The sequence below is a fragment of the Castanea sativa genome, chromosome 6 (genome assembly GCF_040712315.1).
Source record: "Castanea sativa cultivar Marrone di Chiusa Pesio chromosome 6, ASM4071231v1".
Classification (NCBI taxonomy): Eukaryota; Viridiplantae; Streptophyta; class Magnoliopsida; order Fagales; family Fagaceae; genus Castanea; species Castanea sativa.
In genome coordinates this window covers 39,416,710-39,473,616 of record NC_134018.1, presented here as the reverse complement: position 1 = coordinate 39,473,616, position 56,907 = coordinate 39,416,710, and the positions used below count along the sequence as shown (strand labels likewise).

At 35.6% G+C, this 56,907-nt stretch overlaps 5 protein-coding genes across 5 annotated transcripts; 1 reads left to right on the top strand and 4 right to left on the bottom strand.

Moving 5' to 3' along the window:
- Window positions 1-5,660: 5,660 nt before the first annotated feature.
- Window positions 5,661-10,028, bottom strand: LOC142638066 (uncharacterized). Its single transcript, XM_075812062.1, has 7 exons — window positions 9,560-10,028; window positions 8,688-8,929; window positions 8,512-8,608; window positions 6,726-6,909; window positions 6,532-6,613; window positions 6,273-6,342; window positions 5,661-6,166 (listed from the first exon to the last, which is right to left on the bottom strand). Exons 1-7 carry the CDS (start codon window positions 9,968-9,970, stop codon window positions 6,095-6,097), a joined length of 1,158 nt encoding a protein of 385 aa, XP_075668177.1. The 5' UTR covers window positions 9,971-10,028; the 3' UTR covers window positions 5,661-6,094.
- Window positions 10,029-19,298: 9,270 nt separating this feature from the next.
- LOC142639928 (uncharacterized) lies at window positions 19,299-19,839 on the top strand. Its single transcript, XM_075814052.1, has 2 exons — window positions 19,299-19,452; window positions 19,496-19,839. The coding sequence occupies exons 1-2, from the start codon at window positions 19,299-19,301 to the stop codon at window positions 19,837-19,839; spliced, it is 498 nt and encodes a 165-aa protein (XP_075670167.1).
- Window positions 19,840-21,404: 1,565 nt separating this feature from the next.
- LOC142638104 (transcription factor GTE4) lies at window positions 21,405-28,395 on the bottom strand. Its single transcript, XM_075812100.1, has 6 exons — window positions 28,242-28,395; window positions 25,981-28,137; window positions 25,834-25,879; window positions 25,625-25,738; window positions 25,424-25,497; window positions 21,405-21,799 (listed from the first exon to the last, which is right to left on the bottom strand). Exons 2-5 carry the CDS (start codon window positions 27,892-27,894, stop codon window positions 25,439-25,441), a joined length of 2,133 nt encoding a protein of 710 aa, XP_075668215.1. The 5' UTR covers window positions 27,895-28,137; window positions 28,242-28,395; the 3' UTR covers window positions 21,405-21,799; window positions 25,424-25,438.
- Window positions 28,396-39,447: 11,052 nt separating this feature from the next.
- Window positions 39,448-39,990, bottom strand: LOC142639926 (uncharacterized). The gene has a single exon (XM_075814051.1). It carries the CDS (start codon window positions 39,988-39,990, stop codon window positions 39,448-39,450), a length of 543 nt encoding a protein of 180 aa, XP_075670166.1.
- An 8,081-nt stretch (window positions 39,991-48,071) lies between these two features.
- Window positions 48,072-48,958, bottom strand: LOC142641006 (CLAVATA3/ESR (CLE)-related protein 5-like). Its single transcript, XM_075815359.1, has one exon. The coding sequence runs from the start codon at window positions 48,870-48,872 to the stop codon at window positions 48,630-48,632; it is 243 nt and encodes an 80-aa protein (XP_075671474.1). The 5' UTR covers window positions 48,873-48,958; the 3' UTR covers window positions 48,072-48,629.
- Window positions 48,959-56,907: the final 7,949 nt, after the last annotated feature.

Genomic DNA, 56,907 nt, shown 5'->3' with positions numbered 1-56,907 from the left:
CCCATATTTTACATCAACTTGTCCCCAAAGGTGGGTTTAATTCTTTCTTCCCAAAGTGTCAAACACATTTTCCCAACAAAAGCTTGATTAAAAGCAACCAATTTTCTCACTCCTAGTCCTAGCCCTAGCCCTCCATTTCTAATAAGAAACGAAATTGTGTTCTGCTTTGTAAGATGGAAATTAAACTCATCATTCAGGACTCCTCACTAGAAATTTCGTTGCTACCTTTCCGACTTCTTCTTCCATCCACCCATGAAGTATTGATTTTTTCTTTCTTTTTTCTCTTATTAATTGTTTATTAATTGTTAGGTGAAGGACTTACTTCACGAGGAAATGTAGTACACTTTTTTTTTCTTTCTTTATAGAGTATATTACATACTTTAGGCATATATTGGTTAGGCCATGTTAGTTGATAGTAAGGTCTTGTTGATAATTTGTATTCGAAACAACAATTTTAGATGAAGATTATCCAAATGCTCAATTTAATAAAGAGCATCTTTTGGGCCCTATATGTTGTTTACTTGACTAATTGGAATGATTCCACTCTTTCCTAAGTACAATTCAAGCCTAAGAGCATCCAAAATGGCTCATGCCATCCTATCCTATTTTACCATCTTAAAAAGTCACTTTATCAATTATACAATATCATTTTACAATACACTTAGTATCCCAACTTTTATTTTACCATACTACACATTAAAATAATATAAAAATATTTCTTACTTCTCTCTCTGATCTCTATTTCTCTTCCTCTGTCAACCACCCACCACCACCACCACCACCACCACCACTGTCCAGCTTCTCAGTCACACCACTCACCTCTGCTGAGCAAAATCCATAGCAAAATCCAACCAAAATCAAAATCCAAAATTCATAGCAAATCACCCGCCGATCTCCGATCCAAATCAAAATAAAAAATCAAACCCAAAATCAAAAATCAAACCCAAAATCCAAAATCCAAAATCAAACCCATCTGTTCTCACTAAACCCAAACCCATCTGTTCTCACTGGCAGCGATGGCGAGAGAGAGAGGTTCACTCGTCGTCATCTCTATTCATCCCAAACCCATTTGTTTTCACCAACTCTTCCTCATCATCATCATCATCATCATCTTCACCAAATCCCACTACCAAACAAACCCAGCAAACACTGAAACCCACCATCAAACCCATCAGAACAAATCCCCCAACTCATCGGAAAAAATCACAACCAACGGGCCTCAATCCAACCACCCAAACGCCAACCCAAACGCCGGAAACCCATGAACAAACCCACAGAAACCCATGAACAAACCCACGCCAGAAACCCATGAACAAACTCACGACCTCCACACCTCCACCACAGAAGCTGATCAAGCCTCCACGCCATTGCCTCCATGCCGTTGAAGAAGAGAGAGCAGAAAGAAAGAGAGAGATAATGAGAGAGGAGAGAGAAGACCAAACAGATTAAAAAACAATTTTTGTTTTTACCATTGAGCTACAGTGCGATTCTACATTTAGAATCGCACTGGAGCACAATTGTTGTTGTTTTTTTTTTTTTAATAGTTACATTTTACATCTTCTAATGGAGGGGGTCTTTTGGGCTTGAATGGTAAAATGGGCTTAGATATGGCATTTCCCGTATTCGTTGTTGATGTTCTAACACTCATAATTATTAACAAAATAATTTTGATACAGAGGAGATGTTCCAAATTTGTGTCACAACTCACAACCTTCTAAAATTTCGTGTCACAAAAAAAAAAAGTATCACACGAGTAGGTGAGAAATCATTGAATTGTTATTAGGATCTTGGAACCTGATATAAAAATATCATTCCATAAAATTCATTAACATTTTACTTGGAATATCCATAATCCATCACAATTATGAATAACAAAGGTGTTAGAGGACATGTCCCTTGTCCCATATTCAAAGAGTTCAAAAAAAGAAGAAGAAAAAGGCAATACTTAAATTATATTAATCAATATGCTAAATTAGTTTTATTTCTTTAAATATCTTATGAAATTATATTATGATAGCACAACCATATTAGAATATATTTTCCAATTTTTTAGTTAAATTCATAATATACTAATATGTACTTTAAAGTGTTAGGACAAAGTTTAGTTACAAAATTAATTGTAACTTAAGGCTACAAACTCACTTAATAAAATAAATATTACAACATATTTTGAAAATCTAACCGTTGAATTGCATGTTTTTTATGCTCTTAATACACATGTTAAATTTTGTGTCAATCGGATATTATTTACTATATGATCTATAAGCTTATATTTTATGCATAATTTTAAATTACAAAAACTTGCAATTTAAAAAATTTATTGATGACATAGCTATTGATATTTAATTTTCTTGAAATTTTACAAGCATGGACAGTGGCGGAGCCACACACAAGGGTGGGGGGGCCAAGGCCCCCCCAAAATTTTAAAAAATTAATTTATAGTATGTATATAATTTACATTTTAAAAAATATAGCATGTAAAAATTGAAGTTGGCCCCCCCAATTTTGAGTCATTTCAATTGTACTCTTAAAAAAAAGAGAAATTATATTAAAATCATATAATTTAAGAGGTTTAACAAATTAAACTATGTAGAAAATGATAAATTTTTGTACCTGTCTAATAGAAGAAATACATGACTTTTATATACTCATTAAAATTTAGAAGATAATAAATTCTCTTAGTAAATTAATTTATATATATGTGTGTGTATAGAGGTTTGTCTTAACTATGTCTTAACTAATAAATTAACATCACAACTTGCCCCCCCAAACCAAAATTTATGGCTCCGCCCCTGAGCATGGAGGATATAAGAAAAAGATGTAATCTAATGGTGGATTTGTCAAAATTCACCTCTAATAAAAATATGTTGAGTAAGTTTGTAGCCTAAGGCTACTATCAATTTTGTAGCTAAACTTTGTCCTTTTTTTTACTAAAGTATTCAATTTTTGTTTTAAAAAATCTAGGACAAATTTTTTTAATCTTAAACTAAATAAGATACACGAAATTTCTATACCATATATTACGTCCATATATGATATGGTCTTCGGCTACTAGATTTTTGTCAGAAGCACATATTATGAATTTTGAAAAAATAAAAGGCTCACGTAAATACTTTTATTACCAAAATATCACTAAAAAGCTCTACTTTCAGTATGAAAACAACTTAGCAATCAACAGCCATACAGATCACGATACGTGAGTAGTGAGGGGCATTATCGATGAAGTAAGCATCCTTTGTCTTTTTAGGTAGATAATTCTTGAAGACTCTTAGCTTGTGGTCATCGCCATAGTACACTTTTTTAAACAATATAGATTTTAATCACGTCAAGTAATTTACCACAAATATCTATCATATGATATGTATAATAAAAATGGAAATTTTTAATTTTTAGTTTACGTCTCCTTTTTAGATAAAACAACACAACACAGCACTAACCAAATTCTAATTAAATTAGATTTGGGGTCCGTTTGGATACCGTTTATTTTACTGAAAACTGAAATACTATAGCAAAATAATTTTTAAATGTGTGAATAGTACCGTAAGACTAATTTTTAATGAAAAAGTTGCTGAAAAAAGAGGTTTGTGGGTCTCGTGAACAGTGCACGAGACCCATTGGTGTGACATAAAGCCACAAAAACTGAGAAACCCGCTTCAAAAAAAAAAAAAAGGTGAAACGCTGGACGTGGAGTCGCATACGCCAATCCAAATGCATACTTGATATTCTCTAAACAAATTAATCAATTAAATTCTTTCTATAAGGACGCTGAAGATAAGGGTCTAAGCTCACCTAAAACAGTGGTACATTGTCCTTCAAATCAAGCCCAGACAATAGAATTTTTAAGAGAGTGGGTCTCTAACTCAAGTGCAATGCAAAAGTAAATCCAAGTCTAAGACGGTAGAATCCAAAGTAACAGATAAAAGCACTTAGAACAATAATTAAGGATAATACCCTCCTTGGGCAGGTCTGAGGATCAATCTCTTATAAATAAGTTTAGTTCTTGTTCCTTACAAGATAATCCTCAGCTCTTCTCACTTGTTTTTTTTTTTCTTGAAGATTGTTCATCCACTTTTTCTGGGGGTTCCCTTCCTTTTATAGTCCATTCCCTAGCATCCCAGCTCTCTACCTATACGCTTCAAGTGATCATTTAGGATACTTGTCCTATCAGGACCCTTCTGGAGGTTGTAGAGAGAGTTGTTAGCTGTGATATTGTTGTTCAAAGGTCATTTCCTCAATAATGCAACTGATTAGGTTGGTTTAGAATATTAAATGTGGAGGTGGGAGGTGTCTTCTTTAGGAAGCTTTCCCTTGCCACCCTTGCAGGTCTCTTTTCCTCCCATTGTTGCCCTTTCCCTTGTCCTTGGGCTTCACAAAGGGTAGCCATCCTTTGGCTTTCTTGCTCTCCTTGGGTAGGTGCAGTTCCTTGAGTTTGCCAATCTTTTTTCGCTTAGATTGGACAAATTCGTCCTTGAATTAGGCTCCTCAATCCTCAACTCCCCCACACTTTCTTGCAAAATCTTTAATTTGATTTGTTTATCAATACTTATGAATAAAGTCTCAAATATGGTGGTTGTTGTTATAGTACCTATTAATTAAACATATATCATATATATATATATATATATATATATATATATATATATATATATATATACAGCATACGGTAGGAGGCCCATATTCCTCTAAGCCCAATCCAACTCAGCCCATGAACAGTGTCCTGCCTTGGGCCTACCATTTCTCATGGTTAACCTTAAGAGGCCCAAAGGCGTCAGCCCATCGTGTGGGAATTCAATGCACAACAAGACAGTCTTCATAATCAATAGTGGGTGCACCGCTGTTGCTTGGTTATACCTCGGCATGCCAGGAATGCCTTAGGAAACTCCGCTGCCTAGCAACTTTCGGCGGCCAACACTAGTTTCAACATCCCAACTCCTACTCCCAACGCAAAGCATATTCTTGTCAGGAATAATTAACTTGGGCCCCACCCACACAAGTGGTACCAGAAGGCAATCATTATTCAACCCATTATCATTAAGCTATAAATATACAAAGATAAGAGGAAAAAAGGGTTAGACATTTGAGAGGAAGGATTGAGAGAATAGCCAAGCATACAAGGAAAGGCTTTCAGTGAGAGAGGTTGGCTACTGTACCAAGTACTTAAGTGAACCCGCCCAGGAGCTACCTATTGTAGGATAGTCAAAAACCCACCAAAACAAGTAAATTGTGAGCCCAATTACTAGGTTAACCCTTCAATGAAAAATTGAGTACGCACGATATATATAGCTTTTGTCACAAATTTTTATTTATTGAACAAGTTAACGACTAGTTTGATATACTTCGAACAGCATGTCAAATTCCTAAATGTGAAGTTTGTGTAGGCCTTAGGCCATCCATGAGAATTAACGAAACCGTTGTGCATTTCTAATTTGGTATGACCTAAATGATGAAACTAAAGGCTCAAATGGGTATAGTAGCATCTTGCAAATATCATGAGTTTGAGAAATTTTCAAAGTGGATATTAGAAAAGTTCAAAAACCAAATATGTAGATTTAAGGAGTGGACATTATTTGCATCATTTTGTCAAAGTCTAAAAGATATGTTGCACTGAGGGTGGTCCTGTATTATTTGCACGATAGAAAGGAACGTAGCACATGATACTATATGCCAACTTTAAAGTAATGGCTCTCAATTCTCTTCAGATTCCACTACCCAAAAGACCTCTCCATCTTGTTTATCAAATGGTTCCAATACTCCTGGGTATATACGTATTTGGGGTACTTACATTTATATACATTATAATTGCAAGAACATAATTTACAGTAATATAATGATGAAGCAAAAGTAACCAAAGACACCAACAAGTCACCTCTTGCAGTAATATAATGATGAAGAAAAGTAAGGAAAGCCACCAAGTCACCTCTTGCAATATATAGCCTTCAAAAATGCCATAACCACGAGATGCCCAAAGAACCAGTGCAGCATGACAAAGACCGAGTTATACCAGTGTGGCTGCTAGAGTCATAAGGAGAAACCTAGTATGAACTTTCCCAGCATCACCAATATTTGTGTTGGAGCTCAATATGTTAAACAATAGTCATCTAGGAGGCCTATTCAAACTTGAGTTCTCACTCTCCATAGAAATTATGGAAGCAAGCCTATCATAAACCTGTACCAATTGTTTGATATGTTATATTTCCTTTTGCCAAAAGTAAGGAGTAAAAAAAGTTCCTAAAATTAGTTTTACATGAGGTTTGAAGGCCAAGATCACATACCAAAGAAAGCTTCTCATTTTTATCCTGTTTATCCCTCTTATCTTGCATTTTTGAAGATGATGTATCATACCTAGACAACAGATGAAGCAAACAGCTAGTAAAAAAGATAGAACATATTTACATAAAATAAGATTTAATATCCCTCTTTTGGTTTCCAAGAAAATAAGCAACAAAAATTTGGCATCAAATAATCAAAACCCCAAATCCATCAGGGTTCTTGTGAACCAACCAAACCACCAAAATTATACAATTTTCTCACCAGTCACGCGGAAGGCCAGCTTCGTCCCGAGCTGAATAATTGAAGGGCCCTTTCAACTCCACATTGTACTCATTTAATAAATCTGCATGGTCCAAAAAGGTCCACATGAAACTTTCACATGTCTTTCCATTATGTGGGATTTAGTTTTTGCAGTTATATGCACAAGTGAGAAACACTGGATTAGCTGCCTAAACCTTTAAAAGTGGAACAAGGGGCACGACCCAAGTTTTGGCAGACTGAAACAAACCAGAATACACCAACAGCTACATGTGCAACTTCTTCATCAGCAATTCTAGCCACAACATTAGATGTCCTGAGATCTCCAAAGCCAACCAATTTTTGCACTAGCCGTGGTCCAGCATCAAGTCCTCTAGCCTCCTACAACATTAGAAAGAAACTTACCTCATCAAGTGTGCAAATTAAAATTATATATATATGTTGAGGACTAAATTACAAACAACTGGACCCCTCAAGGACTACAGCAAATAATACGAAAATATCTTAGGGCTGCAAGAATCGAAAGGATGAAGTGCTGATGAACTGTTGTTTCTTTGCCACTTCCATATGTGACCTTATTTCAGGGTACCTAAGTTCTATCAATTTATAAATGGAAAGGTAACAGTGAGAGCAATCTCCCTATTGGGATACAATCATATGGACAAATCCTAGTCCTAATCCCAACAGATGTGCAGTGCATTAGACCTCATGTTCTTGCTTAGATGGAAGACTTCTCAGAAATGGCTTTTCCTACAAGCTCACCATAAGGGGTTAACTACCTCCTTAAAACTCCCGAAACAGGTGTCTGCATGCATCACCTTTTTCTTATTGGTAAAGTTTTTGCTTCCAAAAAGTGGAGGAGAGGGGATTCGAGCCCAGGTTCTCCTCCTTGGGAGAATTGGGCAATACCACTGAACCTAGGTTCTCATGCATCATCTTAAGCATTTTCTGACCAAGTCTTGGTCTGAACTCTGAAGCTCAAAAAATTTTCAGAAGCAACCTCGCCAAGCAGGATTACTTTTCCCTACTGTCTATCCCAATGAACTACAGGTAAGACCTTCAGAGACCAGAGGTTTGGGGTGTTTTAGGTCCCAATGAAGAAGAAATTAAACAATAGAAAATAATAAAGAGGTGAACATCAGCTACCTCTTTCATAGACACTGTTAGAGCCGATGTAATAAGCTGGCATGGTGGACTTCCAGCAACGGAGTTACTAGTCTACCTAATGTCATTCTCCAGTCAAAGTTCACAATGATCATTTAAAAAAAAAAATTTCTGATTACATGTAATGTTCCACACACCCATCTTACAGTTGCTTATCAGAATAAACAGGGTAGGAATATGGAGCTACCACCATTACCAAAACTATCAAGATTCACAAATTATGATTAAAGAGAATAGGACCACCTTGGTGCCTATTGGTTAGATGTAAACAGTACCTCAACCATCATGAAGATAAATCCTTGGAAAAGAGTTCTCATTGGGAAATCTACTTTCAATGAAGTTCAGCAGGTATGACCAAAAGAACAAAGAAAAAGGAGTGGAAATTTGGGTAAAGCCGGTAAGAAGAGGACTGCAATAGGATGGCCAGCAATCTTAACAATGGTGATCAAAGCCAAAAGTACAGCTTTGACCAAGAATTAATAAGATTCAACATAGAGATGCAGTATAAACTCATATGAATCTAATGTATGGGAACACAAATTAAATGCAATACAAATAGATCATGGTGAGAACTAGGAAAATAAAACACGATACTACCATGAAAGCATGATTCCAAACGTTTAACTTCCCTTTACATAAACAATATTTACAACCTTGAGTTCTTATTTAGGACTAGATCCGGAAATATGGAGAAGAGGATGGTAGGAGAAAGGCATTACAGCTTCAAAATAAAATAGCTGTAAAAGCATATTTTAATCCAGTCTGACATCACCGGAAGTAGAGAATATATAGTATAGACACCCAAGAGCTAAAGACCACCTGGACAAGTGGGATCACTGCTAAACGTGCAGCAACATTGTCAGATGATTTCTCACACTCCCTCCAGAGCAGATTATGAGCAGGCATATCTCCATATCTTGTCAGAAGGGGGAAAAAAAAGGATGTCAATCTAATGAAAAGAATATATTACAACCCAAAGAAACAGTTATGCTCACTTGAAACCAAGCTCAGAGAGTCTTTGCAAACACCAACCAAAATGGCGACTCTCATCATCAGCAACATGTGCAAAGTCAGCAAAGAATCCCTCCCCAAGAATCTCACTAAAGGGTGAAAACCGAACAACAGTATCCCATGCCAAATCAATTGCATTCAGCTCCACATGAGCAAGATTATGGAGCATATAAGCATTAAGAGGCAAACCTGAATTTTTTGGGGCCGGAATTTCCTTCGGGGAAACCTGAGTTCCACATAAAACAAACCAGACATGAATATACTCAAGCACTTAAGTTGCTAACTGCTCGACTTTAATGTAAAAGGAAAACCCCACATCTTAGAAAGACGAGGGAAAAAGAGATGCTCAAAACTTTAAATAGGACAAATCCCATCAAGTATAACTGAACTAACAATGATAATCATAAACGAGAGTAATAGCCACTTTGCAAAATCATAGGAAACTTCAACTGCGCAAAATTCAAGGGAATGAAGGCCATCAAAGATAATTAACAAGCAAACGATAAGTACAACGCAAACCCCACCAAAATAAGCAGTACCCATATCGCAAAATCATTAAGAATAAAATATTTAATTGAAAATACAATATTCCAAAAAAGATTTCCAAAAAAAATGAAGAAACAAAGTATGACAAAACGCAAACCCCTGAAACAGTTCAACTATGTTTACATCAACAATTCACCAAGAAAATTCAACCAAACGTGCATATAAGCATCGGCTTTAGCACAACAACAAACTAAAATTGCATAATTTACTAATGTTCATTATGTTCTGAGTTGACCCATTGAGGTACAAAGCCCAAAAAGCTAAAAGCTTTGAACAAAAAAATGAATCTTTAAGAGCCAGAAAAACGAACCAATTCGGGCTTGAGAGGGCGAGCAGGTCGAGAAGGCGGGTCAGACACCAACCCAAGCGGGAGATTCTCACGGCGCCATCTTGAGTATGCCAAATGGGAAAGCTTGGACTTGGTGAGAGGGTCACTGGTGGAGAGGACTAGAGCACCAAGCTCCGCTAGGGAAGAAGCAGAGCCTATGGAACTGTCACAGGTGTCGACCGCTGAAGATGGTGACTGTAGTACAAGAGATTGTGGGCCTTTGGGTCCCCAAATACGGTTCTCGTTGAGAGGGCTCTCTCTCCAGGCTTGAAGACCTGACCATGGTGAGTATTGCAAAGAGGAACAGGGCTTGAAGTTAAGGGGAGGGAGAGGGGAGCTGAAGGACCATTGTAGTGTTGGGGAGAGCATGGATTTGAATTTGAGACGCTGCATTTCATGTGGCTGTTGAATGGCGTGTAATGAGAGGTGTGAGCGTGAGTGTGAGTGTGTCACTTCTTTCTTCCCGTTAAACTCCCATGTTTTTTTATTTCTTAAAAAAAAAAACTCTAAAATTTTTTACCATACATTTTCCCCCTTTTTAGTTTTTACCCCTTATTAGTTGTAACACTCTCAACAAGAATGATGTAAAAGGTCTTATTTAGGGGTGTTCACCGATTAGGTCAAGTTAGGTTTGAATTCAACCCAATCACGTCAAGTGAGGGAGGATGAAACTTGTCATCAATTGAGCAAAAATGGCTACTTAACCTAGTAGGTGTGCACAAGTGGCAATTGGATTCAATTGAAACCAATTAAAGATGGTTACAATGAGCACTAACAACGGGGAGAGGAAGATATCTCAAGATCTCCAGCAGATCTAGTTTGAGATCTCGAGGTTTCGACTAAGTTTAAGTGAAACTTTAGTTGGCAATAGTCAGTAAAAAAACGTAAATTATATAAAATCTAATAATAATAAAAATTTAAATATATTGGCATCACATAAAAAAAACATGTAAATATATGAAATTTTACAATTTTCTTCTATTAACAAATTTGAAAAAAGTAAAAAATGACTAATGAGAGATAAAGAAAGAACTGAGAATGATGAGATAAGAGTAATAAAGTGAGAAAGAACCTGAAATGATGATAGAGAAGATAAAACAGAGAGAGACAAAGAGAAAGCAATGAATGATACATGTTACAACTTCGAGTCGAGCCTCTGAAAAGAGTAGAATCGCTACAATTGCAAAGTTGTGGAGAGTTGGTGTCTCCAAAGAGAACCCACGACTACAGTATATCTCTTATTATCTCTTTTTAGGAAAAATGGAATTAGGGGTCTTTTAAAAAAAGATTTATGAAATGAGCTGAATGAGTTACGAATCTAAATAATTAGGGGTTTTTATTTTTTGATTTAATGACTTTTTTGTTGAAAATTTTGTTCATTTGTTATTATATTGGCTAATTTTATTTGTTTTTATTTTATTTTGTGTAAGAGGTTAAATATTATGTTTGGGAGGCAAAGATTATTTTTGTTGAACCCAAATTCTTGGGATTATTAAGACAAGGTGTTCAATATTTTTTTTAGGGTAGACAAAACAAATTAGTTTTAAAATAATTATGTATATAATTTTTTTAAGTATATTTTTTTTCAACACCTAGACTTGCATTTAAAGCCACATCTAGTAAAGTTTCTGATGGTTGAATAAATGATTCGAGCTTCAATCCTTACCTACACCGAAAATTGATTGGTATCTTAGTATGACAATAAAGAGCACAGTAATTAGAAGCGAACATCATAGGTTGAAATTCTCTAAAAAAAACTCAAAAAAAAGAAAAACTACATCTAATATTTGGATAACCCTAGTCTTATTTATACCAACTATAAAATACTGACAAACCGGATTGTTTTCAAATAAAAGCATAATATCTAATAAAAACAATAGCAACTTATTAAAAACAAATATTATCTCTCATAAAAAAAAAAATTATATATATATATATATATATATATATATATATATATATATATATATATATATATATATATATAAAGGAACCAGTCTCTCATAATAAAAAAGGAACCAATTACCTCATCAACCAGGAAAGACCCCAGATTAGCCACCCTAGACATCCATATAGCCTCCAGTAGTTCCAGCCAATTCTCTTCAGAATCTGACAAGGAGATAGAACAATTAGAAAACCAGTTTCAAGGGTGACACATGAATAAACTTCACCATCCTAGAATAACCCCAACTAGTCTTACCAAAAATTGGTATCCCAGACCAACAGCCTCAGACCTCCAGTTTGAGGAAAAGAATGTTAGCAACCAGTTCTCAGTATCTTCTGATAGACTCTATGAATGGAATATAGATGGATTATCAGAACAAGAAATCATAAATAAGATCCAACACATAACTATGGTAGCCAATAACTACCTTAATGAGAACCGCCCCCATACCGAAGTTGTTAAACTTCTAGTCTTAGGTTTCACAGGAAAGCCTTTGTCATGGTGGAACCATTACCTAATAGAAGAATTAAAGGAACAAATCCAAAGTGCAGTCCAAAAAAATGAGGAAGGACATCCAATCTTTGATGAAGCCATAGGTCAAGGTGTCCCAGATGGATTAAACACTCTAATTTATACCATTACAAAGCACTTCTTAGGAACCCCTAGCAACATCACAACCAAGATACATGACCAGTTAAGCAACCTCAGGGGGCCTACCCTTCGTGACTGTAGATGGTACGAAGATGTCTTTACCACCAGAGTCATGCACAGGAGCGATTGTAACTCTCCATTCTAGAAGGAGAAGTTTATCAGTGGCTTACCCAATCTTTTTGCCCATAAGATTAGGGAAACCCTCGGTAACTACTCAAGTGTTATAGATTATGATGAACTAACCTATGGAGACATATCTAGTGTCATCTACAGGGAATGCCTGAAGATGTGCATAGATTTGAAAATCCAAAATTAGGCCAATAAAGACAAAAGAAAAGCTAAGTACGAAGTAGGAAACTTCTATACTCAGTATGGCCTACCTTCCATAGCCCCATCCAAGAGAAAACCAAGGGAAAAAGAATACCCTAGAAAAAGAATAGCCTCCAAGTATTATAGAAGTCATAAGAAGTCCAACAACTTCAGTAGAAATGATTTCTATAAAAAGAGCAAGAAATTTAGAGATTACCATAAGATCAATGGTAAAAGAAAAGATTCAACAAAAAAAAAAAAAATTTGATAAGAAGCATAGCGAATGTTGTAAGTGTGGCAAGAAAAGTCATTTTAGGAAAGAGTGTAGATCCAAAGCTAAAGCTTTAATCAACACCTTCCAAGGTGACCAAACCAGCAAAGATGAAATTTTTGAGCCCCTAGAACTCAACCACATAGACAATGAGTCCTCCAATAATTTTAGTGACCATGAGCTGTTCCAGATAAACCAGTCATCATCATCTAGAGAGTCATCCAGCATCTCTAGTAGTCCAGATATCAAGATAGGATGTAATGATAGTTGTTGCAAAAACAAATCTGTCAATGTTCTTAGCCAACAAGAAGAGCTTCTCCTCAACCTAATAGACAAGGTAGAAGACCCAGTCGTTAAGGCCCAATACCTTAGCAAGTTTTAGAAGACTTTAGTTAGAGAAACAAAGGAAACCAAACCTAAGCACTTTGAATCTCCAGTTAACCTAGACAAAATCTCCAATAGGTTTGCTAAAGCTAAGAAAGAAATCACAGTTAATGACCTTCAACATGAAATCAAGGAAACCAAAACTGAGATTAGAACCCTTAGAGAAGAAGTTAGGAAGCTTGACCAAGCTCTAACCATCCTTAGGATTGATCATGATTTCCTTAATCAGAAAATCAAGCATCAACATGATACCTCTCATCAAGGTAATGATGAGGCGGGCCCCTCATACCAAAACCCTTAAGATGATGAAATAGAAAACGATGGACCAACACCACAAGGGTTGAGAGTAAGTTACAATTATGCTGAAGGGCTGATTGGAGCCATATGATTACATGGAAAACTAAAAATTGAAAATGCCATTTGATTACAAGATTGGACAATGTTCCTAATACATAGCTACTAAGGGATTATGTAAAAGAGAAATATGTTGAATCAAGCTTGTCTTCGAATGGAACTTGAGCTTCTTTATATAGATTGGGAGGAGCTTAGGATCCTCTGAGGGGAACCTAGAATCCTCTGGAGATTTCTGAAATTCTAGGGGGGGGGGGGTAATTTGCTTTTTCTGAAGGTGAAAACCTTTTCCACCGAAAGTAGACGGGAATCTGAAAAGAGCAGCGTAGCTGCAACACTGTTCATATTTTGTCTTTTTGTGTCAACTGGTACTATCTTTGTCATTTTGCGTCGGCTGGTATCGTTCATGAATAGCAACTTGTTTGCTGGTACTGTTCTGAATAGTGACTGGTGCTATCAAAAGAATCTGGAACTGTTTGGAACTATTCTGAATAGTGACTGGTGCTACTAGAATAGTCTAGGGGCTGTCCAAATTATGGCCTTCATAGGGGTCCTGAGAATCCTGAAGGAGGTCAAAAGGATGGCGACTGGTGGATGCTTTGGAAGAGGTAGGATAAATCTTTTCTTCTTTCTCTATTTGTGAACCCTGGAGTAGCAACTATTCAGCAAAATCCTTTAATTCTATGCTAGATTTTCTGACGACTGAGACGGATTCTAGGCTAGACTGGGACCTTGTCTTTTGGGTTATGGCTCTGTGGACTAGTGGGGGAAATCCTTATTTATTTGATCGATAAGTGGATCAATTTTTAAGCTATCCCACCATTTTATTGAGAATTCCCTGTTTAGCAAGTTGTTGTTGATTGTATAGGACCACATGCTGATCCAATGGATTTTATACCAGGTGGTCATATGCGGAATTGTTGGAAACTGGAAATTGTAGTTGTTGACTTGGAATCTTGAGCTGAAATACCTGAGAGCATCCTAGAGGGGTTCTCGAAAAATTTGAAGGATTGATCCAAACATTTCCCACCATTTAAGAAACCATGTGGGTATTTGGTTGTTGAAACTTTTGTCGAACATCATGAACCATGAATGATCAAAGTTCTTATTCTGATAGAATAAAATCTTTTCAAAGGCGTCTATATAGTCATAATAACTATATTGAATTTTTGTGCTTTCTGTCTGAATTGTTTTGAGCAAGGAGGGGTGCTGGCCCCATTCTTTGCAACTGATGAACCTGGTGATGATAAGCTTGTGGTAGAGGATGACTGAGGGGTCCCCGTTGGACTGAATGTTTTCTATTCGAGTAGACTTTTCCTGAATGAGGATGCTGTTATAGAACTTGATAGATTTTTTTTTTTGTGATTTTCAGAAGGAAATGCCAATATGGTGGCAAAATGTCCATTGCAAGGGCCAATGGATCTTTGATATGAGCTAGGTGGGGTTCAATATAAAAGATATGTTGGATGTAAGGTTTTTTAATATAAGGAGACTTAGCTTTTCTGCTGGGGTGCTGTGATGATCTTTGGGACTATGTGGGGCCAAAGGGATCATCAATTGTGTATGGAGTTATTGCTCTAGGTGCTAGGGATATTAAGGTAGAACTAAAACTTGGTTGGAGCTAAAAGTGGTCTTTCGTAATTTGGTTTCGGGATTGTGGAAACCACAAAATGATTGACCATGGAAACTAGAGAATCTGGGACTATCTGGCCAGAGTTCTTTATTTGACTAGTAATGTTGGGGGGTGATTGTTTAGGTAGCTTTAGGGGATGAGGTTGTTGTGCTGGCCTTTTTCCGGACATTTTGGTTGGGGTTCTGCAAGAATTCACGGGTAAGGAAATTAGGGATACTATTTTGGGTTTCTTCTATGAATTCTATGTCAAAATCAAAAATCGAGAGAATGGCTTGCCATCGGGCAAAAATCTGTTTTGATGCCATGTTTTGAACATCATTTTCTAAAACATGTTTTGCAGATTTGCAATCAATTCTGATTAAAAATTTTTGATTTATAAATCACTTTGAAACTTTGAAATGCATAATACTATAGATAAAATTTCCTTTTTAATAGTACTATAATTAAGCTGAGTAACAGTCCAAATTCCTAAGTGGAACCAGACTATCTGTTCTGGGGAATTAGAACTGACTCGTTGAAGAAGAATACCTCCATAACCAACATTAAAGGCTTCTGTCTAGACTATCTTGAAGGAATTTGCTAAGAGGATCCATAAACAAGGGAGGGTCTTGATGTATTTATTAATCACTTGGATGACTGAAGTATGAGTTGGAGTCCAAGGTGGTGGATTGGTTTGAAGCCTATCAAAAAGGGGCTTGCATTTCTGCTTGAGATTTTGATAGAAATCATAAATGTAATTTAGAGATCTTTGAAATCTCTAAAGCTAAGTTTTGTCTAAGATTTGATCCAGAAACTTGTCTACAAACTGAATGGCTCTATCTATGGGTTTGTTTAAGCCATAATGAATGTCAAAACCTAAGAACCGAATATGTGTTTGGAAAAGTTTGATTTTTGAAGTGGAAAAAACAAGGTCATTGAGCTTAACTGTATGAAGGAATGCTTGCAGGTGTTTCCAATGTTGTTCAATGGATTCTAAAAAAATGAGTACATCATCAATGAAAACAATGGAGTGACTAGAAAATGGATTGAAAATCTCATTCATGATGTTTTAGAATTCATTAGGTGCATTTTTTAGAACGAAAGACATTACATTCCATTCATAATGACCAAAGTGTGTGGTGAAGGCTGTTTTATACCTATTAAATTCTCTGATTTGTATATGTCAAAACCCACTTTTCATGTCAAACTTACTGAAGATGACTGTCTTACTAAGCCTGTTAACTAAGTCTCTTTTATTGGGGATAGGATACCTGACCCATTCTAGGACTTTGTTAAGGGGTTTGTAGTTGATGATTAGTCTAGGGGCACCTCTCTCTATCTCAGCATTTTTCTGGACATAAAAGGCTAGACAATCTATGATGAGTCAGTCAACCCTACAACAAACATGGTCTTAGAGGAACCAGCCCAGAAATACATAGATACAATCAGTATGATTGATTTTCAAAAATGGCATTCTAAAGTCAAGATTGTCATTAGCAAAGATTTTGAATTCGAGGTTATAGCCCTTATATATTCAGGCGCAGATCTTAACTGCATCCAAGAAGGAATCATTCCCTCCAAGTATTTCCAACAAACCAGGGAACGATTATCCTTAGCAAATGGTAGCAAGATGTAGATTAAATACAAAATTCCAAAAGCTCATGTGTGCCAAGACAACACATGCTTCAAAACAGCCTTTGTCCTAGTCAAGAATATGACAGACAGAGTTATCCAAGGAAGCCCTTTCATGTTTCTATTATATCCATTCATCATGGATAGTGAAGGAATCACTACCCACCCTTTTGGTCAGCTACTTAAGTTTAAGTTTCTTAGGAGCCCGGAACCCCTTGAGATTAGCAATCTCAAGGATGTCTCCATCTCTAGGACCCTTAACTTGATCAGTAAGAAAACCCAACTCCTTAAGTATCTTAAGGATGATTTAAGACGCAAGAAAATTGAAGAGCAATTAACTTGTGAGACCACCCAAACAGAGATCAGAAAATTTGAGGAAAAACTCAAGTAGGAAGTCTGTTCTGACCTACCCACAGCTTTTTGGCATAGAAAGAGACACGAAGTGACTCTTCCATATGTAAAAGATTTCAAAGAAAAGGATATTCCAACCAAAGCTCGCGCCATCCAAATGAACCAGGAACTCATGGAATTTTGCAGAGCTGAGATAGAGGACCTCCTTAGCAAAGGAATCATTAGAAAGTCTAAGTCACCTTGGTCATGTCCAGCCTTTTATGTCTAGAAAAATGCTGAGATAGAGAGAGGTGTCCCTAGACTAGTCATCAAAAGTTTCAAAGTTTCAAAGTGATTTATTAAATCAAAAGTTTTTAATTAGAATTGATTGCAAATCTGCAAAACATGTTTTAGAAAAAGATGTTCAAAACATTGCATCAAAACAGATTTTTGCCCAATGGCAAGCCAATCTCTTGATTTTATATTTTGACATAGAATTTATAGAAGGAACCCAAAACAGTATCCCTAATTTCCTTACCCGTGAATTCTTGCAGAGCCCCAACCAAAATGTCCGGAAAAAAGCCAACACAGCAACCTCAGCCCCCAAAGCTACCTAAACAGTCACCCCCCAACAATACTAGTCAAACAAAGAACTCTGGCCAGATAGTCCTAGTTTCTCTAGTTTCCATGGTCAATCATTTTGTGGTTTCCACAATCCTGAAACCAAATTACGAAAGACCACCTCTAGCTCAACCAAGTTTTAGTTCTGCCTTAATATCCCTAGCACCTTGAGTAATAACCCCATACACAGTTGATGATCCCTTTGGCCCCACACAATCCCAAAGATCATCCGAGCACCCCAGCAGAAAAGCTAATCCTCCTTATATTAAAAAACCTTACATCCAACATATCTTTTATATTGAACCCCACCTGGCTCATATAAAAGATCCATTGGCCATTCCAATGGAAGTTTTGCCACCATATTGGCATTTCCTTCCGAAAATCCCAAAAAAAATCCATCAAGTTCTATAAGAGCATCCTCATTCAAGAAAAGTATGCTCGAATAGGAAACATTCAGTCCAAAGGGGACCCCTCAGTCATCCTCTACCACAAGCTTATCATCACCAGGTTCATCAGTTGCAAAGAATGGGGTCAACACCCCTCCTTGCTCAAAACAATTCAGACAAAAAGCACATAAATTCAATATAGTTATTATGACTATATGGATGTCTTTGAAAAGATTTTATTCTATCAGAATAAGAACTTTGATCATTCATGGTTCATAATGTTCAAAAAAAGTTTCAACAACCAAATACCCACATGGTTCCTTAAATGGTGGGAAATGTTTGGATTAGTCCCTCATATTTTCCCAGAACCCCTCCAAGATGCTCTCAGGTATTTCAACTCAAGATTCCAAGTTAACAATCACAATTCCCAGTTTCCAACAATTCTACATATGACCATCAGGTATAAAATCCATTAGATCAGCATGTGGCCCTATGCAATTAACAACAACTTGCTAAATAGGAAATTCTCAGTAAAATAGTGGGATAGCCTTAAAATTGATTCAATTATCGATCAGATATATATATAATCCAATCTTTTTTATTATCAAAAAAGCAAATAAAAAACTTCTTTTTGTCGTATGAATACATTACCTTGTAAAGAAGTAGTCAAATGCCTACTAAGACTTTAAAAAAAAAAAAACAAAAATAAAAACATAAAAAAACATAATAATTGCCACATTTTACTTCACCTCTCTGGCGGGTCAATGTATTCACACCTTTTTTTTTTTTTTTTTTGAGGAAAAAAAATTTCATTCACACATATTTTAATAGCTTTTGTTTTTGTTTTCTTCTTTTTTTTAATAAATAATAAATAATATTGGTTTTCAATGGTTTATTATTGTGTGTATTAGGCACCATGTTTTTATTTGAAAAATCTAATGTGTCAATATTTGTTTGGAGGGTGTAAATAAGACATTTTGCACTACATCCTTATTTAAATTAATTTATATTAAGAAATGAAATTTTTAATTTTGTTCATAAACAACTAATTATATTAAAGTTTAATTACCATTTTAGTCTCTAACATTTGCCCTATATGTCAAAATATGTCAATTTAGTCCCTAGTGACTCTCTTATCAAATTCCTTTAGAAAGCATAATGGGTGAGGATGACTCACCAATCCAGAGGATATTGAATGAAACTAATAATTAAGCAAAGATGTGTATAACATGGCTCTGAATTACCATTATTGTGCTAGTCGTGCTAAGCCTATGAGAACCAAGAGCCCAATTAATGTAAGATGGAACAAGCTAGAGATGAACTGGTACAAGCTAAACATAGATGAGTCTGCCATGGGAAACTCAAGTAAGGCAGGTGGTGGAGGTATTATCCAGGTTCATAATGGGGTGTGGATTTCTGGATTTAGCACTAAAAATTTGCAGCTCTTTAAACTTACTAGCAGTTGAGATAGAACTTGATGTCAAAGTCGTGATGGACTGGGTGTCGGGAAATACCACTAAAATTATTGCTCACTTTGCTCTTATATCAGATTGTAGACAACTAATGGGGCAAATTCCTAATCAGAAAGTCAAGCACTACTACAGAGAGGCAAACCAGTGCACAAACAAACTAGCAAAAATGGTAACAACTCAGCAGCAAGACTTTTTGTTATTTTCCAATCCCCTATTAGACATTATGTTATTAATGTTATATGATTCAGCTGGTGTATGTTATGAGAGGCTCTGCCTCAACTCCTCTAATTTAAGTTAATGAAATGATTTCTGTTCTCTGCCAAAAAAAGAAACTAATAAATGAAGCTAGTGACCATGTTTATGATAAGCTTGTACGGAAGAGAGTATTTGTCATTCCAAAATATTCCAACTAAATATAGAAGAGGCCATTTGTCATTCCAAAAATAGCGCCACCCATTGGTTTTCAAATGTGCACTTCATACTCTTTTTAGACTGCTAGCACATCCCTTTTCTTAACCTGGTAGGTAGCACATGCCCCTTTTCATGAACCGTGAGATCTGGCCTGGATTGTCACACTGTGTTGTTCTTAGCTGGGATAGGATAAAAGGTGAGCAATTAAAATATTTGGATAAAGTTTAATTATAAAATTGGTAACCTTGTTTAATATCTATTTATTAAAGGCGAATTTTGACAAATTTATTGTTAGATTACATTTTCTTACATCCTCCATATATGCAAAATTTTTAAAAAATTAAAAATTAATAGCTATATCATTAATAAATTGTTTAAATTGCAAGTTTTTGTAGTTTGACATTATATATAAAATAAAAACTTATAGATTATATAATAAATAAAATTTGATTGACACAAAATTTGACATGTGTGTTAAAAACATAAAGAACATATAATTCAATATTTAAATTTTCAAAATATGCAATATAGTTTATTTTATTGAATAACTAAACTTTGTCCTTAATATTTAACACAAATTACTACTCGGTTTACTCCAAGTATCGAGGAACCTGCGCTGCACGCTTGTAACTACATCTGCACTTCTTCCTAAAATCTTGACCAAGCTCAAGAATCTCAAGTTTTAGAGTAATGCTCAAGGCATTAAAAAAAATGTACAATTTTATGCCACAATTTGCCACGTGACGAGTTGTAATTGGTGCAGGTGTGTTCCCACATGACCCACCATTACACTTACACCAATCACACAGAAAAATGCACAACTTTGTGCCACAACTCACCACGTGACGAGTTGTAATTGGTGCAAGTGTGTTCCCACATGGCCCACCATTACACTTACACCAATCACAACATATCACGTCAACACACTTGTACCAATCACAACTTGTCACATGCTAAGTTATAACACAAAGTTGTGCACTTTCTGTGTCTTGAGCATCACTCTAAGTTTTTATTAGTTTCGCAGATATACATGGTTAAGTCATACAAGCGAACCAAAACCCCCCCTCCCTGGTGATTCATTGAAATTCCATTTGATTCAAAATAAACAAACGCCCCAAAAAAGTTTTGTGAATTGATCCTTCTGTAAAGCGTGCTTTGAAATTCCTTAAACACTGTTACATATCACATAACAAATGTTTCTAACAAATGCCATTTACGCTCTCACCAGAAGGGGATCGCAATAGAAAATAGAACACACGTAACCCCTGCGGGAAAAGTTCAGCTACTAAAATCTATATATTATACCCAAAAGCAACCCTTCTAAAACCTCTCTTCTAGCCAAACCAGATCTATAAAAAAATCTGGTAGTGCGAGAACTCTAGTAAAATGCAAGCATGCAACTAATCTTAAAAGACAATGATGAATGAAGCTACACAACAAAGCCACCAAACAAATTGGAATCTCATGGACCAATTATGACTTCAAAAACTTGAATTACAGAATATTCTTTGTATAACACCAAAGAATCCTGAATCTGCCAGCACTAAACTGAAAACAAGTAACCGAAATCTAAATGAGATGCAGTAGTTAGCAATGTACACATGCTACGCAAAACAAACCAACTATTTCTAATTATCATCACATCCTACCAATATTATACAAATTTGTGACTTGACAAAGGTGTCACAAGCAGATAATGAGGCACATGTTCTAGCAACAGCAAGAAACAAACCCCCACCCCACAATGGCAAGATGGCTGGTGGCCCTGATAACGCTTCCAATGAATGCAGATTCAAAGTTTCAAATGACCATATGACAGATCACCATCTAGTCTAAATTTCTGAGATCTGCAAAACAAAAACAGCATAATTAGCAATTTATGGAGCTGTATCCAAGTTAGAATCTTCAGATTGACAATCACATCATTATCTACTAATAATTCTAAGGTACAAACCATAAATGCAGTAAGGGGCAAACAATGACCTTTTCCAATGATAATTAAATTCAATGCAGCTGTGTTTGAAATTCATTGGGGAATCTAATGCACTGCACTTAGATGCTATACCTAAATTTAACCCATTATCTACAGATTGCATGCTACACGTAAACACCAAAATAAAGGGAAGTTGTTTGGTTCCATAATTATCTAAAGACCGTAAGCAAAATGTTGTCGGAGAACCAAATAAACATATCCTATAACAATTGAAAACTGAGGAAACTCCTATCACTGTGTTCAAAGCATTTAAGCAACCACTAGGTTCAAGGGGCATATTTCATAACAAGACATTCAAAAATGCAACATTTCACAAAAAATCTGCAAAGGACTCAAGAATCTGTATTTTAAAAGATTTAAGATCTTCGAATTTATTAGCTCATAGAACAGATGTATTACATAATAATGGCAACATATAAGAAGTGACAACTGTTTATGACAACCACCTTCATCAACAAAATCTATGAGAAGAATGAAAGCCATGGTTTCTCTTTAAACTGTTATACTTTCTTGCACCAATAGCAATTGTTACAACTTCTTACAAACAAAATCTATAACCTGAACCTTCCACATTTTACCAAGCATCAATATAATATCATTGCCTTATGTAGTATATAGAGACAAGACACTTCCATAAACAATAACAAAATTACCCATAAACACTTGTTCTTGTTAAATGAGAATTCCACAAAATTAATCTTCACTTTAAACATGCCCGTGCATTAACATGATGAATGATTAGATAAACTTCCCCTTTTGCTATATGCTAGAAACCAATTTCAACATCAGCACTTCAAATCTATCAATCGGATGGGATGATTATCCAGCATCTTCCACCCCATAAACAACATAAATACCCATCCATTAATAGTCACAGAGCAATAACCCAACCCCACAACCAAAATAATAGGCTTTCACGGTATATAGTAATTCATTTGCCAGTGCCCCTTGGTCCTTGCACCAATCAACATTTTTTTTGCATAACTTCAGTTGCATACTTAACATTTTAAATTTGCACAACTTACAATGGATATGGCATGCAAAAATGCATCATTTGAGTTGGTTCAGATTTTCAATCACGCAGATAAACCAAAATGGTAATCAATTTTGCCCCCCTTTAATTTTTTCTCTTCTCTTTGGGACCAACAATAAATTGAACCGAACCATATGCACAAAAGACTCAATCATTACAGACCTGGTCAAGATTTAGATTTTGCACTACCTTAAATAGTGAAGGTGTCTACATGGCATGTGCATCAAGTTGAACAACTAACAGCTTGACATCTTAAACAACTCAAGCAGATAGGAGCTCAGATCCTCTAACAAGCAAAACTATGATGTTTTCCAGAAATTCCAAAGATTTGCAGAGAGAAAGAATGTTGAAGTGATTGATCCAGTGATATTATAAAAAGGAGAATATTAGAAGGTATAGGGAATTTGAGAGGGGAGGGAAGTCTAAAAAATCAGATTAATGAAGTCAATCAACCAAATGATAAAATTAGAATTCACCTTACCCAACCTTAAACGTTCTGTAAGGAATGCCAACAACATTGGGTATGTGGAAGCCAACATGAATTTGCATAGATAGCACGATTATCAGCTAAATATCTTTTATACAGAGACAAAAAGCTCACAGGGATGGCCAGGTGAAAGATTATAAACTTGATATGTGACACACTTACCTCCATGTATGATCCCTAAAGGAACTTCTACAACTTGCCATTTATAATAAATGATCTCCCTTGTGATTTCTTCTGTAAGACTTAAATCCATTGTGAAAGATTATAAACTTGATATGTGACACAATAACCTCCATGTATGATCCCTAAAGGAACTTCCACAACTTGCCATTTATAATAAATGATCTCTCTTGTGGTTTCTTCTGTAAGACTTGCATCCATTGTGGTCACAAAAAAGTGATAAGTGATCCAAAAAAGAAAGCATGAAACTACAATAAGCTTGAACCCTCATTATAAATTTCTTATTTTGACTTGAACAAACCAAATTCCACCATGACCTGCAACTTCCATGTATGTGGCTTGTTCTATAAGTTTCTGCACCACCCCCAGCCAATTCCCCTGTGCCACCACTGTCTCCACTTCCTACAGTCATTTGTCACGCCTACAAACTCTTCATCACTATATTAAACCTTGCCATATCAAACACCAAGGAATGGGCTTTCATTGAGAAAGATAACATTTTATGTGCAACTTGTGATTTTGTGGAGAATTTGTGGTAAGGTGGATGAAATGCTGAGAAGAAGTAGTTATTTAATTGGTTTACATGTTTTTCCAATTTCCAATCCATGATATTCAAACTTTTCCTACACCTGACATAACAAATCTGCACTCAACTTGAGGGAACAAAAAAGATCCCTAGAACCCATCAATTGCCCATATATGTTTCAAGTCCGAATTACACATCTTCCCCACTGCCATCATCACCACAATAAAGAAAAAACTAATCAAACAAGACCCAAGCATCATGACTCAAACCGCAGTTAAAATCCATTAGAGAAGTAAAAAGGCATAAGCCAGTATACAAACACCCATGCATAAATAAATTAAAATTCCAACTCAAATGCAGTGAGATGGAGAGCAGTGGAGCTGCAGCCAAGCAAGAGAGTGATTCTAACTTTCCAACCTTGTGGGTTCCCCACACCACCACAATGCCCACCAACTCTCTTACCACCTGTCTACTATCATCAAGCTCACCCAAATTTGAGAGAATGATCCCCACAGCTCTCTCTCTCTCTCTCTCTCTTTTCTCTCCAACTCTCTCTCTCTAGTAGTCCTTGAGAGAAAGCAGGGCTACTCTTGCCATTTCATATCTCAACAAAGGTTTGGTACGTGTTTTAAGGTCAAAACATGGGAAGTTTAAATGTGATTTCCCATATACAAAATAACTAGATCAAAAGACATAATTCTTTTAGTAATCATCTAGATTCTTGTATGCATCTAGATATAGTTATAAAAAATTATTTCCATAACTCAGAAGGGAACACAAATACTAATAAATAATACTAACAGAGGAGAGAAGTCAAAAGAGTGTATTATCACCAGCCATGGAGGTTTTTGATCCCTTGAACTTTCTTTTTCCCTTCTTATCCGTTGTAAAAGAAGTGCAAGTTAAGAACATCCAGATACAAATTATTTGGTAAATAGATACCAAACAGTTACTAAAATCCATAGCCATAACAGAGGTTGTTCCTTTCATTTTTCAGCAATTACTAACCTACTCATGATTCTCATATAATACAACAACAAAATTATGATAAAATAATTGAATATGCAACTCAACAGCAGAAAATCTGACATGCAACAAAAGTGCAAATAAGCAGCATAATGCCATATAATATCAGAATGAAGAAGCACACTACAAATATATAAACTAATTCACCAGACGTTTCAGGACACAGGTATTGTGAAGGACAAAAACTACAAACACTTTGAGACAAAAATGGCAGACATAATCCTACCTACACAGAACATGGTTAAGTCCTTGGTGACCCTGCATCTGATCCAGATGCTGATGAACTTTCGCTATCAGAGTCTGCCACAAGAAGTATATATTAGAAAAAGGAAAAGTTCAACTTAAAACAAGAAATCATACAGATAAAACCTAGAAATATAACAACAATATCTGATGATCTATAACAAAGTTAAGACTATCAAAGTACCACTTGAAGACGATCCAGAATCACTGCTAGAGCTGCTTGAACTACTTGACCTACTCCCATTGTCCACCTGTTTTTCTGGTTGAACAGGTGACAAATTGGAAGCAATCATTTCACCTGCTCACATAAGGAAAGATGTTTCAAATTATCAATTCATTAGGTAGTCAGTATTTAAAATGCAATCAATTCTCATATTTAGAAAAAACTTTTACCTATTTTGCTTTCTTTTGGCACCTCTTCCACAACTGGAGCCGGAATCTGTAAGGAAAAGAAGAAGAAAATGATACACTCAGTAAAAATCACCCCCCCAAAAAAAGAAAATTGAAATAAAGGACTAGAATATGTGATTAAGGCATTACCTTTTCCTGGACATTCTGCACAGCTTCTGCTTGGGCTTGAATTGCAAGCTCAGCTTTTCTCTTGTGCTTGCTCAAACTCTTCTTGTAATTGGTTACAAACCTATCAAGCTCCCAGAGAGTCTCAGCATCCACGCTATCAATGTCAACTTCAATTTCATCATCTTCTTGGCAAAGTGCAGAATTCCTCTTCTTAATAATCTGCACAATGGCATCTAGTTTCTCTGAAGGTAAATTCTGAAGGTTTGTGCTGAGTTTTTGCTTCTCATCATAAGTCATATCCCTCTTATGGGGATCTTTTGCCTTAGGCTTCTTTGGAGCGGGGGTCCTAGCGGAAGGAGTAATACTCATTGGTTTTGACTTAGGATCCAAGGAGTTTGTTATTGACTCGGACCTATCCAAAATCCTTCTCATATCAAGAGGGGGTGGTGGAAAATGAGAAGCCTTTCTTGATGTAGGTGTAGAATGTACGACCCCATAATCCATTGCATACCTCATCTCGCGGTTAAAATCTGACTCTATTATAGCCCACCTATCCTCAAATGTCTTCAATAGCTGCTCCGCCATTAGATGAACATCTTGTCCTTTTGGGTTATAGGTCATAGCATTGTGAAACGTAAGTCTCACATCCTCTGCAAATTCCTTTGGAGACTTGTACCAATTCTTGTTCAGCCTTGATTTCACAGTACCCAAGTCCATCGGATGCCTGATAATGGTAAAATAATCATGCAAGCCAAGACCGTCTACATCGACAGGAGCATTAAACACCCAACCATGCTTGTGCTTCATCAATTTCTCAAGCAAAGAGCTACAACTCTTGTAAAACTTGGTACCCATCCAAAACCCATGTCCCGATTCTCCTCCACCTTGCTTCTTCCCATTTGATTTCGACTTCTTGTTACTCTCTGCTGGTGGAAACTTATCCTTCGCAAGCAAGAACTCTGAATTCCGATAAAACTGGTTCGCCTTCGGTGTCCTCTTCTCTTTCTCCACATTTTCACTCACCCCTTGACTATTCTCCAACACTGATAAATTCAACTGGTGCAATGGCCTATGCACCTCACGAGGAACACCAATACCAATACCAACACCAACACCAACAGAAGCCACCTCCGAGTGAACCCGCTTGGCTGCACTGCCACCATTATCAACCCCATCATTCACCAACATATGAGAACGACTATACCCGCCAATCTGCCCCTGCTTCGCTTCAATCCTCTTCACCAAGCCCCTGACCATATCCAGCTCACCCTCCAGCTTCCTTCTAAGGTCCCTCATCTCCTGCTTTGACCTTGACCCCAAATTAATCTTCACCTTGTTCTCCCCCATCTTCACTGCCCCATTCCCCACAGGTTCATCCCGAGTGACAGGGACTGCCACTGCTGGCTGCTCCTGTTGCCGGTTGAGGCTCGAGGAGTCATCTGACCCCAAATCAAGCCTCAAAATGTGCTGTTGTTTCTGAGCCGAATTCCCATCCTCTGATGCTAAGACTGCCTTTGGTGATGGTTCCCGAGCCAACTCGTCAATCTCGTTGCTCTTATTGTTGGTGTTCTCATTTTCCCTATTGCTCTCATTGTCCTTGTCGACGTTCTCACTGTCCATGTCAACGGTCTTACTGTCCTTGTTGATGTTCTCATTATCTTCGTTGTCATTCTCGACGTTCTCATTACTCTTGACGTTGTTGTCGTTATTATTATCCTTATTGTTGCTGGGTGTAGTAGCGGTGGTTGTTGCGGTGTTGGCGTCGGCGGCTGCAGTGGTGGTGGTGGTGGTGTTGTTTAGGGTGGTGAGAGTAGAGAGGGTGGGGTTGTTTTTCCTGGGGCCTTTGAAGGCTTTTCTAGTGTACACCTTACTCTCCGTATACCTCTGCCTCTCTCTAGGTCCATCTCCATCTCCAACTATAGGCCCCGAAGCCATACATCCAAAACCCTAATTTTCTCCCACACAAAATCAAAAAAAATATCCCCAAATTTCCAACCCTAGGGTTTATCTCTCCACCAAACAACCACCAAGAAAAGAAAAGAAAAAAAAAACCCTAATTTCACACTCCTCTCTCTTCCACGCGGCGGAAATGAAAAAATATATATATTCTGAAATTCAATTTACTGCTACGCTATTTCGAAAAAAGAACCCACGAATCGTAACGTTTACAGACAAAACCTACAAAACACATACAAACACAAATTCACATACAAAAATACGTACTCAGAGACAGAGAGACAAAAAGAGAGAGAGAGAGAGAGAGAGAGAGAGTTAGGGCTTACAAGAAGAAGTAGGGTTTCGAAGAGCCTTTTCGGTACCTTCGGGGGAATTTGTTCGATCAGATCTTGTTTGTTCGACTTTCTCTCTCTAGGAAAAAAAAAAACAGTTTCTCTCTCTAAATTTATTTTTTTTTAATTTTGTATTTTGATCTTGCTCCGTGTGTGTACTCTTATCTGACAGGTGTACGTACGGGTGGCAAATGGGTAGGTTTGGGTGGGTTTGGGGTGGACTTAATTTCGTTGCTATATAAAACTCATTTACCCATTAAAACTCATTTAACTAATAGTTTTTAACACAAATTTAATCCAACCCAATTATTATGGGTAAGTCCTAACCCACCCAATTACTCAATTATCAAAATTACCAAAATGTCATTAAAGTAAAAATGACCAAAATAATCTAAAATATTCAAAAAAGACCAAAATACCCCCAAATTTGAAAATTACCAAAATACCCCTAAAACCTAAAAAGTGACCAAAATACCCCAAAATCTAAAAATTACCAAAATACTCCCAAAACCCAAAAAAATTACCAAAATACCTCTGAAACAAAAAAAAATAACCAAAATACCCGAAATCTAAAAATGACCAAAATACCCCCAAAACCCAAAAAATGACCAAAATACCCCTAAAACCAAAAAATGACCAATATACCCCTGAAACTCAAAAATGACCAAAATACCCCTAAAACCAAAAAAATGACCAAAATACCCCAAAACCTAAAAATTACCCAAATACCTCCCGAAATCTAAAAATTATTAAAATACCCTTGAAACCCAAAAAATGACCAAAATACCCCCAAAACCAAAAAATGACCAAAATACCCCTGAAACCTAAAAATGAACAAAATACCACTCGAAACCTTAAAAATACCAAAATACCCCCAAAACCAAAAAAAAAAAAAAAAAGACCAAAATACTCCCGAATGACCACAATGAGATGTTACCTCCTTATTTGACTACACAAATAGAGGTGAGCTTTTGATTACAACAAAAATTTATCCTGTCCAAATCATTTCACTTGTCCCTGAGAGTTTAAATGTGAACTATCTTAGTCGAGATTATTAACCAAAGGCTTACACAGCTAATCTCGTGGAGAGCTTAGTTTTACTCAATGAGTAAACCGTAAGGTGGTAATCTTTTGAAATTCATATTGACGGGTAAGGTTTTGTCTCATTTTTTTTTTTGGATAAGTATAAGGTTTTGTCTCATTTGAAGTTGTTGGAAAGTTTTTGTATATATGAAATTTGTGGATCAAATGAAGTTATTATTGATGTGTTTGCTTTCCTTTTCTATTTGTGAGCTTCACCCTCTATAGTATTACAATGGACCACATATTCATTTTATCTTTTGATGTCAACTCTAAAATATTCAGAGAAACAATGTTGCTGCAAAATTAGTTAGATGAATTCATTCTAAATTCTGAATGCCTTGGGAGGTTAAAGATAAGTTGTCATTCCTTTGTGGGTGTATAAAATGTTGTTCCCCAATATATGGGAATGGCTTTGAAATTTTTACTCATTTGAATGTGCTTTTAAAATATGCTTGCTCATGACATCTTATCAATGTTCACGTACCTAAACCTTCTTGAACTTGTGGAGTTCAAAATGAAGAAAGTGATCTCCAACAAACCTACTAATCTCCTTGTGAGCGGGTGACCATAGACCTGCTTATGTGATCCAAGCATTAAGGAGTGCACTCTGAGGGTATTGAGTAGAGTTCTTGATAAGAGAATTTCTTGTGTCGGGCTTCTATGTTAAAATATGCGATTTTGGTTGATGATGGAACTTTTGGATTTAAGAGGATAACTCTATCAAAGACTTTTTTAAATCTACAACTACAACTACTACTACTACAGCTATAAAAAAAAAAAATTGTTATTTGTAATTGTAGTAATAATGTAAGTTGGAAAATGCAAAGAAACTGAAGAGTAGCAAAGGATTTTAAAATGCTTTCCAGATTATGATTTACATGTTTATAAGGATGAGTCATCGCTAACCCGATCAAAATAAAAAAGGCTGCACGCAATGATTAATGCAGGTTATACATTTTTAAATGTATCCCCAAGAAAGTCTTCTTCAAACCCAAAAAAAATTGCAGCCTTAGGATCCCAGATGTTAACCTCTTTTTATTGTATGTGGCAGATACGAGCTGCACAGAAAGGGAGAAAAATAGAAGTGAAAAACATAATGTCATCCAATATACTTTACTATCAAGTCACAAAACTTCTTATATAAAATGGATATATCCCATGAACTAGCAATTTATGAAAAGGTATATTGAAGTAATAAATGTGCCAAAAGGCATAATAATTAAAAAAAAGAACAATTAGCTCCCACTACCAAAACCTATAGACAAACCACCTGTTAGTTAAATTTGCAAAGAGCAATATATATATATATATATATATATATATATCTTATCAAACTCTTTAACACAATAAGATCTTTGAAAGCATATACCAAAGCTGATGCAAACAAATGATTTTAGAATACACAATGAGAAATGTTTTTGGTTGCAATAAAATTAATTTAAACTCATATCCAAGATTGCCATTAATAGAGAATATATGTCACACAGCCAAACAAAAATAATAATAATAATAATCCCAGAAGTATATTAGCTACTGCATATATGAAGCTTAGTGTTGACTGCATCTTTCCATTCATCCCCCCTCTAAAAAAAAAAGAAAAAGAGGAAAGTTGTATGTTGATGATATATATCTAAATTTTATGTTCCACTGCTTTACTTTTATCATATTAATTGCTGAGGAAGGAATAGAGAGGAAACTTATTTAAAATCAATATTTGATTGAAGATGCTACATAGCCAAAACTTAGATCCAGCTCAGAGAGCAACTTATTAGTGGACTTCTATATTTAAATATAGTAGTTACATAGACTAGTAATGCTTCAATTACAATTAAGGGAATACAAATTGTTCTACAAAGCCATAAGTAACACTTGAACGCATATATAATTGTTATGATGTCTTTAATTTTACAATGCTATTAAATGGGATGTGAAGGCTGAACAGGAATGAACTCACTTGAGAAGGCTACATCCATATTGTACAATAGGAGACAAACCATCAAAGGGAAAAAGGAAAGCAAAAGAAAGAAAGAGATTGAATGCAATCGATTTAATGTGATCCATGCTCCATTACAAAACCAGAGAAATCCTCATATGTAACATTCATTAAAAACTTGGAAAGGAAAGAACATTTAATAAGAAAGTAGCACATGTATGCACCTTTGATTTCTCACACACAGCAGCGTTTGAAGACTCACAACATTCAAATATATACAAATAGTCTTTAAAGTTTACAAGAATGAGTACCTTGAAGTCAGTCAAATCTGGGACTGCATAATTAGGCAGCTTTTCATTCACCACAACATATCCACCCGCATCAATATTCCAAATGAATTACAAATGAAGCAAACGAAGTACTTAACATAGCATAAGCGTTCCTTCTACTTTGCAGTATTTCAGCACACAAAGAGATCTCCAAAGGCCATAGAAAAAAATGAATTTTTGCAGCATAATACTTATGTTGGGATAAAAGGCTAAATGTTCAACAACAGTCAAATTCAACTAAACATCAACTGAAATTCAATCACCCTGTTTTAAATTCCTTGAAGAAAAAAAAAAGTGCAGAAAATAAAAGAAATTTCCACTTTTGCTTCTCACACTTGAATGTCATTTCCACATTTTCTAATAATGAAAAGATTCAAATATACAATTATACCAAACACCATTAGAAAAAAGAACATATAAACAACTCAAAATGCCTACATAAAACCTAGGTGGCAAACACGTTTACTTAGTGATTCAAAGAAAACCTATCACCCCCATTAAGCTTTAAACCCTTTTTTCTTTCATTTACTTTGCAGAACATGTCAGTATTACTCTCTTCTTAACCCAATACCCTTCGAAATGCAAATACTAATTACTTTCACAAATTTAAATTACCAAAAAATAGTTCAGGCAATCAAAATTAGAAAAGATAAAATCGAACAAAATTAGAAGATGTAAACTGTTTGGTAACAGAGAAAACGAAGGAAAGCAAAAGAAGACTTTTGAGTAATTAAAGAGAGGAACCAAATCCGAGATTCAAAGCTTACCAATGAGTGCTGGAGTGACCGGAAAGAGATAGCGTGAATATTCCGGCGAACAACTCAGAAGTTTGTTGAAGCTTTGAAGAGTTTTGATGTGATTGGAAGCCGAGAAAATGAGGGAAAATGAAAACCCTCGTGAAACCTGAGGGCTGGGATTTTTTTTTTTTTTGGGAAGGGCTGGGTTGAATTTGTGGTATATTGATTTTGGGTCAAATGGGTTTCAATGGCTTTTTAGTTAAAACCCGATAATTATTGGATCTAATTAAGTTGATGTCTATTTTATCCAATTAATAATTGGGTGGGTTTGGATTTAATTAAGGTGAGTGAGTTTAGGTGAGCAAATGAGTTTGAGTTTATTTTGCCACACCTAGGTGTACAGTAGCGGAGGTATTTGTGTGGCGAAATTTGGGAGTTTCGGGGGAGAGTCATTTGGGTGTGCCACAGAGTCGTGCCTGGAGATGTATTATAGCCGAAATGGGGAGAGCCGTGGACTCACGCGAATCTTTGGCGCGTGTCTTTTACGGGAGAATGGGAGTGGGCGTGTGAATAGGACGGCAGTGTGGGTTAATGGGGTTGGGTTGTGGCGTGGAGTTTGGTTTGTCAAAAATTTGAAGGGTTGCCCAGGCGAGGGAAGGGCACGTGGGGTGTACTTGCTAATGGTGGGGTAGAGAGGGTTGATTATTTGTGGGCAGCGAGATGATGCACACGCCGGGATTTCAGTTGGTTGTTGAGATGAAAGTTTGTAGGTGGGCCTTCGTTGTGTTGAAGAAGACATGTTTGGGTTTAAAAGGCTTTACGCCTTTACCCAAATCAAAAGCCCATATTTATGACAATTACGATTGGTTTAATTGCTTGAAAGCTTGTTGATCTTTCTTTTTCTTCTTTTTTTTTTTTTTTTTTCTTTTTTTAAGGAAAAATTAGACTTTGGTGTGGTCGAACCCATGCCACATAATTGTAAGCTCCTCTATATTTATTATATAATAAAAGTTGGGTTTAAAAGTTATAATTATGCCAAGTGAATATATTTTTGGATCATGTCAACGGATACCTTTAGAGTAATGGTTAATAAACTATAATATGAAAATTTTGACACCACTTTTATTGAAAAATATAAAACATGTCAACAATATTTATTATTTTATTATTTTTCTAAAAAAATTAATTCTAAAAATAGTGTCTAAACTAATACCCTTAGGTTATTGGTTTACGTTTTTCCTTTTTTATTTTTATTGCCAAGTGGTTGCACCAAAATATAGCATATTCTTAAAGATATAAATAGTAGCTTAACTATTCTTAAGCTTCTATTTCTATTACTCAAAAAAAAAAAAAAAAAAAAAGCTTCTATTGCTATTTCAACATCTCTTGAAAATTTCAAGAACAAACGACATGCAATTAACAAAGGCAAGTAGTCCTCGTCTTTTCCCTCCAGTGGGGTTATTATCCAACCCCCTTCTCATCCATGAAAATTCTTAGTCTAAATTGTGGTGAGCTTGGGATTCTAGAGACAATTCATGAACTCTGCTGTTCGTTGAGCAAAAAAGATGCCTTAGTTTCGTTTCTCTATGAAGCTCAACTTGATTTTTATGGTTTTGCAAATTTGAAGAAGAAATTGGGTTTGACATAAGGCATTGAAGTCCCACATATCTTAACTCTTTCTAGAATTGAGTTTGGCCTTTGATCCCTCTTAAACCATATCATGTAATCACTTGTTATGAGAATGTTCTTAGCACAAGCTATTTGACTTAAGGCTTCATTTTGGAACTCATTCAGGTTGACTATACATATTTGGTTTATGGAAGTTATAGATTCTGCCCCCTCAAAAATTGTACTCCTAAGAAGATATAATGTGTTGTGTAAAGGATGATATGAAATTGTTCTGACGCTTATGATCACAAGCTACTATTTACATAATACAGTTTGTTGAATGTAATTATTGCTAAATTAGTGGATCTTTTGAACTCAAATAGGATCTGTTTAATTGGAAGTGGCTTGGATTCAAGAGGATATCAAGCTGATATAAGAATATTTTGTTAGCATATCCTTCGTTAGCGTTTCTTTATGATGTATTCATGTTGCTCTAGCTTTTGCTAGTGCTACAAAAAAGAACAAGGAGAATGCTCATCTTTTCTTTTTCTTTGTATGGTGTGTTATTAAATTAATAAAGTCTAATATCGTTTCCTTTCAAATTTTTTATAGAAAATATAGCCATGAGAGTTTAATTGTTTTTCTTTCTTTAATTTTTTTAAATAATTTTTTATAACTTATATTATCCTATTGTAATACACGGAGTCTACTTCTTTCTTCTCTTTCTTTTTTAATCATTTTTTACTATTGTGATTATTACGTTTTATTGATGTCATTTTTTTTTTTTTTGTTGTATTTCCATCATAATACACTTTGTTTTTATATTACATTAACACGATATTTATTGTCAATAATCCTCCTTTTATAATTCTTAGTTTTTTTTTAGAGGGAGAGTTTCAACCTATAGCGCTGCTTTTAATGATTGCTCTCTATTATCAGATAAAAAAACTAATTAGTTTTTGGTGTAAGCGGAAATAGAACTCCAAATATTTTATTCGACGATAAGAGTGTTTACCAATTGAGTTAACTGAAACTCATCTTATAATTTCCAAGTTGATAAAAAATCTAACTTCATTAGAGCACTCACGTAAGTTAATACAAAATAGTATAAGAGGTCCATTTTACACATTTAACGACGACAAATCTACATATGTTTTGCTAAATTTGTGTAAAATAGCATTAGAACTATAGTATCTATGTAAATATACACAAATATTGTAGTTGTGAAAATTGATAATATCTCTCTCTCTCTCTCTCTCTCTCTCTCTCTCTAATGGTTTGGGAGAATAAATGATATTTTAATGAAATATAGTGTAAAATAGACAACATGATATGAGGGCTTTGAAAAGTGGTTATATAAAATAGAAAAAAAGAAGAAGAAGTTGATTCTTATGCAAAAATAGAGAGAAATTATTATACAAGCTAATATGAATGCTCATATAATTTGAAATTTTATATCTAATGAAAATCAACTTTTTCCTCTATTATATATTTTTTAATTATTAGTTATAAAAGAGAAATATTATGTCCATACAATTTTTACAAATTTTTTTACAACAAATTCTAAGTGGTTGGTTGTTATTAATTGTTATAGGTGGGCAAAAAAACAATTTAAATTATGAGTTCAAATTAGAACCAATAACAACTTCTCATTATAAAAACACACATTTATTATTATTAACTTTTATTATTTTTTTCCCTTTCATTTCACTATTTTATTTATTTTTTTTTTATTAAGAAACCCGAAAGTTGGGCTGGGCTTTTATTGAAACTATATAAAAATCAAGAAACATCATCTAAAACCAAAATGGCAATGTCCTCAGGACAGTCTTCCAACCAAACTTGCAAATCTAGACCTGACTTTGCATGTTTCGCCAGAGCATCTGCTACTCTATTGCATGACTGATTAACATAACAAAATTCAAATGAAGAGAAGAGGACAACTTGAGCAAGGATGTCACCAATGATATGACCATACGAGGAATGTTCTATTGTGCCAGTGGTAATTGCATTGATAACCACCGCTGCATCACCTTCGAAAGTCACTTCATGGAGGCCAATCTCAGCGGCGAACTGCACAACACGTCTACAAGCTAAAGCTTCAACTGTTGCCATTGACCAGGGAAGTGGAACACGCATCGATAAGGCACCAATGACCGCACCATTGACGTTGCAGATGATCACTCCCGGGCCAGCTATGCCGTTGTGCTTGAACAGAGTGGCATCAAAGTTGGCTTTATATCTTGTCTATGTCGGACTAGTCCATTTTGCTTGGACTGGAACTGGAATCTGAACTGTGACTAGTTCTTCATCATGAGCTTCAAGGAAGTCACGTAGGAGTATGCCAGCCTCAGGAAAAATTTGATTCAGTGGCCGAGTTGGACGTCCTAAGCGTATTGAGTTTCTTTGATTCCAGAGCATCCAAGCTGTGATGGAGAATATTTCCACTCTGTAGTCCTCTCTAACCTGCAAAAAACTAGAGAAAAGGTTAGTAAAATCCCCCGGAGGGGGGGAAACCAAGAGTTGTGCCCAACTAAGCTCCTTCCACATATTGGCTACCTCTGTACAACCCCACACTACATGCAAGATATCTTTAGGGTGGGCATTACAAATATTGCAGCAAACAGAGGAGACACTTTGGCGGTGAAACAGGTTGTCCAACGTCGGAAGAGAGTTGTTGTAAGCATGCCAAATAAAATGCTTCACCTTATTGGGGGTACGTAGCATCCATACACCTCTCTAAAGATGTCTCTAGGGGTGTGGATTTGAGCTACTAGGACTGCTGGCTAAAGTTTCATTATCCAACAGTTGATAAGCACTTTGGGTGGAAAAGATACCTGAAGGAGTTTTTAACCAAATGAGGCTATAATGGGGCAATCTGGAGCTAAAGGGGATGCTCAAAATCTTCTTTGCTTCATGGGGCAGAAACATTTGATGGACTTCCTCATTTTTCCAACTCCCATTTGCCTCATCAATGAGCAAGCTGACCTTTGCATCAGGGGGTATAGAAGGCAGGGGCGAGGTCACCGATTTATAGACTTGATCCAGGAGCCATTTGTCTTCCTTTATACACACTGTCTTGCCATCACCAATTTGCCACACCACACCCTTCCGCACCACATTTTGGGCACTTAATATACTCTTCCATGCATAAGACCCATTTGCCGAGCTTGAAGCTTCAAGAATGGAGCAATCCATAAAAATCGGGCTTTAAAGACCCTATGGCACAATGAGTCCGGATTTTTCATCATCCGCCATACTTGCTTGGCTAGTAAAGCCTCATTGAACTTCTCAATCTCCTTGAAACCCAATCCTCCAAAATCCTTACCTTGGCATAGGCGCTCCCACTTTACCCAATGCACTTTTTTACCATCACCACTATATCCCCACCAAAATTTTTAGATCATAATCTCAATCTCCTTTATTAAACCCTTGGGAAGCTTAAAATAGCTCATAGAATAAGTTGGAATAGCTTGGATCACCGACTTGCTTGGGAGTTCATAAGGGAAGGGAATGAAATGGAATGGAATGATCATAAGAAAATGAAAATGAATGGAATCGAATGGAATGTATTTAAGTAAGGGAAATGAATGGAAAAGAATGGAATGGAATGGAATTAAGTAACCTTGATTGGATGTTTTAAAATAAAGGAATGGAAAGTAATGAAAATGAATAGAATGTAAGTAATCTTGTTTAGAAGTAACATGAAGGAAATGGAATGAAATCATTTTATGACAATATTACTATTAGACCCCTATTTTAAAATAAATGGTTGAATATATAGGGGTATTTTGAGAGTTTTAGTAAAAAATTCATTAAATTTAATTCTATTCCCTCCCATTCGTCCCAATTTAGGGGAAAATGAAAATTTGAGGTTTTAAGGGAATAAAGAGGAATGTGTGTTTTCTCCTATCCATTCCATTCCCTCCCACTTAAACTCCCAAACAAAGGAATGAACTTTCCATTCCCTCCATTAAAACTCCCAAACAAAGAAAGGGAAGAATATTCTAAAATTATTCTTTTCATTCCATTCCATTCCATTCCCTCCTCCCAAGCAGAGCCTTAATAAGCACCTCCCTGCTAGCTTGTGATAATAGTTTCTCCTTCCATCCCTGAATCTTTTTCCATATTCGTTCCTTGATATAAGCAAACCCTTGTTTCTTAGCTTTTCCCACAAATGTTGGTAACCCTAAATATTTTTCATACTGTCTAATAGCTGGTACTCCCAAAAGTTGTTGAATTCTGGCTTGAAGATCATGTTAAGTATTTGAGCTAAAGAAAATATTGGTCTTATCTTTATTTATTTTTTGACCCAAACCCCTTTCATAGACAGATAAGATATCAAGGATTACCTGGCATTTTGATTCCTTTGCTCGACAAAAGAGTACATTGTCATCTGCAAAGAACAAGTGAGAGACACGAGGCCCGTTCCTACATATTGTAACCCCCCTGAGGGACCCATCAGCCTCGGCTTTGTGGAGCAAGCCTTGTAGCCCCATTGCACACACCAGGAATAAATATGGAAATAGTGGATCACCTTACTGTAACCCCCTACTTGGCTTTATAGAACTGCCCAGAACCCCATTAAGCAAAACAGAATACGAAACTGACTTGATGCAAGACATAATGATAGCAACAAATCTTCTAGAGAACCCTAAATGCAACATCGCCCTCTCCAAGGAATCTCACTCCACTCTATCATAAGCTTTGCTCATGTCAAACTTTAAAGTCATATATCCCAACTTCCCTTGGGTTCGATGCTTTAAATAGTGGAGGGTCTCAAAAACCACCAACACATTATCAATAATAAGACTCCCTGAAAGAAAAGCGCTTTATGAATTAGACACTACATAGGGCAAAATCAATTTCAGACGGTTAACCAAAACCTTTGCAACGAGTTTGTAGACCACATTACAAAGGCTAAATGGTCTAAAATCTAAGACTTTCTTTGGGTCTTTAATTTTAGAAATAAGAGCAATGAAAGTGGAATTCAATGAATCTGGAACAAAACCTGAGTTTAAAGCATTTAGGACTACCTCAGTTACATCTTTACCAGCAATATGCCAAAAATATTTATAAAAAATAGGAGACATACCATCCAGACCAGGGGCTGTAAGCAGGGCCATTTGGTGAAGGGCTTTTTGTACTTCTTCGGCAATGAAAGGTCTATCCAAGCTATTATTCATCTCGGCTGTGACAGTAGGTGTTAATCCACTCAAAATTTCATCAAAACCATCCGGATTCGAAGCGGTAAACATGGACTCAAAATAAGTGCTTGCCAATCTGCCCATATGGTTCTCATCTTCTATCCAATGGCCATGTTCATCTTCTAAACCCAAAATGTAATTGCGTTTATTACGTTGGTTTGCCCTACAGTAGAAATACCTAGTGTTTTGGTCACCCTCCTTAAGCCACTCAATATGGGACCGTTGTTTCCACATTGTTTCCTCCTTCACCTTAAGCAATTGAATTTCATCACGACGGACCGAATCTGTGCTGTATAAACCAGCCTATTCAGCAAAACTCAACTTCTTCAATTTCTTGGCCAAAGTAGTCCTTACATGCCCAAAAGTGACCCGGTTCCAAGTCTGAAGGTTGACTTGGCAGCTAGTAATCTTCCTTAACAGATTTCTTGCCGGATTAGTGTCATCCAAACTAGCCCATGAATCTTTAATCACTTCCTCACAAGTCTTGTCTTTTACCCACATTGCCTCAAATCGAAGCGGCCTCCCTTTCCTGTAAAATCTTTTTTGTTCGGCATCGGAGATTAGAAGGATCAGTCTATTATCTGAATGAAAACACTCCAAATGGTGGATATGTGAAGTTGGGAACCTTAAAAACCAATCCACTGTTGCTACCCCACAGTCAAGTCGAATCCCAACATTGTCATCCCCCGGTCTTCTATTACACCAAGTGAATGGGAAATCATTAAATCCAAGGTCTTTAAACCCACAAAAATCCAAGGCATCCCGAAAACCTTGCATTTGCCTTTCAGGTCTAACCAACCACCCTTGCTTCTCTTCAAGTCCGAGAATCTCATTAAAATCCCCCATGCAAACCCAAGGTAAATATTGTCTTTGGCTTAAATCTCTAAGTAGATTCTAGGAATTTTCCCGGCTGGCAGTTTCAAGGTCTCCACAAAAACCCGTGAACCGCCAAGCGTCATCCATTCCTTGATCCACCACCCCATCAATGTGGTTATCAGAAGAAGTAAGAACATCCAACACAAAGTCATCTTTCCACAAAAGAGCTAGACCTCCGCCCCTATTATGACGAGGAACAACAAAGAAATTTGTGTACTGCATTTTACGGCTAATTCTCTCAACAACCTCCTTATCAACCTTAGTCTCCATTAGGAAGACCATTTGGGATCATTTTTCCCAACCAAGTCAGCAAGTTCGGCTTCTGTCTGTGGGTTCCCAAGTCCACGACAATTCCAGCTAAGGCAACTCATTGTGACTGGTGGTGCTGGATACCAGCCACCACCTGAGACTTTTCCTTGTTCCCACCACCCATTGCACTGACTCGTTTCTTTTTCTTAACTGCCTGTTCAGATGGCTCCAACTTTGGACGCCTATTTTCTTAGATCTCCATGTCGTTGCCATTATCAGATTCCCCCACCTCATGCAACAGTCTTGCCCATTTTTTCCTAGTGCTAGTTATAGGCTGTGTGGCTGCCTGATTTGTTATATCAGTTAAAGGACCCTAAGTTGCATTAAAAGAAAACATACCATGCTGCCCCTGTGTGATGACAGTGCCTACTTCATTCTTTCTAAAATTTTGCATGGGCATGAAAGTAGGTAATGGTTTCCTCACCTCATCTAGTCCATTATCCAAGTTCACAATACTCGCATCAATGCCATTACTAAAAACATTCAAAGGGACTGTATGACTAGAGAAAACCACACTTGTAGGTTCGGCCTCGATGGATGTCACCTCGTTCACTTCTCTGTCCATCCCATCATCCCTCTCGACATTGGAAGCACTCCTTTCTCAGGTGGTCAAGACCTTGTGGATTGATTGATTTTTATCTATTGCCGGCCCCTTCTTCCAAACCTTTGCACCCTACCAAGTCCCAGCAACCACCACAACCATTTTTCAAGTTTGTCTCACCGGGTCACGAATCCACTCCCCGTACTGTTGGTCATCCTTTTTCAAACTCCCCTTCCCCCGAATCCACACTTCATAGTCTCTTTCACTATGTGTAAGCCATCCACACCAATAGCAAAAATTAGGAAGCCATTCAAATTTGAGCAATTCCCAGCCAATATGCTCACCATCTGACCACAACTTGCAGCATTGTGGGAGAGCCTTAGTGATATCCATTGTAACCCAGATTCGCAAGAACTCGCCTTCCTCCCCATCATCTTCCGGATCAACTACCTGAACTAAAGTCCCAATGTTATTACCCACTGCTTCCCCCGTTGCCTGAGTAAGACACTTGTCCGGGACATTGTGGAGTTGCACCCAAAAAGTCACTGAGTCAAAGTTTAACGATAAGGCAGACTCCGCATCCACTGCATGTCGCATAATGACAATGCTTTTATCGTAGGACCACGGTTCAAACTCCAGCACTCTTTCTAAGTCTATTGCATCATCAAATTCAAACAACAGAATATTGCCCCCAATATCCCTGATTTTCATCTCCCTAACCAGCTTCCACAGAGGTTTAAAGGTCCGACCCACTGCTTTTGCATTGACCACTCTTTTCGTGAAAAATTGTTCTGCCAAACGAACAATAGTAACCTCTTTTTTACGAGGTACATCAGTGCTATGCTTCTCTTCTTCTGTCAGTGAGAAAAAAGACCAAAGATCTTCAATATTCGCCATATCACTGAGAGAGAGGATCCCACCACACTGTAATAGTGAAAATAAAAAACAAAACATGCCATCCTATCAGACTCAAGGACTGAAGGGAACAGAGAAACCTCCACATGGGGAGGGACGGAATTTTACACACGACGCCGAGCGACTTTGCTTGAGGAACCCTAGAAGAGAAACCCTAGCAGAGCAACCTTAACGACGTGAGAGAAACACTATTTTAGTATTAGTATACGAGAATGAGAATATTTTTTCTAGAATTCCCAAATTTTTTCAAGCTCAATTCTTAACAAATAATTAAAAAAAAAAAAATATTTTTCTACGATTTCGGATAAGAACAAAATTCTTAACTGAGATGTATGTCTTGTGTTAAAGAAACGAGCAGTACGTCTTTAACATGGGAAAAAAATTAAAGATAGGAAACAGGTAGTTGATAAGCTGTTTTAGTGGTACCAAGAAACAAGTTGGATCGAGGTGCACAACGGATTATTGGTAAACTTTGTAGAAATGTTTATTTGGCTTTTGTGCTCAAATGACTTATATTGCAATCTTACATCTTTGGGTAATAATGCTCAACAATTAATTTATTCTATGCAACACACCAGAGATAACTATCCTAGAAGGATTCAAGATTCTACAACTCAGTGAAAAGTTTAATTTCGATCGTTCTTATCCAGAGTTATGTATATCTACGATCTTATACAAAGTTATGTGCTTTTTTTTTTTTTCCCAGTTAACGGCTGCAGTGCTCTCATCATGGTTGCCATTAACAATAACTACTTTAACAAGGATGAGTATCCAGCCATCGCTGACCTCCAAGCAAGTTTTTTTTTTAAAATAACGCTGGCACTTACTATATTTGAGAATTGAATATGCATAAATTATGTATTAATTGTTCAATTAATTATTATTTCTCAATAAAATTATACATTCTACAAAATAAGGCTTTCACTAATACAAGAATTTTTTGTTGTTGAAGATTTGAATCCAGTTAAGGACCAATATTTAATTTATTAAATAACTAATAACAACAACAATAATATTAAAATGCTTTAGCAAGCTCCAAGCTCATTTTTCACACTTTTTTTCCCTCAATTTTCCCGCTCTAAAACTCTTCAAAAATACCTACCATAAGGCATTTTGAATCCCATGCATACTCATTACCATATACTAGTAAAATCCGATTCCTTGTCAATCCTTATAAATTTTGTTTGGTGCATGCACTCAACTTGCCATGTCCTTGGCATGATCTCAGCGACGCATTCTTGCTCACACATTTGGCAAATGCCTTTTTATTTTATGGGTTCTTTGATGAGAAGGAAAGTGTACACATAGCATTCAAATGTGGTGTAAATGTCTTGTCCCTCGTTTCCCTTCAAGTTTCATGATTCTTGACACAATCAATATTAATAAATACTCACTCAAGCCGTATGAGAATGCCTTTAATGAGTGAGCCACTTGATGATGATAAGGTGAACATACAGATGGTAGATGAATTTTCTTGGTGTGTACGTTGTTGTCATTTATTGTGGAATGATATTCCAAAGTATGCCCCCGAAGAACAAAATATTTGAATCCATATATAAAGATGAATGATGGATTGGGTAAAAAATTCCTAAGAGCATCCACATCAATGGATGCAAAATTCTCGTCTATTTTACACGAAAAAACCTACTTTTTCTATTTTACACACTTATTCTTATAAAACACCCACATCAATTTATCTATTTTACACATTTATTCAATAAAATATTCATTCTTTTACAATTTTTTATTATACCCTCCCTCACTGCCCCTCTCTCTCACAGACCCACAGTCCATCACAACCAACGATCACTCTAGCCACCATCACCACCATCATCACCACCCAGCCACCATCATCACCACCCAACCAGCATCATCAAGGAAAACCCACTCAATCTGAAACCCATTAATCACCCACCCAACCCGAAACCTAGTTAAGCCAAATCATCACCCACCCAATCAGCGGCAAGATCATCAAAACCCACCAATGAACTAGACTAGTCAAGCCGATCAAGATCATAACCCACCAACCCACACCCACAATTAACCAAAAAACCAGAAAAAAAAAAAACCAACAACCAACGGATTGGAGCGAGATCGAGGCCTCTGGCCTCAAGTTCAACCAAAAATGGATCAAAACCCATGAGATTCTAGGCGACGGACCCGTCGGAGAACTCTGTTCGTGTTGTAGACGAAGGACTTGTTTGACGACTCAGCTTGCTCGACCTTGATCTCATCAGTGGCGATGGCGATTGGCGGAAGCTAGAGGAAGAAAAATTGATGAGATGAGAGAAAGAGAGAGCTGTGCTGTTTGCCTGAGAGAGAGGGAGGTGAGAGTTAGGTAGAGAAGAGAGAGAAAAAACTATTAAGATATTAAATACACATGCTACAGTATTTATAGATGAGTTTACACCCACTGATGTGCATGTGTTTTTGCTCAAAATGTGTAAAATTAGTGACTTTTTTCCATTTTGTACATTTATGCATCCACTGATGTGGATGCTCTAACAATGTGGCTTGTGCATACTATAAAGGGGAATGCCAAAAGCATGTATATTGGGTCTCAAAACCATATTGAGGAACCTAAATTAAGGGGCTCAAGTGATTGTCCAAGTATTACATCTTTTATGTTATATATATATATATGGACAAAATTAAAATACAGTACCTTAGGTGTTGTTTTTTAGATTTTTAAGATTCAACCATGTGGTTGCTTAATTAAAAAATACATTTACATCTTATGAAAAAAAATTCACATAACAAAATCTTTAAACGAAAATCTAAGAAATAGCACCCAAGTACTGTACTTAAGTTTTGCGCTATAAAAAAGTAATTTAATTCGGGTAGGTATGGAATAGTTGAATATTTTTCATACTATCGCCCATGGAAAATATGGGCTTGAATATTTTGCATCCTATTCTATCCTTTGACTAATCATGGCCTTTTTACGTGAATACTGTCTTTTATAAGACGAATAGGCCCAAGATCCGATAATGTAAGAGGTGCCCAAATATGGCTAGCTAATCTTTTATATGCCCTCTTTTATGATTGCATCTCAAGATGCCAAGTTCCTTATGAAGGGACGTGGTTCAGTGATTAAGGTCTTGGCACAAGTTCGGGATAAACAGTTTAAATTAAAATATTCAGGGAGTTACAACAGGATATTGGATTTGGGGTTGAGATTAAATTATGAAACAATCTAACAACTGAGGGAGGAGTACATAAACGTGTAGTCGTGTAGATTTTATTAATACGATTTTGAATTATATATGTTCGAATTTTATTCAATGCACCCTTCATTGTATATATATATATAAACTTATTAACTTATTAACTTATAAGCATTTAAATTTTAAAGAATATATTCATAAAAATATATAAGTAAATCTATTTAGTAAAAGCTCATATTCTTTTCCAAAATCAAACCTTTTTTTATTATAATTTTTGGCATTTAAAGAATTAGGAATATAAGAATGCATGGATTTTTTTTATTTGAAAAATAAATCAATGGTTTTTATGGTTGTAAGTTTGAGACACGTTCTACTTGTCATCCATATATAAAAATTAAAAAAAATATTCATATATTTTTTATTATCTTATATTACATTTCCTCCCTTTTCGAGAGCTCCTATAATACATTCTTTATTTTAAGAAAAATAAGATTTATTACTTACTTTAATTAAAATTAATTGATTTGTATATATTTTATGTTTTCTAAAATTATTGTAATATGCAATTTTTAAAATGTTTAAAGAATATTAATTACGATTATAATTTAAAGGATAAATACATATATGTATATGAGTGTTATTTATGGAAACAATATTATTGATATATTTAGCTTGCTCCCCTTAAAAAAATAATAATAAATATCTGACTCCACTAAATCTAGGGGTCTCTCACTTATTCACTTGGTTCCTACTCCATATGGGTTAGTTAGGCCTCAAAACATTGACTCCTCAATGGATAGAAAACCACTATTGTCACATTCACGCAAGGCCGCTTTGCAGGCTAGCTAGCTAGTTAATTATCTCTCTTTTCTCCTTCTATTCAAATTAAAACGGATGCCTATTTTCCTTAATTAATGGATATCTCAAATCTCAACAGCTTTATTTATATTTTTATGACATAATAAACCTTTTTTCACTTGTATATTGCAATATCTATTTTCTGTTTCAAACTTTAGCAGTATGGATGCATGTTTCCAAGTTTCTCCAATATTTTGAAGTTCAGACCAGTAAGAGACTAATTGCTGAACTGAATTAATCAAAGTTAAAATTGTCATATTCTTATAATGAGACAGTATTTCAATATAGAAGAAAAAAAGATGTCAGAATTTCTATTTAACGACTACTAATAATTCTAGTATGCCAGCCCTAGCCTAGATGAAATATTATTGGTTTAGCTATCTTTACACCGCAGAAGTTCAATCCAGGTATGTGCTGCTTTTTTTAGCTCTATTTAATTTAGTCATGTCAATGTTGTTAACTCTACTATTCCTTTCTCAAGTCAAGGGTGGGAATACAAATCTCTCCACCCGAATAAAGGAAATACATATGGTTTGGGGCCAATTTTTTTTACAGCCCAGTTCAGTTTATCAGCAAAATAAATTTCACAAATTCGGACCACAAAAATACCAATGGCCAAGTTACTCGGGAATAGACGAAATGGGTTCTACCTCGCATTATCTTAAGTGTGTGGAATGTCGAGTAGTTTATAATTGATCAAGCACAAAAATTACATTCGTACGTACATGGACAAGGTGAAATCCAAGGCCTCCTTTACTAGACGAAACAATGAAGCAAAACGGATATGAAATACCAAAGCTCGTACGTAGTTTTCTTCACTGAGCTGCTGCTTGCATTGGAATTAGGCCCAAAATTGTTTGCGACTTGGGGTTGAAGTCTGCACCAAAATCCAAAATCCGAAAGGGAAAAGTGTGTGAGTTGTGGCATAAGACTTTCTTGTTTTATTGTCTTCACCTATTTTGGCTCTATGGGAACTGGGAAGTCTTGCAAATGGGTTTGGAGTATTTAGTATTTACAAGCACAAGAGACCGTGTTACGTGTGCTGTGCAGAGAAGCCAAGTACATAAGGAAGACTAACATCGCTGGACAGAAGCTTATACTTACGACTTCAAATATTCATTTAATTCTCACATCACAATATTCATTCTCCTGAGTTCTCAAATTTAGCAACTTCATGGGTCATCGTTCCTTTCGTAACAACAAATCAAATTCAATCATGCCTTCTTTAGCACAAAACAAAAATAACCTAACATTTCACTGCCTAACATTCATGTTCAGTTATTATTATTGTCTCCATTTGTTTCATTGTAAAACATTGTTTTAGAATATTACCGGCATTTTTTTGGTTGTAAAATCTTGTCTAAACTGAAAAGTACAAAATACTTTCGATTAACAAAGAAAACACAATCTAGAAGTTTCGAAAATGTTTTACAACCAAATTACTCCCCTCCCTCTTTCTTGCACATGAACCCCCCCCCTCCCCCTTCCCTTTTATCTTTTCAATTTATTTGAGAAACACAAGGTCATTGGTGGTGGCGAGTAGGGGTCGTTGGTGTGATGGCCCAAGCCACGAAACCTAAGATCAACTACACATTGGGCTTGCAATTGACGTTAGTCACTTGGAGAGGTGAAAGGATGGCAATGGAATAGAGTGGAGCTAAAGGATGGAGATTTCACCTTGTCCCGCGTGGTGGGACAAACTACCTTACTTTATCCCCGTCTTGCAAAATTCTACTTCGTGTCAATCTGCCACACAACTCACAACCTACCCTGCACCTATTATGATTTTTAAAAAAAAATTTTATATCAAAATTGTTTCATTAGTATAAACATACTTGAAATTATAATTAAATTTATTATATCAAATCAAACTAATTTTTAACAAGAACTGAATAATATTGTTCAAAGTATTTAACAATACAAAATCATAATAAACCCAAAAATCTTAATATTCATGCATTTGATTTAAACACCCGAAAATGATTTTTAAAGCATTTTTATAAACACAGCTAGACACTAAAAAAAAAATGATTCTCTTCTTAACCAAAGTGAAGAAAACATCTATTTTATTTCCTCCCTTTTTTCATCTTATGCTTTTCACTCCAATCAAACATAGAATAAGAGCGGGCATCCACCCTTTTTTACCTATTGGTGTTTGTACTATTATCTTCGGATGATCTGAAGAATTTTTACGTAAAATATTTTATCAAAACGAAAAAAACAGATCAAGATATAGAAAAGCGAGCATGAAAATGAGAACGGAAGACAACAAAGATGAATATCATTTATTAGCATGACACTGAATTCAGAAGTACATCCAGTTGATTCATTCATCTCAATGACACACTAAGGCTTATACATTAGTTATTGAAACATGCAAAATAACACTCTTTACTATAAATATTAATACATATATATTACACACATCAGGATAAGCCTAAAATAACTCCAAGGATGCGAGTAGGAAGAGTCAAACTCGAACTCATGACTTGATGGAGAGAATCTTGACATCCTTGACTACGTAGTTACTAGCTTAAAAGAGAGCGCTTTTAGTACATAAATACTATTGCCTCACAGAGAATAAAACTAGGTCTAGAATTATATTATCACAACTTTATGAGCTTTTTTGAGAAGGATGTATGTTGCTCTGCATGTTTCAACCACTAATTTTGATTTTAGGGGTAGAAATTAAAAGATCATAATAAATTTGTGATAATTAAACTCTAAACTTAATATTATTCTATTGGGGGCATGAGCATGTTCTAAAACCAAAATCACTCCCTTTAAGCTGGTGACTAGAATATATAGTTTTATGCTGGTTACAAGTGATGCTGAGGGTCTGGTCCTCCCGGTACAACTTGGTCATGATATGTCTCCACGACTAACCTCCTTTGAAAATGATCAAGTTTGGAGAGATCAAAACCTAAATGGAGAAGTTTTTGGCTGTCTTTGTTTTTCTGCAAAACCTTGTGCCAGTGAAGAATACGTGCCTGTGAACTCATGAAGAGTGAGGAGAATATGACTATAAGTATAGTCACCCGAAGAATGATGCTATTAGCCATGAAGTCACTAGGCAACAAAAGGAGCTAGCTGCTAAAGTATATAAGATTGACTGATTGAACTATTAATATGGAATGAAGCGGTATGGAAGGTCACACCTCGTCTTATTTATAAGAGCAAAAATAGGATCACGGTTTATTGTTAGTGGAAAGATGATGTGGAATACTTTGAACTCGGATTGGTATCAGGCCACTTGATCCATATACACAATCATTTTGTTTTTGTTTTTTATAATCAAAATTTCCATGCCTTTAAGGTTGTATTGATTTTATGGTTTTATAAATCGGTATGGTCAAAGAACCAGAAAAGCACTCGATTCCTAATTTTTATCAGTTCTTAGCATTTTTTTTACAGGTTGGGACTTTTTTTATTGGATTGGTTTGGTGCTCGGTTGTAATAGAAGTATTTTTATTCATAAGTTTGATTGTTACAATACGAAATCCTTGTAAAATATAAATGGAGAAGGAAACTTTTTATTTTTAGAAATATATTAATTTTAAATGGAGACTTGAACTCTAGCCCTAACTTGCCTCCCCACACCCTACAAGCACTTATACTTGTGAAATGATTATTGCGCCAATGGTGTGTGGTGGTCTATATTATTGTAATAACTATGCAATGCAATAAAAATGCAACCAACTAATTGAATAGTAATTGCACATGAATACAAAAAATTATTCTATATTAAAAAAAATTTATTCCATTACAAGAGTTATTATATTATACCAAACCCCTATTTAATTAAATAATTCAATGGTTTTAAAAATCGGAACGGTCAAATAACCGAAAAATGGTTCGGTTCTTAGTTTTTACACATTGAATCAGTGGCTTTTATAGCTAAACAACTAATTTTTACAATTTTTATTGGAGCAGTTGAGGGTCTAGTTCTCAGTTTAACCGGTCGGTACAAGCCAAATTTTAAAATTATGAATAATTCAAAATTTTCAATAACACTTTAAACTTTTAGGACAATCAATAATTTAGCCAAGCGCATTGTAAGCAAATTGACACCTCTGCATAAATAAAGTGTTTAACAGCTGAGAGAAAAAGAATTCCAATAGAGCTTTATCACTTTTAGTATTTTTAAATTGGCATATGGGCGGCAATTCACCCTTAAATCTAAGAATAAATTATCAATGATTTTTAACTTTTAGTGGGCAGCAATTGACCTTTAAATCTAATAATAAATTATCAATGATTTTTAACTTTTACACATTGAATCAGTGGCTTTTATAGCTGAACAACTAATTTTTACAATTTTTATTGGATCAGTTGAGGGTCTGGTTTGCAGTTTAACCGGTCGGTCCAAGCCAAATTTTAAAACTATGAATAATTCAAAATTTTCAATAACAATTTAAACTTTTAGGACAATCAATAATTTAGCCAAGCGCATTGTAGGCAAATTGACACATCTGCATAAATAAAGTGTTTAAGAGTGGAGAGAGAAAATGATTCAAATAGAGCTTTATCACTTTTAGTATTTTTAAATCGGCATATGGACGGCAATTCACCCTTAAATCTAAGAATAAATTATCAATGATTTTTAACTTTTAGTGGGCAGCAATTGACCTTTAAATCTAATAATAAATTATCAATGATTTTTAACTTTTACACATTGAATCAGTGGCTTTTGTAGCTGAACAACTAATTTTTACAATTTTTATTGGAGCAGTTGAGGGTTTGGTTCTTAGTTTAACCGGTCGGTCCAAGCCAAATTTTAAAACTAAGAATAGTTCAAAATTTTCAATAACAATTTAAACTTTTAGGACAATCAATAATATAGCCAAACGCCTTGTAGGCAAATTGACACCTCTGCATAAATAAAGTGTTTAAGAGCTGAGAGAAAAAAGGATTCAAATAAAGCTTTATCACTTTTAGTATTTTTAAATCGGCATATGGGCGGCAATTCACCATTGAATCTAAGAATAAATTATCAATGATTTTTAACTTTTAGCGGGCAGCAATTGACCTTTAAATTTAATAATAAATTATCAATGATTTTTAGTTTTTAGGGTTTGTTTGGATACCGCTTATTGCTGAAAATTGAAAACTAAAAAAATTGTAGAAAAATCATTTTTAAATGTATGAATAGTGCCGTGGGACCCAGTTTTAAAGTTAGATTTACATTTTTCCGTACTTGCGGGTCCTATGAACAGTGCAAGAGACCAGGGAAAAAATGCATACGCTAAATGCAAACCTGTTTTTAGTGGAATCCAATCATACACTTAGTCATCGACAATGAATGTTGCGCAGATGTGTGAGGATGAGTATCAATCCACACATGATAGTGACGAAAAATTTTATCCTTTCGGATTCATGCCGATTTGGTTATCCAATTAAACATGTTGTTCCATATCACACGTTTGGAGTGGAAAATCTAATATATCTAGGTTAATAAATAGTGATAAAGCATTGCTCAGATCTATCCTAAAAATTATACCAAACAACCCATGATAGCTTGCCAGCTTGGACCATCCTACTCTATTCATTTCTCTCTCTCTCTCTCTCTCTCTGAGAATGGAAAGCGGCCTTTAGGATATGAACAAGTTGGTCCAGTCGGTATAATTTTACTGCTCATGATGTAGAGAATACCACAGCGTTAATGTAGGGGGGAAAAAGAATAAGTGTGATCACTGTGATCAGATGCCCTCATAATAGAAAAGCAAGGACATGCAAACGGTATACCCTCATGCATGTGAACCACCAAACACTTGTAAGAGTTTCTAACCATTGTTAGTTTGAGTTTGAATTTGAACCATTGCTACTTTTACTGAAATTGAATTTGCAAAATGGACCTATGCTATGAAGTATGAAAAGTTTCGTCAAATGCTGCCTATTGATAAATATGGAGGATACCGTTCAACAAACTATATTGACTTGGGGATAACAACACTCATAAGATTATTATTGATATACCAACTTGAATTTCAAGGGAGATGCATGCTAGATCTATTAAACCAAGTGTTAGGAGTTATTTGGGTCCAAACCTATCCTAAGGCCCAAGCCCTTAATAAATTTGTAAGATAGGTAACTAGAATAGAATCTGTTAGGTTCTAAATATTTAGGATTAAATGTTTAGATTCTTATTCAGTGTAAGATGATAAATCGAAAACAAAAACATGTGTAGATTAGGTGCGAGACCTTGCTTAAGATTGTACAAATCAAGATTCAAAAACAGTCAAGCTACAGAAAGGAAAGTTCAGTTTTGTGAAGCTCGACTAATAAAAAATTAGACTCGACCGATTGAAAATTGCAGAAAAATTAATTCTGCAGATTTTAAATCAGGCCCAAGCCCATAAAAACGTTTAGGATTTCAGTCTAACACTGTAAGGTATAAAAGGAAAACCTAATGACGTTTTAGAAGCCCTTGGAAGACTTGTGAGTTACTTCTGTGAGATTTGTAAGGTTTCTGTAACCTTCTAACTCTACAAGTGTCTATCGAAACGAGATCTACATTCAAGATCTAGTGGAATCAAGTTCCTGCTACAAGATCAACAACTGCTGATGATCTAAAACCTTTAAGGGGGATCTCAATGTCATAAGCATGGAAGCTTGTGTTCTGCAAGTCCAGGATAGAAGAGTCCATGGAGTCGGAGTTGCACGTGGTCGTGTTAGTAAGTTCTACTAGAGCTAGCAATAGATTTAGGTGTTAAATCTTTTGTAAACTTCCATTCTATTCTAATGGATCTGTTTATCTTGAGGATAGTTAGATCAAATTCTCCCTAGGTTTTTACCTTGAAACAATTAGTTTCATTGGTTTTTTTGGATAATCATATCATTGTATCTTTTACTTTTCTGTTGTGTATGATATGATTTACTATTGTTTAACCTAAATCTCATAATTAACCTAAGCAAATACTTAGCTAATTTACTAGGTTTAAACAATCTGTTTTAAGGGGGTCTAAACAAACAAACAGAATCAACATCTTCTATCCCACTCTTCCTGTACCACTTTGTATTCCACAAATAAGAATCCGTCACTTGTTCATTTATTTAAGCAAATCCAAATTCTATGCTTATTCTTGTTTTAATTACCTAATATATATATATATATATATATATATATAATCCAGCACATCCCCATTGCCACCACCAATCACCGCCAGTGCCACTAGCAGAGGTCATTGATAGCATTAGAGGTACCATTCACATCCGTACACCGTTATGAGAAGATTTGGAGAGTCAGAGGGAGGGAGGGTGGATATAACACAATATTTAGACGAATGGCATAAAATTCAATTAAAGCTCAAAGATTTGAAGCCATAAAACAATGAATTTTACCAAAATTTGCTTCAATCTTCAAGTAGCTTGATCTGCACACTTCAATGGTCAATCAAAATCATTAGAAAACAAACAGAAATAATATATATATATATATATATATATATATATATATATATATATATTACTATATAAAGTTCAATTCAATAAAGAAAAACGCTAAGAAACATTAATGATTATTGATTACTACTTGGAGATTGAGCTACAAAGAGAGAAATGAGTTCAACACGCAAAGCTGTGAAGAATATAAGGCCATGAAAGGTGGAGTTTCTCTTTAGGGAGGAGGGGCTTCGGATCCTCAGCGACATCGATAGTAAAAGGTCGTGAATGGCAGCTTTGAAGGCATTGAATCTGGCAAAGGTTTGTGGTGATGAGGATGTGTTGGGATTTTCTCACCATTGCTCCCTGCCTCCAACTCTCCCTCTCTCCCAATCTTCTCAAAGACCTTGGCGGTGGTGGACAACCATGAATGACGACTTTGATACTGTTAGGGTATGTTTGGTTGGGATGAAAACAGGGAGGATAGAAAATAGAGAGAGGAAAATAGAGTGAAAAATGACATTTTTCGCTGTTTGTTTTAGGAGAGAAAACAAGAGAGATAGAAAATAGGAGGAAAATTTTCCCTTCGAGCCCACCTTTTTTTATCCTCCCAATTAGGGATGACAATTTTCTTCCACCCCACTTAACCCGCCCCTCCACCACTTCGCCCCCTGCGGGTTTCCCTGTCCTGCAAAGGTGATGGGGCGGGGATGGGGCAAGATTTTAAACGCTTAGATATATTATTCAATTTTTTCTAAAAATTGATTTGATTTGATGGGATAAATTTAGTTGTAATTTCAAGTATATTTTTATTAATGAAATAGGTTTCATTAAAAAAATTGTACTAATTGTAGGGCAAATTAACAAAAAGTAGAATTTTACGGAGTGGGGTGGGGCTTTGCAGGGCCCCAAGGGGCGGAGATGGGGTGAGAAAGTTTTTCCCATCATGTGGAGCGGGGATGAAGATCCCATCCTTCGGCCCCGCCCCACCCCATTGCCATCTCTACTCCCAATGTGAGAGGAAAATGAGGAGGGAAAAGTGTTGAAAGATGCACTTTACACAAATACCCTCAATTTAAGTTGCTTTTTTTTTCCCTGGGCAAAAACGTTGCCTTTTTTTTTTTTTCCTAGGCAACAATGTTGCCAGTAACGTTGCCCCTATTTTTTGCTTTTTTTCTTTTTTTCTTTTTCTGGACAATCACGTTGCCAGTTGTCACTTTTTTTTTTCTTGGGCATTAACATTGCCTCTTTTTTTTTTTTTTTTTCTTTTGATTTTTTAGGGCTTGAGTGTGATAGTTTATTTTTATTTTTACTGGATGTGATTTTTTTTGGAAAATGTTTTTTTATTTTTATAGAAAAATTTGGGTGATTGCTCTTTTTTGTGGTTATTTGTCACTTTTTTTAATTTGGCATCATTCTTTAACAATGGTATATGAGTAAATTTATTCAAACTCATTTTTTTTATCCCTCCATTTTTCCACTCCCAACCAAATAAAAAGGAGAGAAAATAAATTTTTTTTTCTATTCTCCTACTTTTTCATCATCCCACAATTTTTTATCCTCCCACTTTTCCATCTCTCTAACCAAACGGACCCTTAGCGACCTTGGCTAGTGGTGTTAGTTGAGTAGAGCCGATGGTGGTTAATTAATGGCGCATGGTAGTGGGGATGTGTTGAGTTATATATTTATTTTAGGTAGTTAAAATAAGAATAAACATAAAATTTTGATTGGCTTAAATAAGTAGACACATGGCAAGTTCTTAATTGTGGGAACACAAAATAGTATAAGAAGAGTGGGATGGAAGATGTTGATAGACTAGAATAGAGTTAAGTTTTCTATAAATACTTTATGATGTATAATTTTGTTGTACGGATATTAATTATGTTTGCTATATTTTATCATGATCAAGGTGACTCATCAACACCATTGGGTTTCTAAAGGGTACAAGTAATATTTTAGAGAAATTTTGAGGACCATGCCTCCCGGTCAAAAAGTGGCGCCGCTTCCCCCATTAAATCTATTTCGTCCCGGCCCCCTACGTTCTTGCAAAAAATGAATTCAGTGGTCAGCTCAGTCGGTGCGTGCATGTTCATTTGAAGTTTGTGATATTATCATATTATCATCTTTTCAATTTAATTAGCTAGCTGCGACCGGCCAGCCGGTTATTGTTGAAGAACCAAATGGAAATCCAATGCGAAACCCTACTAAAAACAAGGTTGGTTTATTTGGTAGTTAGCCATAGCCAACCACATGATCACATTGATAAATCAAATAGCTTTATGGAGCCTATGTATTTGCATTTTTTAGATTATCATGAATGTAAAAGTCTCACTTATAAAAGTGATATCCTCCCAACATTTCTTCATATATATATATATAAATCCACATGGCAATAATTAGGTGCACGTAGCTAGGAATATAAGCGCTCCCTCTTTTGGAAAGTAGAATTTTCCTTTAAGAGAATAGTAGCATGGGGCACCATTATCTTACCGGGTCTTGTCAAAATGATGTTTGTTTTTTATTTTTTAGTATATTTATTATTTAACGAAAGATCTTTATAAAATGCAGCGGCGGCGGACAGTTTTATACAGCTGACCCATCTTTAAATAATGCTGAGGGCGTGGCGCCACGTAATGAATTGACCTTATTGCGGATTCTTTATAGTGATGATCATGTGGATCCATATAATCATGCCCTAGATAGGATAAGGAAAGATGCCCATATAACGTGGCATGAGCCGGAGAGACTCAATTTAAGATAAATTATTTTATTAAACATTCTTATAAAACATCTCTGTCCGCACATGTTAGGTCTTACGAAATTGTTTCTTTTGGACTTAGGGCTTAACACATAATGAAGAATTAATTTACTTGTAGGGTAAAATTTAGGTGTATTACATTAGGTTCTCATTCAATTAACAGTTGATGAGTTGAATTTAATAATCTTTGAAAAATATAATAGTGTTTCTTTTATTAGATAATGCAATTAAGTATTTGAATTTAAATAAAAAACTTTTTTTTTTGAGATAAAATTCTATTATAATATAACCTAAATATATATGTGTGAAGTTTCCTCTTGCAGACTTGAATTTTGGCACTTATCTCCCCACACTCCACAGACATTTATACTTATAGAGTGACCATTGCACAAATAGTGCACAATAGTAATAAAAAAAAAATTTAGTATACTACACAAAACGTAATATATTTAAGTTTTACCCTTATTTGTATTCTTAATATCACATTTAATAGTACTTATATATTTATTAATTTAATGACAATTGGGTAGAGTTTTTTTGGTGACACACCTTTGCAATTTAAGTTGTTCAATTAAATTTTCAAGCATGTTGTTTATTAACCAATACAACCCAATCATATGACTTATTGATCAATCAACTTTTAGGCTTTTAAGATAAACACACAATTATTTACCGCTAACCTTTGGTATAATAGTCACTCTACAAGTACGAATTTTTTGTGGGGTAGGAAGGGTAAATGCTGGAATTTAAATCTCTAAGAAGAAGCTTTTTACACACATATATACACTTAGCAGGCACAGACCCATGATTTTAAAATAGTGGGGGCCGAAGTATAAAAAAAATTTCAAATAAGCATCTATATGGTATTAAAAAATTATAAATACACAAAATTATTGTTTCTAAATACATTAAGATGCAATCATTTACCAACAAAAACAAAATAATATCTTTTTTTAATA

Excerpts from the sequence above, each read along its gene's own strand:
- LOC142641006 (XM_075815359.1), bottom strand. The coding sequence starts at position 48,872 with ATGGCTAATAGCATCATTCTTCGGGTGACTATACTTATAGTCATATTC.
- LOC142639928 (XM_075814052.1), top strand. The coding sequence starts at position 19,299 with ATGGCTCTGAATTACCATTATTGTGCTAGTCGTGCTAAGCCTATGAGA. Across the intron at positions 19,453-19,495 it reads AAGTAAGGCAGGTGGTGGAG|CACTAAAAATTTGCAGCTCT; the intron begins GTATTATCCAGG and ends TTCTGGATTTAG.
- LOC142638066 (XM_075812062.1), bottom strand. The coding sequence starts at position 9,970 with ATGCAGCGTCTCAAATTCAAATCCATGCTCTCCCCAACACTACAATGG. Across the intron at positions 6,614-6,725 it reads CCCTTGTTCCACTTTTAAAG|ATTTATTAAATGAGTACAAT; the intron begins GTTTAGGCAGCT and ends TGGACCATGCAG. Across the intron at positions 6,167-6,272 it reads AAAATGAGAAGCTTTCTTTG|GTTTATGATAGGCTTGCTTC; the intron begins GTATGTGATCTT and ends CAATTGGTACAG.
- LOC142639926 (XM_075814051.1), bottom strand. The coding sequence starts at position 39,990 with ATGGGGGATTTTAATGAGATTCTCGGACTTGAAGAGAAGCAAGGGTGG.
- LOC142638104 (XM_075812100.1), bottom strand. The coding sequence starts at position 27,894 with ATGGCTTCGGGGCCTATAGTTGGAGATGGAGATGGACCTAGAGAGAGG. Across the intron at positions 25,880-25,980 it reads TGCAGAATGTCCAGGAAAAG|ATTCCGGCTCCAGTTGTGGA; the intron begins GTAATGCCTTAA and ends TTTTCCTTACAG. Across the intron at positions 25,739-25,833 it reads GCCAAAAGAAAGCAAAATAG|GTGAAATGATTGCTTCCAAT; the intron begins GTAAAAGTTTTT and ends TTATGTGAGCAG.